Source organism: Mesocricetus auratus, unplaced genomic scaffold (assembly GCF_017639785.1).
Source record: "Mesocricetus auratus isolate SY011 unplaced genomic scaffold, BCM_Maur_2.0 Super-Scaffold_100676, whole genome shotgun sequence".
Taxonomy (NCBI): domain Eukaryota; kingdom Metazoa; phylum Chordata; class Mammalia; order Rodentia; family Cricetidae; genus Mesocricetus; species Mesocricetus auratus.
The window spans coordinates 140,080,923-140,153,011 of record NW_024429266.1 but is presented as its reverse complement, the minus strand read 5'-3'; positions in this window follow the sequence as shown (position 1 = coordinate 140,153,011).

Genomic DNA, 72,089 nt, shown 5'->3' with positions numbered 1-72,089 from the left:
CTGAACTAGCCCGATCTCGTCTGACTTTTCTTTAGATCAGTAGTATTTCATTTTACATTAAGACTCTAGGATTTCTGGTCTCTTGTTCTTGGTCACCCAAGCAGTATCGAGTATATGTTTCATCTTTTGGAGAGGGCCTTAAGTCAAATGTCAAATCAGACATTATTTAGCTCCTCTAAGCTTTGTGCTACTATTACCTAGACATATTTTGCAGGCAAGACAGCACTGAAGATCAGATCAGGGTTTGTAGCTTGTTTGTTTTATATATTTCTCTTTTGGTAGCATGCAGAATACCTTTCCATACCAAAGACCCTAGGGTTAAAGTTCAATGCAGGCATCATCTTGACTTTGCATATTCAGTGAATTGTGTGGATGTTGCTGTCAGTTTCTGGAGAGCAATCTACAGTTTTGGCAACATCCTGGTTTATTTGGGGATTTCCACAGCTCCTCATTGGCCAACTACTCAAATAAACGACACCTAGACCTGGCGTTGGAAGCTTCGTTAGGTAACAAAAGATAGGTGGTTCAGACTCCCATGTCCCCTGATACTGGGAAACTTCATTATGATTGCCTTCATATATTATCAAAAGTTTCCACTGCACTAGTTTCCACAATACCTTTCAAATGGCTCTCAATTCTAACTGCCTCTTCCTGAAATTCCTCTATCTCCCTGCCTGATCTTCCATTTACAGTCCTCAAAGGGACTCTTCTTGGATGTCCTGTTGTTTCCCTGTGTCATGGGGATCTTGCAGCTTTGGGTGTGCAGGACCAGCCCATTCATGCTGTCCCAGCCCCAGCAGATCATAGATGGGGTGGATATTTGGTAAGTCAAGTCATTAACCCTCGTTCTCCACCTGGGTAGCTTAAGGGTTGGTCAGCCCGCCAGCTCTCCCCTGTCTTCACTACCATAGTTCTCCAGCAATGCCCTAGCTAGTTTACTCCTTACAGCAGTGAGCAGCAGGTAGGGCCAGTTTCCTGTTTTCATGCCCTCAAGGTTGATGTTCCCATACCTATACCATCAGGACCACTCTCCATGGTGTAGCTAGTAAGGGACAGGGACAGCTCGCCCACTTTTATAACCTCAGGACCAGCTCTCCCACCTGTCACAGGAGGCAAGGGGCAGATCAAGAGAGCAGTGCTTCTCTCTCCCACTCACACCACCACATGAGAGATGAGGAGTGGGGTCAGATCTCCCATGCTCAAATTCTCAGGATGAATCACCCACACTCCTGTCAATAAGGTCAATGTTGTACTGTCCAGGAAAGTTGCAGGATCCACTTTACTGAGTTGTGAAGCTAGGGAGAGGGTCAGCTCTCTTAGATTGCTTAGTTTTTTTAAACACCTAGTTTTTTAAGTTTGTTACGTATTTTTATATTAATCTTTTATCAGATGTGGAGTTTATAAAACTCTTTTACCATTTCTAGCTTGATGCTTCATCCAAATGCCAGTGTCCTTGACTTACAGAAGCTTTTCAGTTTTATGAGATCCCATTTATTAATTGCTGATCTTAGTGCCTGTATTATTGGTGTTCATTTCAAAAAGTCTCCTGTGCCCATGAGTTCAAGGCTATTCCTCACTTTCTTTTCTTTAAGGTTGAGTGTATCTGGTGTTTATTGAGATCTAAGCTGAGGTCTTTGATACATTTTGCCTGGGCTTTTGTGCAGGGTGATAATTATGAATATATTTGCTTTCTTCTACATGCAATCATTCAGTTTTACCAGCACCATTTGTGGGAGATGCTGTCTTTTTTTTTCTAATGTCTATTTCTGACTTCTTTATCAAAAATCAAGTGCCCCACATTGTGTTGATCTTCAATTCAAATCCATTGATCATGTTGTCTATTTTTATGCCAATACAATACAGTTTCTGCTACTACAGTATAATTTAAATTGGGAATAGTGATTCATCAAGCAATTTTTTTATTTTTCAGTATTATTTTAGCATTTCTATATGAAGGTGAGAATTGTCTTTAGAGATATTTTATATTATATGCATTTATAATTTTTAACTGCCAGAAATAAACACAACAGACTTACATTAAATACTTTTTAATCTGCCCATGGGAATACATTACTATTATCATAGAACTGTGGAAACCGGGGCAGGAATATCAAAGCTGGGCTCCAAGGTAAGTTTTAGTGCAGCCTGTTCTCCATAGGGAGACTTTGTCTCCAAATAGGAAGACAGACAGACAAACAGACAGACAGACAGACAGACACACACATACACACACACACACACACACACACACACACACACACACACACACACACTATGGAAGAGTCTTTATAAAACTTTTCTTCCAGAAAAGAAAAACAAATAGAATATCTCCTCTGTACATTCTCAGTATAAAAGAATCAAGAAAATAGCAGGAGTTTGCTTATTATCTGGAGACATTGAATACTGAGAAGTAACAACACAGAGGCAAAGAAACACATATACTGAGGGACAATTTACAGTAAGATAAAACAGTACCATCAACCTCAGTATCACCTGGAACTGACACTGTTAATGTAGAACAGACCAATAATAGATGTTTGTGCTTGGTGACAGACTGTCTAAATATGACAAATTATACTTGTAGGAAAATGACAGCTTGAAAGCACACATTTAAAGTCTCTCTTCACAAACACTTTATGGTAGCAACAAATAAAAATATGAAAATGGATAAATTCAAAACAGTGCTAAGATGAAGGATGGAAGAATGGAAATGGGTGACTGTGAGGAACAAGACAGGAAACTACCATGTGCTAGAGCACAGTAGGATAACTTCTTAGCATTAAATAATTGAACTGTTCAAAATAATGAATAATGAAATTTTTGATTGACTATAAGACAATGAAATTATATCACACATGATATTATTCTGATTGGGTCATTCTACCATATTTACATGCCATGAAATGCCCCCAATGTATGGGCAAAGGCTGTACCTAGTTTAAAAACACACAAAAATATTAAACAAATAAACAAAGACACTTCATTACAATTCCATGAACTGAATGAGTTTGGTTAAGTCTTTTCAGAGTCAGTGAAGCCACAAGGAAGATCCTGGGAGAAATCCCAGCATTCTGCCATGCATGGTGTTTCATGAGGTAGGAAGTAACTGGAAATATGCATTTTAGCCCACTTGCTGTGGCTGAATATTCAATAGTTTGAAGATTCAAATATGATAGCTTTACCAAATAAATCAGAGATTATTTCTCTCTGGTAATAAAATTAATAATAAATGGTGATGATGGCTGTAGTGAGAACAATAATGATGATGAAAGCAATAATAATGAATCCTACTGAAAATAAGGTACAAAATACAGACTAAATGCAAATGAAGATGAGTAGAAGGAAATAGAAGATTATGATTAGGGAGATGTGGATATATAATTCCACATTGTCAAGGAACCAAAAAAAATGTGTGCAGTCGCAATGGTTGTTTTTGAAGACTTAACTCTCACAGCCATATTTTTTGAATGTCAATGAAATTTTTGAGATCAAACACAATAATAAGAACAAATGGCAAATACACAGAGACTATATTATTATCTGGTTTAAGTCAATCTATCAAAATGAACTCAATGCTCAAGACAAACCTGATACTATGCACTATAATACCAACTTTAATAAATGCATGTAATAAATAATTCATATTCTTAGAATCCTTACAACATAGATGTGAAATTATTTGCAAGACTGAGATACTGAATACCAAAGATCTTGGTTTATAACCAAGTGATTATGATGCTTAAGTTGCACCATTTTATGCTAAAAACAGTATACATTTGACTTTTTGTTTCAACTATTTATTACTGTTATAGGTGTTCTGAATTGATATTTTCCTTGAAGGCACAACTTATACAACAAACAAGTCACAATATAAGCATATTCTTTTAAATTTCCTCAATGCTTAGTGAATTTGTCTTAATAATTAGTTTCTAATATTCAACAGGAAGGGGAAAATAAAGCCTGTGGGAAAATTTCCACAAGTATATTATTACAATGGGTCAGAGAAAGATGATGTGTTTAGGTAAGAAGCTGTGGTATTTTACATACCTCTTAGAAAAATTAAAAATTCTATTTAATGGAAGCATTTTCTCATTTGTTAAAGAAGAGATTTAGTGAGCTTGGTCAAGTTGAGGATTTGAAGGGGGACAATTGGGACTTCCACTATACCAAATAAGTTTGGTCTCCTATAAGTACATTCCTCATTACCCATCTTCAATTTCTTCAAAAAAGGGGAAGGCAGTGATACTTTAACAGGGATCAGGAGGTACAAAAGTATCTGTTCTCTGTTACTCATCATTTGTGGACAGAGGCCACAGGAAATAACTTTTAACTACCAAAGTTTGACCTCAGTGGGAAACAATATCACTGCAAAACACAAAGAGAACTTTCTCCATGGGATAGCAGAAAAGCAGCATGTAATGATCATTAAAAAGTAGGGTAAGAAAAAGGAAAATATAGAAGAAAATAAAATTTTGAGTGTAGAGAACATTAAAGCAAGAATTTCACAGGAAATTTTCAAAATTAAGATTTTTAGCATTGAAGGCTAACTCAGTGAGCCCAGATGAAGACACATCTATAAAATTCAGTTTTATTCATTTAATACTTTGTTTTATAGTGTTATGCCCCATGAGGGCATTTTTAGAGATATTAATGAAAATTAGATGATTAATTTCTATCATTGTATCTGGGTATATTTGTTCATAATTTCCTCTAGTATTTAAAACAGCTTTCCTTCTTCTAATCTTTATTTCAGTCTTAGGGAGAGCTACCACCAGTATTCATTTGTCATTTGACTGAATGGGTAGAGGAAAGACACCCCTAACAACTCATAAGGCAGATGGGAGAGCTAGCCCTGAGGTCAAAGGTTGAGCGAGAGCTGCTCCTGTCCTCCACCAGCTACAAAACCCAGTAGAGCAGACCCTGCAGCTTGCATAGGCAACACAAGAGAACCAAACTTCTTAGCAGAGGGGTAGATGAGCCAGCCCGGAAGTCATGAGCTTGGAAGAGCTGTCCCAATTACTCATCTGTTATGTGGTGGCATGAGTAGAGGAGAGATGTCCCCCTATCTCACATCCCTACCCACCAACACCTGAGGCAGGTGGGAAAGCTGGTGTTATGGTAATAAGAGTGGGATACCTGGATCTGCCCCTCATCAGCTGCAGCACTCAGGAGAGTGATGTGGAATAATCTTACATACTTTGGAAATTTTGGTCCTCATTTTTAATGAAAATCTGATGGCCTGATAGCTAGGCTGGATTTGGGGGTCATAGAGAATGCTTGGGAGAAGAAGGACAAAATCAGAGAAGATGGCATGAAACATACAGCAAGCAGGATAAGTACATGAGGTAAACAAGCATGAGCAGCACTTAAATCAATAAGCATAAGTTAATTTAAATTATAAGAGGTAGCTAAACAAACAATCCTAAGCTATCAGTTGAACATCTATAATCAATAATAAGTCTCTGTGTGATTATTTGCGGGAGCAGTCAGTGAGACAGGAAAGTCTGTCTATGGGAGAGTGGTCCCTATGCCATGCCTGAGCAAAAGTAGAGATGGTCCTGAAGGTGTAAGTGTGGCAGATCCTACCCTAAGGACATGAAAGCATAAATGGTCATTGCTCTGGCCTATCCTTGCTAGTGGTGAACTTACCAGGGCAATTCGTGAGAGCTCACCCTGCTGGTGAGGACAAGGAAGAGATAGCAGTTTGACTTGCATCTACTAGGTCCAGAACCAGGGTTATGTGGTGGCCGACTCCAAAATTTACAATCTGTGATCTGCTGGAGCACATGAAGGGAAAAGTTATGCAGACCCAAAACTGCAGGATTTCCACAACAAAGGGCAACAGCAGGATAACCAATAGGCATTCCTGTGGGGGTCCAGCAACAGTAGTGTAGCAGATGCTAGAGGTCTCAACCAGATCAAAGACTGCAATGAACACTTACAAATGAAGATACATGGATAAAAAGGTTTACTACATGACTTACTGTGTCACACTAGAGCTTTCATGACTAGACTGATTTTTCCTTCTCTTTTTCCTCTTCAACTTTACTTTATTTTATTTTGAGGGAAGATTCCAAGGCAGAGGATTGATATGAAGGGACAGGGAAATGAATGGGATGGAGCTGCATTATGTGAAAGACAGAAAGAATAAACAAAAGGAAAGCTAAAAGAACACAACACACTCTTGAAAGAAATCAAAAAGGTTAAAAATATTATGTTTGTTTAAATATTTTACTATATAGAATATTTCCAACCATAGAAAGTTTCAAATATTATCACTCTTCCCTGTCTACAACTGGAACCCAGGAGTCCAGGCAAGTGCTTAGCTGTTGATCTCTGTTTCTGCTTTTATCAGTTACTGGATGAAGGTTCTATGATGACAATTATGGTAGTCATCAATCTCATTATAAGGGAAAAGCATTTGAGGTACAATGTCCATGATTGTTTAGAGTCTTACTTGTGGTCATCCTTGTGAATTTATGGGAATTTCACTAGTGACAGGTTTCTTGTTAACTCCTTAATGGCTCCCTCTATCAAGGTATCTCTTTTCTTTTTCTCGCTCTCTGTCCTTCCCCCAACTCTACCTTTCTGATCCCTCATAAGTGATAATGTGAACAAAAGGGTCGAGACCGTGCTGGGAAACCCACAAAAACAGCTGACCTGAGCAAGTGGGAGCTCACTAACTACAGACTGGCAGATGGGGAACCTGCCTAAGATTGAACTAGGCCACCTGAATGTGGGTGTCAATGAACATCTTGTTTCCACTCAAATTCACCATGCAGTCGAGAAATGAAATTCAGATATTTTCCCCATCACACAAACTGGCTTGATAATGTAAAGTAAAATGAATAGTAAACTCCACAAGCATCTTAAAATGATGAGTATAACAGACATAAGGGAAAAATCAGTAAATGACATATTATTTTAGGAGCTTATTAAAAATGCATACAAAATAATTGAGTGCAAAATATGATACTTAACATAATTAACAGATGTAATACCTAATTTGACAACATTTTAAAAATTATATTCTATATCTAAAAGAAATAGATGTAGTGTAATGTGATCATAGTTATTAACAATGTGCTCTCTATTTTTAAATCACTGAAGAGTATAGTATAAAATGTATTTGAAGATCTTATCCATGTAAAGAATGCATTTTGATCAAATAAATCTCATTCCCTTCCCTGTCTAATTACTTCCCACTGTATTTTCCTTCTAAATTCATGTGCTCTTATTAAACTTACTGAGTTCATTTAGTGCATGTACTTAGGTGCAAGGCCATCTACTGGAGGAGGGACAGTTTGTCTGAGGTCACATAACTGAAGAAAATTGCACATTGTTCTCTAGCAGTCACCAATTGCTCCTCAACTAGGGAAGCAAGAGCCACCTACCTCCCCATCATGTTGGGCTTCTTAACTGGCTACATCTTGTATGGATTGTATGCATATAATCACCTACATTCATTAGTGTAACAGTCCTATTATCTCTTGAAAATATTGTTCCCCCAGAAGTTTTTAACTACTTCTGGCATGTTTAATCAAATAATATAGTTTAGTGTCCTCAGTATAAAATATGTTAACTTGATACTGTGATGACTATGCTAATTAGCTCAGTAGATTATTACTTTTATACATGTATAGTTTGTAACATAATTGGAAAGGGAATACATGTATTTGTAACTGAAATATAAAAATTGTATAAATAGTACATAATTGTTGATTAGTAAAATTTTTTATATTGTTTGTTTGAAAGCAGTACTGAGAAAAAAATCCTACAAATCAACAAGCCTATATTTAAGTTCCAAGACATTCACTCATCACTAACAATGTGTATGCATAATTTCCCAAACTTCAGCTTTTATTTGCAGAATTAAGGTCTTGGACTGAATAACATAGTCCTTTTTCTGCTTCTGCGAGTTCAAGTCTTATCCATCCACCGAGTTATTTAATTCTTTTATAAAATGAATGATCTTATTTAATATGCCTTCCCTTACATAGGATCATTTATTTGTCACTGTGGCAATATTGGAAATGCTCTCCTAGAGCTTCAAAAATGTAAGCTTCTGTAGTGAAAGTCATAAGAATCTTTAAATACCAAATAATTGGTCATACTTGCATTCAAAAATAAAATATAAGTAACTCAACTGCGGCCATTCAACATATTCATGAATTTTTTAAGTGAAATAAAAATTCGCTTCCTAGCCAATCTATGAGCCTGTGGAGAATTATACTTGTATATAACAGGAGTTCTAATAGGTCATGATAATAAAGCCCCAGAGTCAGATACAGGGGAAAATGCTGAGAGATCAGAGAGTGAGAGGAACAAATCCACAGCCACCTTATCAGCCCAAAAGAGACAGAGCCCCTGTCTCCTTCCACCTTACCATTTCCTCTCTCCTCCCAGCCATATCACATCCAGGCCTCTATGGTTAACTAGTGGCTAATTCCTCCCTCTGATAGTCAGGTAAGTTTTATTTGTTATAGTATAAACAAGATATTGCTACACTTGTAGGTGCATAGAGCCAGTCCTTTGTGTTGACTCTCTCCTACTCTATAGCCCACCATGGAGCCTCCTAGCCAGTTCACTCTGTGAGAATGATGGTCCAATATGCTACTGAAGGACACTGTATAAAATAAGGATTCAATGATAACCCTCTAGCCCTACCCCTGAACTCTGACAGATCTCAAGTGTTTTTTTTCTAAAAACAGTAATTTAACTTAATCACTTCATTTTAAAGTGACAGCCTTTTCTCTCAAGAATCATATATGTTATCATGAGGTAAAACTTTTTATACATTATAGGTTTCTTAGATTGCAGGAAGTAAATTTTAATATTTCCCAAATTATGATGAGTAAAAAGAAGAAAACAGTAACCCAGTCAAATAACATGGTAATGTTTTCAACTTTGCATAAATATATAGTAAAAGTCACCAAACTTGATAAAAAATATATTTAAGAAGACTAGTATGGAAAGCCTTGTACTTCACTGCAAGAAGAAAGAAAGTGAGGAAATGGTATATATACATATTTAGAATTTAGTCATAGAAAAGTACATTATGACATTAAGGGATGGCCTCCAGATTCAAACATAATGTCATGACCCCAGAGCACACAATCTCATTCTCATTTAGAGTTTCTTCTTAAAGCAAAAGACGCTATTTGAATTTTTATAACGTATACTGCATATTTTATCTTGAACTTGAAAAAATTATTAGCATAACTGTCCCACAAAGATGAATGCCTTACTTGAATGACCATATTAACATACTAATATGGGAAGAGATTTCTTCCTAGCCACTTCAAAACTGGTGTCATTGTATAATGTGAATTATAAAAGTAGGCAAACCTTCTGACTGCTACAATCAATATTGCTAAGTGTCTTCATTTTGACCTATGGATTTCATGCAAAAGATGTGCCTCACTTTACACCAGTTGTCAAGCAGATTCTAGCATTTATAATTAAATTTTTGAGAAAAAATATAAAGTATCCAATAGTGATAATGATAGGGACCAAAGTTAGGAGACATCTACAAATGTATTTTAGGAAGCATAGGAAACAATATCATATGCTATCAAATACCATATGCAAAAGCTAACTAGTGGAGCAAAAGTAGACACATATAGACAAAATTAACTAGTGATTCTACAGAAGTTCAAGCAGTATTCTTTTTAAAAAGTAAGATACAGCAGAAATTCTTATAAAAAAATTACGTGAATTCATTCCTCAGACATATAGCAAAACTAATTCAGAGTGAATCAATGGTCAATAAGGGAAACCAATAGTCAGAAAACTTTAGAACATATAACAGACAATATTGCAAACTTAGGTCAGATAAAATTATCCTACATGAACCAGCCAAACTCAGTCTATAGAAAAAAGCAAATTGATAAACTGAATTAAACCAAACTAACACAGTCTGTTTTCCACATTACATTGCTAGGATGGCAAAGAGCTCACAGTCTGGAAGAAAATGCATACTGATCAGAAATCTAATATATGATATATTATTCACATCAAGAATATATGAATAACACTAAGACGAGTAATATTCAAATGAGATAACTAATAAGTTTTTCTCTGGATGTGCAGTATACATAAGGTACTATATCAAATAAGATACATGAATGTCAAATAAACTTAAACCAGGTCTTCCCTACAAATATTTAAATGTTGTATTTTTGTGAATTCATATATGTAATGTAAAGAGCAGACACACATACTGTAGTGCATGTGTGAATGTAAGATGATAGTTCAAGGGAATCTTTTATCTCCTTCCATTAATTGCATTCCAGGAATCAAACTGTGTTCCTTGGCTTGTCTTAATCCAGTCTACTATCCTGCAGAGACTCATACTCTAGCAGCATTCTAATAAAGGATATGAGAATTTGTGGTAATCATCGTTTAATTTTTTTCACCCTTAGATGTGTAAAAATAAAATGTTGGTAGCCTTCTGTATCATAGCTTGGAGAAGAAAAAAATTAAACAAAAGAATTACTGTCATTTGCAATGATTGATCAAAGACATGAAGAGTGGTACAGTGGTTAAGAGCACTGATTTTCTGGCAAAGGAGTTGGAATGGAATTCCTGTAACTGGGTTGTTATGGCTGCATGGAACTCCAGATCCAGGTTATAGGACAGCATCTTCTCAACTGAAGGGGAACTTCATGCACACAATGAACATGTAAACAAGCAGGCAAACTTACACATAAATAAAGAAAAATAACTATATTTTATTGATTGAATCTAGTAATTCGGAAGCCCTGACTGAGAGCCTTTAAACTCTTAATGAAACAATGTGTTATTTCCCAAATTTTTATATTATAATTTAATATGTATTTTGAAACTTTTCATAAACATATTGAAGTCTTTGTACTTTGTGCAAAATTTCATTGCCATATGCTGTTATAAATTTTTGTGTGTGAACAAATTTATAATACAATACTTACTTACCTATAAAATTGTATGTAGTCTTAAAATGAATATAAAGTAAATATATACTTTGTGAAACATTATAACTTATTTCAAATAAATAAAAGTAAATACAAAATTGCAAACAAGAATGACAAATTTGGTAATTAAGAAGCATAAGAAACATAGTATGAGTTACTGATAATCATGTTCAAGGCACTCAGTTCAATCCCTGGCACCATAAAAAATAATTACCAAGTCAATAGGTTGTTGGTTGATAGATCAGCAGTTAATAGTGCATAACTATTTTTTCAGAGGACCAAAGTTTAATTCTCAGCATCAACTGTAACTTCAAATCCAGCAGAAACCATCACCCTTTTATACAAACCCATACACAGAGACACAAACATTCACATATAATTTAAACACAAAAATAAGCGGCTGGAGGAATGGCTTAGAGGTTAAGAGCATTTGCTGCTCTTGCAAAGGATCTAAGTTTGATTCTCAGCACACACCTCTGACAGTCCACAACCACCTGTAACTCCAGCTAATGTCTTTAATCTCCATAGGCACCTCCTTGAAAACAAGTATCAATACAAAGATACAAATAAAGATAATATAAACAAAATATGAAACAAAGTAAAATTTAAATTCAGATCATACAAAGAATAAATGGCGAACTGATCAAAACAGGAAGAGATACAGTTGATTTAAATAACAGTCACAGAATCTGTCGTTTTTATGTAGAGGATTGTATGTCTGCACATGAATATCTAGATGTGACTGAAGGTGCCTGAAGAGGCAAGAGGAGTTGGATTTCCTGGATTTGTAGTTACAGACAGCTGTGAGGCACCTGACATGAGTGCTGAGAACCAAATTCAGATACTCTAGAGACCCTCCAGTATTCTTAACTTGTAAGACATCTTTCCAGTGCCCAGAATCAGTTTCTTGAGCTTTTTTTTACTTCTATAAATTAATAAGAAAGTATAAACAATACAATAGAAGACTGGCAATTCCTGAAGGTAAGGTACATTTAGTTTGATAAATTTCAATTGTGCCAAGACTTGAATAAACATGCAATTAATTAGTGGCTTTCTATTGTGAGTGGTCATTGCAGAGATAGTTTATATACCAGGGTCATTTCAATATTTCTAAGACATACTTTTGATTTTGAGTAACAAGTGGGAATGGGTATAGGTTTGCAGTAATTCAGTAAGCAAAAGACACACCCAAGCATTTCTGTCATATTGATATGCTTTCAGGTTTCTGAGAAATTCCTACAATTCCCTTTTTTATAGTATAACCAAACCAGAGGAAAACATTTTAGATTCTTCAACAGTCACTCTCTGCTTTGGTATGTTTCTCATTGAAATATTCTTGGATCATTTAATTCCTTTTTCACTGTGTTATGAGAGTAAATATTAACAAAATTTGCTTACATAGACTGCCTTCTTCCCAAATGTTGGCAGTTGCTTAGTTTTTTCCCTACTTTCAGATACATGGCATTGTCCTATTTACATTTTATACTTTATGTATACAGATTTAATTTCTTCTTTGGTAAAACTTCGTAACTGTGGGTAGCCATATAATTCTGACAAGTATGGATTTCCTCTCATCATTCAGGAATTGTAAATCTTGTTTTTCTTTATCCAGGAGTGAAATTAAAGGAAAATAGGACAGGAAACATGGTCCATTGGTTAACAGTATTTGCTGTTCATGCAGATGACATGAGTACAGTTCCCACTACCAATACTCTGTATCTCATGAGCACCAGTAAACTGTTATCTATGATTCGTTGCCCTCAACTAAACTCAATAGATACCTACATAATCCAGTGCACCTAAACACAAGCAAAAATGCATCCATCCACCTCAGTCACAAACAAAAATAGTATTTTTTAAAATTAAATGAAAAATAGTTAAAATGTATTTTCTTCATAAAAACTCTTGAACTGCAAGTCTGTAAACATTCCCTGGACACAGTACTCTTCATAGAAATCCACCATACAGACTTGCTTATCTTATTCCCTAGTTCCCACAATTCTTAGTGAACTCAATTTTTTTAATCCATTGCAAATTTTTAGGACAGTGTGTCTTTTATGATTAACACTAAGTATAGTATTTGCATCAATCTTTGTATTGGTTGGCTTATATTGTCAATGTGATACAAAATTAAACACATATAGAAACGGGAATCGAAGCTGAGAACATCACTCCATCAGATTAGCATGTGGGCAAGTATGTGGGACATTACCATGATTTGCCTCTGGGAAACTGATTCTGAGTTGTAAAAGAAAGCAGGCTGAACAAGTTATAAAGGAAGCAAAACAGTATAAAATACTCCTCAATGAACTTTGTTTCAGCTCCTGCCACTTCTGGGGTTCGGTCTCCAAGTTCTGCCCTGACTTATTTATTTATGATGGATTACCATTTTAGTTGAAATAATTCCTCCCCTGCCCAATGTTGATTTTGGCCATGATCTTCATCCCAGTAATAAAAAGTCAACTGAGAAAATGTTGGTTACCCTGTTCCTACAGTTACTATGTTTGTATTTCTAATCATGTGTTTCTTTTCCAAATATCTTACTAAGAAATAAAATTGCAAATTGAGTTAATTTTGTTAATAGTAAGACTTAATTAAAGGCATTAGCATCATTTCAATATCCACTATTATCTAGTCTTTTTATTCTCCTCTCTCTCTCTCTCTCTCTCTCTCTCTTTCTCTCTCTCTTTCATGCACACACACAGTTTCACATGGTTTACATTTTTCAAATATGCTTATGAGCACACTCAGATACAGTTTATAATGATATTCCATTATTTTGTGACAACACTATATAAAGATTTCTTATGTTCACTCAACTCTGTTTGTGCCTTAAGGAGTTTGATATTACCAAAAAATATAATCACAAGTTTCCGTGGTTCATTTTCTATAAAATTCAAAATAACTGACCGATAACCAGTGATAGATTCTTCTAACCAGAAATTCTTATAGAAAATGATATATCTTTACACGTTTCTTGTAACAATGATATAGAAGTAGATGACTCTTTTGTTGGTATCTCATATTTACCTCTTTCTTTCCCACATATATGATTTCTAGAACTATTCCACATACTCTTTGCTAATTACTCATTTTAGAGAAATATAATTTTATGCTGTGTTCAGATTTTGTTCCTAAATACATTTAACTTAGAAATACAGGTGGACATTTAGAGTATTTGTTTATACATAGCTTTATTTTTCTAAATCATGAGTTAGTGAAGTAATCTGTAAATGGATGCAATTTGCCTATAACATTTTCAGGAAATAAAGTACATAGTAATATCCATGTGTTGTCATTTATTTCTATGACAGTATATTAGAAGAGTTGAATAGATGAAATAGAAATTTGACTATGTAGAATATTTTTTTTTACAGAAAACAAGTTTTCAACTGATCTTATGTCTGTTTGTCCTGTGGTAATGCAACAAGACTACAGCAAATTGGCAGTGAATTACATACTATCATTTTACACAATACTTTCTGTCTTTGTGTTGAGACTCTACCTTTCTCTGGAAGGCACCCTTCTTTGGATACTGTGCAATCCCTTTAGAAGCAAGCTACTGCAGTGTTTCAGGCTCATTCCAGAACGGGACCTTTAAAATGTCTCTTAAACCAAGAGTTTCCCATTAACATATCTAAAGCTCTACCATCTGAGTTTGAGCCTAAATTTTTGCATTTATATTTTAATGTTTTTTTTTAATTAGAGTAGTGGTTGGATACTCAGGTTTACTCAAAATAATCCCACCTGCAATTTTTACTGTTCTTATCACTGTCATGAAACACCACATAAAAGTAACTCTGGAATCATGATTGAGGATCCAGTACATCAAGGAAGAGAATACGGGTTCAACAGAGTTTGAAACAAGTAAATATGATGAGTCTTCCATGAGAAAGAAGCGAGAGATTTATGCTGATGCTCAGGTGACTTTCTCGTTTCACCCTTTATTCAGTCTAGAAAATGTAAATAGAATGATGCCACTCCAAACATAGATAGGGACTCTCCATCCATCAAATAGTTTTGGGAACACCTTCCATGACACACATAGGCTTGCATTTCCTAGGTGATTCCTAATTCAGTCAAGTTGGCAGTGAAGACTAACCATCACAACTTTATTTGGTCTAGTGACTTACCACCCACAGTACTGTCCTACACTAATCTGATTTTCTTCCCAGATTCAGAATATCAATTCTATAATATATAGAAGTTTAGGCATGCAAGGATTATTTAGATGTAGTACTTAAATAAGTAATTTTATGGAGCTTATAAACATTTTAATTACTGGGACTACTGTAAAAATCTAACAAGTGCTGCTATAACAATAAAAAGTTTAAGACTCACTATATTTGTGGAATAATTAAGAATAATTGTTAGAATGTGGAAAACAAGAAAATAAAAGACACAAACCATTTCTTTAAAAAACGAAAGGCTCCAATCTATCTCTAGACATAGAATTAAAATGAAGTAATGTACTTAGGCATTAAAAGAGAGAATCTAGAAAGGCTAACGGATGGCTCAAAGGTTAAGCATACTTGCTATACCTGAAAAGGACCCATTTTCAGTTTCTGATGCTATTCCTAACAGCTCAGAAACAGCCTGCAACTCTCACTTCAGTAGATCCGGGACCTCTTTGGGTCCCTGTGAGTACCTCAATGCATATACACAGACATAAATATATAAACAAATAAGTAAAACCTTTTAAGTGAAATCTTAGAGAATGTGCTAGAATAAGTCTCAAATTGAAAGACTGAACTAACAACTGGAGAAACCACAGACAGTAAAGCACACAGCACAAAACACTTAAGCTTCGGGCTGTTCTCTTTAATTTAGCCTCAGTATTCCTGAGAATAGACAAGCTAACAAATTTAAATATATCAGATAACCAAAGCCCTTCCTACTTTTAACTTCTGGGATTCACCTGAAAGAACTTGAAAATCTTATAAATCATAGCACTGTTAGTCCTTGGATAAATTTGTTCATGACCTCTGTTAGTTATTTTCTTGTCCCTGTTACAAATAAAAAACAGAGGGAACTTTGGAGAGGAAAGATTTGCACAGAATTACGAATTATGTCTTTATTCTAGAAGGCAGCTTTGAAGATAATTCTGTGAGTTCCAGGCCAGTCAGAAATACAGATGAGATCCTGCCTCAATAGAAAGGAATACAGACAGACAGACTGACAGACTGATAGGAAAACAAAAACGAGGACACTGGAAAATAGAAAAAGAGAGTGAGATTGATTAAGAGTGAGAGACACAGAGGTATATACACATAGAGACACAGAGACCTTTTTATCAGTTATGGTGGGGATTCATGATGATGGGAGTTTATGACCAGAGTTCCTCACATCTTGGTGACTAAGAGCTAAGAGAAATGTGATAAACTGAAACTACAAATGGGTGTAACCTTAGCGGTCTATCCTATTGACCATCGTTAACCAGTTAAAACTTCTCCCCCTTCCCTACCCTTGTCCCTCACTACATCCATCTGCCCTTTCTCTGACGTTTCCCAGTCTCCCTAAACCTAAAAACTCCATCTACTGCATACCAAGTAAATATCCAAATATGTGAGTCAGTACAGAACACTTCTCATTTAGGCCATGACAGAAACCCAGTTTTTTTGCTTTTATGCTTGCTTTTAGTTTAAAACAGTAAAAAGAAATATAGGACTGGAGAGGTAGTTCAGAAGATAAATGGGCTTGCTACTCTTTTGAGGACCTGAATTCAGTTGCCAATAGATGTGCCAGAGTAGTTTGTAGTTTCCTGAAACTCCAGGGGATCCAATACATAGTTCTCGAATCTTTGAGTCTTTGGGCACCTGTATTCACCTACACACACACACACACACACACACACACACACACACACACACACACACACAAGTACTCTTATGTAAACTCTGAAAGAGATGTACTGGACTCAATGAAGCAGCATATTTCAAACAAGAAAAGGTTGCATGGACAATTAGTACAGTCTTCCATGGTGAAGTCTATACCATTAAAGGTAATGAAAATGTCTCTCCTGCTTTCAGCATTCCTTAGGTGATTGCAGTTCTTTGTGCAGTGTTGAGGCATCACAAACTTTCCCCTTTTCTATTCCTATGTCTATTGCTATCATCCTTGTTCAGCTCACATTTGGGCAGCTACAATGGTGAGAATTCATGGGCATAGCTTCTGATGTCACTAGGGGACAGAAGCTCACAGAAAACTCTCAATCCTCTTGCTTTTAGAATCCTTCTACCCCCTCCTTTGCAATGTTCATGAGCCTTAGGTTTGGGAGTTGTTATGCAGGATTATTCATTATATTGGATTCCATAGCTCCATATTTTGATTGGTTGTTGTTTTATGCAGTGGCCTCTGTTGGAAAAAGAGTTTCTTTCATGAGGCTTGATAGCTGTACTTATCTATGTATATGAGGATGAGTATTTAGAATGTAATTAGGGATTATGCTGGTTTGGTTAAGTGGTGGTTACAGGCTCTCCTTCAAAATTCATAAACTCATATCTCCTGGATAATTGGCTAGGAAACACTAAACAGACTCAGCAGATTGTGTTTAGGAATATATATGCTTATACATATGCATATATGTATACAACAACAATTAATGAAAAGAACAGCCTTGAATTTAAAAATGAATATGAAGGGATATGTGGGAGGGGTTGAAGTGAGGAAACGGAAGAGGGAGTGATATAATGATATAATCTCAAAAAATAGAAAATAATTCAAAAATAAACATTATCTAATCATCAAATATCTGAGCCTCCATGGAGGCTCAGTCCCCAATTGATTGCACTGTTTATTATGGTTGAGGAGCTCTGTCTTTTCTGGAGGTTTTATGACTAGGTGGGATTTGAAAACTTAGAGACTTAAGCAATTTTGAGTATTTCTGTTTCCTACTTGGAGCTTGAGATGAGAACTACCAGCTAAATGTTCCTATCACCATGCCTGGTGCTTAACCTTATGCTTCCCCATAATGACTGTGATTGACTCTTATCATTCTGAAACTGTAAACCCCAAATAAACCCTTCCACAAAGAGCCTTGTACTTTATCACAGTGATAGAGACATACTTAAGAAATACCACACTTAAAGGGCTACCATGTGGACTGAAATCACTCAACACATTCTAATGTGTTCCATATTGTAGGATACATATCAGGTGTTGGGCACATAATAAAATGCAATCTTGGTTCAAGTCTTTTCTTGTCTATCATTGTATAGTTGGCTATTATTTACTATGATATATGACATAATAAGAAATTTAGTATGATGTATAAGAACAACTTAAAAATAATTGAGGTAGCTGTATCAGAACAAGTTATTATGCCATAGATAAAACAGGTGGATTTCTCAAAAAAATTGGGGTCAGGGACCAGAATACATTCTTATTACATGTGGGAAATGGTGGGAAATAATGGGGTTTTCTGGTGAAACTGAGAAAAACATGGAATTGAATATAGATGATAAATCCATCATGAGTTAGGAAAAATGAGAACAAAGCATGAACTGATTTGGTGGTATCTTTAAAGGGTGTGAGAACTATACAGAGTTGCATAATGAAGTAGCATCAGACACTGGAGTGGAAATCTGTTTCCTCAAATTTGTCAAAATCAGTCGATAACAAGTTCAAAGTATCTTGTTAGCTATTGACAATTTCCTTTCCTTGGGCTAGTTTTGTTCAATTGCCAACAGATGGCCATCCCTGCATATAGCTCTAGGTAGCCATTGAAAAAATGTTAATGATGCCATCACCTGAACATGATGACCAAGGGAGTCATAAATTTCCATAATCACTGCTTTATCATTCTAGGGAAATATTCAGGGAAAGTGACAATATATGCTAAACACTTAGTCCTACACTTGACACAAAGGAACATGTCCAAATCAGTGATCTCAGTCCTCTCCTTCATCACTTCTACAAGTAAACCCATAGGAAGGAGATGTTAGGTAGATGAATACACAGTGGATACGCAGATATAATGTATTCATTTCTTCTTGAAGCTGCTTGACAAAGGTTCAAAGACATCATGACTTATCAGAATTCTCATACAGATAGCATATGGCTATGAAAGTGCAGAATCCAAGAACTGTGAAAGCCAAAGCAGGGGGACTGCTACAAGTTTGAGGCCTCCTTAGTGAGTTTCAGGTCAACATAACTTACAAAGTGCACACCCATGTGAGCAGAGTCTATTGCTTGGAAGTTTCAGAATTTGTTATGCTTCTATCTTGTGTTTGTAACCCATCAGTTAACTCTGTAGGCAAATGTTTTCTTTCCTGGTAAAATTCTCTTTTGTCTTGCTTTTAGGAGGAGGAAAGATTCCACTACATCTAAGACCCAATCAGCACATCTCCTGTGAACAAGAATTCCAAGAAAGACAGCATGTCTGCCAAGACTGATCAATTATAATTGCAGTGGTGTGGAGAGTTTGGAATGTTAATAGTCTGGAGTCTAATTACAGCCTGCTACCTAGTTCTTCCCTGCCCATCTCTGTGTCAGACTTAACAATATGTGACTGATATATAAAAACCTTTTGGAACTTATTAACTCAACAGACTACTAGCATCCACCATTTCAAAACACTAAAAATACAATCAATAGTATCTAACACCTATAAGAGAGATTCCATCCATCTTTCTGTAACTGTCCCTCTGATGTGCCCAGCCATATGTGGCTCCAGAATAAACAACTACTAGTCCCTTTAAGGTGTAAGTCATCATTTTTTGTTTGTTTGTTTGTTTGTTTGTTTTGTATTTACAATCCATACTTTGAGAGCCTTCCTTCAATTACTCTATATACACTATAACAACATTCAGAAGTTTCAAGCCTAGGACATGAGTATAAAATGGAGAGACAGAGCTTAGGACACACATGAAAAAAAATCATATCTTGGTTAAGTTGCTTCTTGTGCCTTTTAGGGTTCTTGATAGAAATAGATCAAATGAGAGAAGGTGAAGGTTGGGAAAAAAGTGTGGGTAGAGAAAGAGAAAGTAATAAGCTCCATTATTCTGGATAAGGATGTCCATGCTTACAATTAACCAATAAATAAATTCTCTTCTTGCTGTTTCTGTGAGTGTCAGACATCCACCAACTGGAAGAAACCTAACCTCATTGGAGAGGGCATCCAGGTAGACACAAGAACCTGGTCTATCTGCTAGTCCAGAGTCATGAAAAAGAACATTCATATTAATGTCTGGGAACCCCTTATCATAGTCAATTTCACACAAAAAATTAACTGTCTTAGAAGTCAAGATCATACATCATTTACTTACTCATTCACTTGCTGAAGATCTGGGGAAGAATCTAACCTGGAGTCCTGTGTAATGCCATGTGATCTACCACTAAACTATCTTCCAAGCTCCGAAAGTTTTATCTTGGAAATTTTTAATAGAATTTATAATGTGGGTAACTATAAAATTGACTTTTTTTCTTATCCACTGAAACATGGTTCTGAATAATTTCCTTAACTGTCTACCATAAAGATTAAAGGAGAGAAAGGGGAGATGGCTACATGTTTATGATATTGTACCAAAGCAGTCTCTGTGCAGTATTTATCCCTACTTCACCCAAGAATAGGACTTATGGGAGAAGTTTGAAACACCAACCTGGAACTAAAAATCAAATGTTTAAATTATAACTCAGTTTTCAGAACTTTTCTTTGCCTATTGGTTTGCTTTAAGGCCTCCTTTATATCTCATGGCAGCTGTATTCACTTTGATCTTCTCTCCTAGTCGCCTACAACTCTATCAACTAAAAACATATATAATATTTTGTGTGTGTGTGTGTGTGTGTGTGTGTGTGTGTGTGTGTGTGTATGTTCAAGTGGGTAGCCATGTTCATGTGTAGGTGTATGTCTTTATACATGCAGGTATGTTTGAAAACAAATGACAACTTACCTCCTGGAGAACCCACCTTGTTTCTGTGACAAGGCTTCTTGTTGAACTGGTGCTCACCCAGTAGCTAAACTGGTTGACCAGCAAGCTATGGGGATTTTCTAGTCTCCACCACCTCAGTGTTGAGCTAATAAGTACAAATAAACACATCCCAGAAATCAAACTGAGGTCTTTGTGTTTATGAAAATTTACTTCACAAATTGAGGTAGCTCCTCAGCCTTCATAGTACTAAAATTTAAAATGATAATATTTTTCAAATTTTTGGATTTATTATACAATTCTGATGCCTTTGAAGTCAGAAATTGATAAAAAATAACTTAAGTGTATTTTTCAGGATGTGAACTTAAACATTATTTTGTGACAACCACATACCTATAGTTCAAAATAAAACAAACCTATAAAAAGATAAAAAAAATAGTTTAGCTTCACAGGTGCTACAGGTTGTTTGCATTATCCTGGTTGTGTAGTTTCTGAGGCCTGCAGGACAAGTCCTCCACAGGATGCCCTGCTAAGTGGACCATCTGCTTACTTTTCCCTCCCACAATGTGGCAAAGGGCCCCACGCAGTTTGGAGGCTTATCAAAGCTTGCTGAGGTCTACAGGGTCATTGGTGGTGCTGAGAAGCTGCATTGCTTCATATCCATACAAGTCATTGTCGACTCTATTAACATTGTAAGAGGCACTGCAGTTTAGTTCTACTAAACAGTGGGGAATAAGGGCTAGTGATGAAGGGTTGCAGAGCCCACATGATTTATAGAGGTATTAATGGGAAGTTGTAAGGTGAAATTATAGGGAAAAGAAAGGGAGCTTTTGAAGCAATCTTTCTAGTAAGAGTTTACAGAAGGTTTAGTATCACAGCTGCCCAGGAAGTCTAATTATCCTGGTCTCCGTGGGTTTGCAAAACACATACATCAAATAGGAAAAGCAAGTAAGTGGGAAGATAGTAAAAGATAAACATGTCTCTTTCCCTTCTAACTGATATATAATAAAAACCAGGCTTTGTAAGGAACTATACAAATTCAATGAGGGATTGAAAACATAATACTCCACTTTCAATATCATATAAATTATCCTGTTAAATAAAATGTAAATATGTAAGATTAAGCACTTCATCACTGTGATGATAACTGAAAAGTGATAGATACTAAAAATTAGAAAGTTAAAGCAATTTAATAGTGGGTATTTTAAAGAGTATGAAAAAATCAACAGCTCTTATAATTACATACTAAGGGTTGACATATATATTTACATCTTATGATTCTAGAATAATTTCAGAAATATAAGTACATAGATATTATGATACTGACATACTATAAAAATAATTTATAAAATTATAGAAAATCATTCATTAGGGTAGTTTTAAATGTCATAAAAATTTTTTTCGAGTTTAAAGTAGTCTTGTGACTTATTTTTGTTAGATTTCAGACCAGATTTCAGACCAGAAAATGCCTGTCTCACAGATGCCGAAGGTATTCTCCTGAGAGTGTTGTCTGTTCATCTCCAAATAACAGAGTTTCAGATGCCACCATTTATCATTTGGTGGAGTGTGTTGCCTCAGGCACATGAAATGGGTACTGATGTACACTGGTGGTGACACACCTTCCTGCCCATGCCATTCCCTTTTCCTGATGTCTGCCTATGGTAGAAAGGATTTGGGAGATGTTTGGAGAATAATAACCATAAACAAAATATACTGTATGAAAAAATGATAATTAAAAAAGAAAAGAAAAAGAGTGAATACTGCTCTTGCAGAGGACCTCATATCAGTTTCCAACATGCACATGGGGAAGCTCACAACCACCTGTAACTCCAGTTCCAGGGGGCTTGACACCCTGTTGTGGACTTCTGCATGTAACTGCACTCAACTCTGCCAGGTTTCACACACAGACACATACATATAAACATAAATTAAAATAAAACTTAAATAACAGCAAAAAGAAGAAGTCTCATTTACTGTTTTCAGCTAAGATATGGGGCTGTGTTGAGTCCCAGAGAAGGTTCAGATTTAGAAAACAAGAAAGCCATCAACAAGGACTGCTGTAGGGAGGAGAAAGAGGTTAGATACATGGCAAAGCTGAGGTCTGGTCTTCCAATCTGAAATCCAAGGATTCTACATGGCAAAGAGAGCATATGTGCCAAACAGTGATCTCACAGAATCCTTCAGAGTAAGCACACTAGAAACAAACAAACAAAAAAGGACTCTTGGGCTTGTGTCTCACATTCTTAAGTCTATGTAGTTCTGAGGCCCAGTACTAGGGATGTACAATGGAAGGCATGCACGGCCTATCTGGGGGTAAGGGGTGGAGTCAGGTCTAAAGGCCTGGACTCACTCTCCTTCAAGGGATTTGAAGTCAAAACTGAGTTGAGTCATATAAGCTGTAACCAGGTCAGCAGCTAATTCATCGTGGTACAGCAGAAGTCTCAATCACATCATTGAACAGTCATTTAGGGTCTGAGATGCCACAAAAGGAGAGAATATAATAAATTGCAGAAATGGAATATGATGACACTTCTTGTTGGGTCCCGGCCCCCACAGGGTCTCTGCGAGTCACTGGTCAGTCAACAATTGCATCCTGTTTTTCAGTCTAAGTGCATCCTGTTTTCTAGTCCTAGTTTACTGCCCCAGACTTCCCTCACTGACATCAACATCTAGCATCAGGAAAACATGATCTCTTCCACCATGGGTTTTTCCACTGTGCTGTAAGCCTGTGTATAAGGTTACTCCCTGTGTACAATAGAGAGAGACCTCTTAGCATTTGCAATAAACACACACGCATGCATTCTCTTGCAATAAAGGCACGCACTCACTTTCTCTTAGCATAAACTACTGGATGTCTCGTCTTTAATTTCCTGATACCTTGTATTTGCTCGTGACGCATAAGCCACAATTCTTACAGACAGTACAGTTTGTCTGAAGGGATCAGATTCTTGGGATACACAACTCATTAAATTAAATAATGAAAATTAAAGTCTGAATATTTACATAGTTCTTCAAAAATTTGAACACATATCAATACTTCCTTTCAAATGTAATGCATGTAGGATGGTTCAGTGGGTAAGTGCTTGCCACCCAGTTTGACTACCTGAATTTGTAACCCAGAATCCATGGAGTGGAAGAAGGGAACAAACTCTGAAGGCTATTCTCTAGTCTCTACAGGGGCTACAACAGAGTAACACAGACAAACACAGTAAATCAAAGAAAGTAAAATAAATTAAATCCTCCACAAAATGCCCAGGGCACACACTATTATTATTTATATCTATTAAATGTTTCAATACAAATTACACTAAGCTCACACAATTTCTGTAAATGAAAGAAACACTTCCAAATTCATTTCATACTGCCAACACAGCCACAATACCAAAATTAGACAAAGAAATCACAAAAGATGAAACTATGGAACTATATGTCGTGAATATTAATGCGAAAATCTTCAGCATTATTCTAGTAAATTGAATTCAGCAATAAATAGATGCATACATACAGTGACATGGTATTCTCCATAGTAATGAAACTTTGCTATAAAAAATAGAAATCAATTGTTCCAGAATATTAACTAAAAAAACAGAAAGAAATACTTTGATTATCTCGGCAGGTGCGGAAAAAGCAATTGGCAAAATTTAAACCTGTTCGTACTAAATCCATTCAACCAACTATATTTAACCTGATAAAGAGCATTGATGAATAGTCCACAGCTGGCACTAGAGATATGATAGGCTACCAGGGGCTGGAGCTGTGATGACACTCAACACTCATTGCTCTAGGGTATACTGTCATTAGTTAATAAGCTGCTACTGCACCTAGGAAATTCAAAGTCAAATTTGAAAAACGATTTGTGGTTTGTACTGAACCCATATAGTGGCAAAAGACAGAACAATTGTCATAAATCATTAAAAAACAACATAATTTAATGCAGACATGAATAATACAATCTGGATAAAATAATAGGAACTATATATGGGCTCAGAGAAAAGACTAAGACATCTCTTCTAAAAAAATATATAACTAGAATTTTAAGGTGGATTTATCAAACCAGCATGTAAAAACCCTATATATAGACAGCAATCACACCTGTCTCTATATCTTGGATGTAAGTTAAACTCAATATCCAAGTTGACTGCATTGAGAAACAATGGAAGATAATAAAGTAGATTTCTAGGTGTGTCTGTGAGCATGTTCCCAGAAACTGTTAATACTAACAGTTACCAAGATAATTAAGAGGAAAGGGCCTGCACTGAATGTGAGAAGGAATACCCAATAGCTGGGAGCCTAGGTGTAGTAAAGGGGCAGAGGGGGGCAGTTCTTAGCACACAATGCTCCATTCTGCTTCCCTGAAGCCATGAAGAGAGTGGCTCCCTTCACTGTGCCTTCTCTCTCTGAATTCTCTGTATCAACACACACACACAGTACTGGTCCATGGGTTTACACCTCTGAAAACATTAGCTAAATTTAACATTTCAGACTTCAAGACTTTTGCCTCAAGTATATAACAGCATGAAAAACTATTAAAACAACACTAGCAATAAATATTTTTAAATCTTAATTTCTATCATTTGTATGAAACATATTCAATTAAAATTAATAAAATATAGTAAAATTACACAAGATGTCAACTCAAAGCTGAGGAGAGAGGTGAGAGCACAGAGTTTGAAAATAAAATATGATGACCTACATTCACATCCTCATGACCCAAGTAAAGCCAAAAGCAGTGGCCATGTCTATAAACCAAATGCCAGGAAGGTTATGTCAGCCTGATTTTTGTCATTCACTGATGAGATCTAGTCTTGGCAAGAAACTGTCTCAAAAAAATAAGGTGGATATCAATATAAGGCACTCAGTGTGGATCTCCAGCTTCTGTTCACAGACACCCAGGTGAGTGTACCTATACACCAATGTAAACATATGCAAGCACATGCACTTGTGTACACACAGAATGGTATATACCTATATCCACATATATGCATATATACAATCACATATGCATATATATGCACTAACAATATCTAAGAATTATTGTAAAGCTAAGGACAATGTTGTATTGGTACAACAAATAATAATTACATTAAAACTATAAGTTCTAGAAAACAGAAAAATAATTTAGTGTTGATTATTTTTTTAACAAAACTTCCAACCCTAGAAAACATAGAAAGGATAATTATTGCTATGAATGTTGTTTTTGTTTGGTTGCTTGCTTGCTTTGATGTTTTTGGTATTTTGTTTTTAAACAACTGGATACCATTTAATGGAAATTAGATTTTATTATTTATGCATGTGTATGTGCGTGTGTATAAATTTTTTGCTTGAAAGTATGTGTATGCATACCATGTGAACACCTGATACCTGAGAAGGTCAAAGGAGGGTGTTAGATCACCTGCCACAGGAGTTATCAATGGTGTCTGTAATTTGAGTGCTGGAACCTAAACCCCAAGTCATCTGTAAGAACAAGAAGTACTCTTAGTCACTGAGCCATGTCTCCAACATGCATAAGGGAATTTTGATTGCTGTGTTCATACTGTAATTTCTTTTAAAACAAGTATATCATACATAAAGAATGATTAAGTAATTGAAATGCAGTGTAGTGAAATTGTTTGCATCAAATAAACCTGGCAAGTAGCTTGCCCTTAGAATATGTAAAGGACATCTAAATTCAATAACAAAAATAAAAGACAAGTTTAACTTGGACAAAACACTTCAACAAATATTTTATGGATGGAGTCTACTGTACGTTGGTTTTTCCAGTGTCTTTGTAGTTTTATGAAAATTCTAAAAGTCTTTAAATTGTAGAATGAAACTCCTTTGTAGGTTTTCCACTTTTATCTGTATATCTGTTTTGTTTGCTGTTCTATGATAATACTCTTTAACATTTCTGAACAATTTTGCTCTGTGTCTGTATTGGTTATACTTTCCAATGTATCCAATATGTGGAATATCAGACATAAGAAAGGAAGGGTTAATTTTTGGCTCACAGTTTCAAGGATGTTTCTGAACCTGAGATCTATAAAATATTTTGTTTTGGTTTTTATGAGACAGGGTTTCTCTGCATTGTTTTGGAGGCTGTTGGTCCAGCCTGGCCTCGAACTCACAGAGATCCGCCTGCTTCTGCCTCCTGAGTGCTGGGATTAAAGGCGTGCACCACCACTGCCTGGCTATAAAATATTTTTTTAAGAAACAAATTTGGAGGTGATTTTTTTCTGACATCAATGAAATATTAACTTAGGGGCTAGAGTGATTGTCCAACAATTAAGACACTCACTGTTCCTTCAGGCAACCAGGGTTCTTTTCCTAACATCCATGTTAAGTAGTTCCAAACCACCTGTAAACATTCTGCTGGCCACTGTAGGCACTGCAGGCATATGATATATGTATATTGTACAGTGATGCAAAGGCACATTTGATGGGGGAAGTCCTGTGTATATGTCAGTAAAGCACTGTTGACCAATAGGGAACCAAGATAGGTGGGACTAGGAATCCAGGAGGACTCTTGGTAGGAGAAACACAGGAGAAACCCAGAGAGTCAAGATGTAGCTACCACAGGGGTCAGAAATCCGGACCCCTTTCTCTGGTAAGAGAAATACTTAGACGGGTAAATACTTAAGTCAGACCTAGCCAGTAAGAAACAAGCAAGGCCAACAGCTTCATAACTAATAGAGCCCCCTGTGTGTTTATTTAGGACTGATGCGGCTCTGGAACCAGGCTGGCAGGAAGGCTTCTCTCAAGGAAAAGGCTTCTCTTTACATAATGGTTGTCAGGAGCTGGATTGAATTTCCATATAGAATGACAAAAGCTTTAAAGGAATTTTAGAAACAAAAGAACAGAGAAAAGCATGGGTTCTTGGTACCAGCATTTTCTCAGGTGGGCTCTGTTTTGCTAGCGACAAGCAGAGACTCATGCGATTCGCTTAAGGGAGTCTTCCTGATTCAGCTTAAGCAAGCAAAAAAAAAAAAAAAAAAAAAAAACCAAAACAGCAATGTTCTTTTAAGAGGCTCTGCTAACAATTGAAAGGTGTGTAAGCACAGCTGGAAGTGGCAGTGACCACATCTCCAAGCCGGCAGCTGGAGTCACGCTTACACCTGCCATCTTGGAAAAACGGCAGTTTAAACAGCTGCGGTTTTAATAGATAAGACACTTGGCCAGAAAAACATAAAGATTTACATGGATGAAGAAAAATCTCTAAAGGTTTACAGTGTGTTTAAAAATATACATAAGACTGAGAGGGAAAAAGAAACCGCAAAGTGGTAAATAAGTAGAGAAGCCGACTGTGGTCGTTCACGCCTGTAGGAATTGCTCCAGAGGCAGAGGCAGGCAGATTTCCAAACAGAAACCCTGTCTCAGAGAAAAACAAATAAAAGTAAAAGAAATAGAATAATAATAATAGATAAATAAATAAGCCACGTAAAGATGGAAAATACACAGAGAGTCTGGATACTGTACGCTATTGTGTTTTTCAGTTTTTTGATTGCTCAAGAAGGAACAACTGCTAAAGTACACTTGATTATAAATGCTGCTGAATTAATTCAACTTATATCTTTTGAAAATGCCTTTACTTCAAACTTTGAGTATAAGGATATGTTACTTTGGAAAAGAGTTTTAGTTTATGTTTCCACAGAGGATGAAAACCTGAGGATTCCTTCCAGGCACCTATGGTTTGATGAACCAAGACCCCCCGGAAGCAGTGGGCCAGGTGTTGCAACAATTGAAACACGTAAGATGATACAGCCTTACAGACCCCAAAAATAAGCACTTATACAGGTTTCTGAGTTTTGTCATGATACCCATGGTATGAACAGTGCCCCCTTCCAGCACGAAGCAGTTTGGAACAAGCAAAGTCCTAATTCCCATCTTGTTTATAAATCTTTGTTTTCATTTAAATGGGGTTGTTTATAATTGGATAATGATCATAGCCAATCTCTTTTTAATGGTAAAAAGGGGAATTATGGTATGGGTATGGTTTTTCATTTATTGATACAAATTCAAGATCAATTTTGTGATATGTATATTTTTCCTCTTGATTAAATATTGTGCTTATACTGATCTTTTAAAACATAATGCATAATTAAATACACATTATAGATAGTTACTTATAATAGTCAGAAATTATAGTTAGGTAAGTTAGGTTTTCTAGATATACAGAAGTATATTTGAGATAGGCAGTCTTCAAACCTTTCAAAGACCTTCAAAAAATTTAACGTGGTTTAGCATTTTTCTTGACAATAAGAAATGTATGCTCCTGGCAGCACCAATTATGTCTGAGTGGAAGATGGGCATTGAAGAGACTCGTTATGGAGTTTGCTTTCAACATGGCAAGATTAGCCATTTGGGCAAGAAACTGCTCTTGTCTGGACTCTTTGACTGTTGCTGTATAAACTGGACATGCAGGATCCACAGGAAAGTGACTACTGAACTCAAACAGTCCTTCAGGATTCATGGAAGAGTCTATGAGACTTTCTACAGGACACAGAAAAATGACTGACAGACTGCCAATGCAGATGGACAGTTTGAAATTTCCTGCTTCGCTGAGAAGTCTTGTGGACACATTGTGGCCTTATGGGCTGAAGATGGATGTCCCGACATTACAGAGGAATGTGGGGTTACTCTTCAGATAGCAACATGTCTCTGTCAATCCTAGTGTTTATATATTATCCTTCTGTGGTCTTTGATGGAGTTGAAGACAGATAGTTATAATTATAGTTTTCCTTAGTTATGATAAAAGATAAGCAACATATAGAACTTTGGACTCACAAGCATGGGATGGATAATATTTTCTTTAAATCTTGCTAAAATATTATAACTGTGTTCTTGCTTTATAACTGTTCTGTTATATATAATTTGACTATGTTAAAGTTAAGACCTTTCTTTTTGTTCAGACAGAAAAGAGGAGATGATGGGAGAAGTCCTGTTTATATGTCAATAAAGCACTGTTGTCCACTAGGGAACCAAGATAGGTGGGACTAGGAATCCAGGAGGACTCTGGGTAGGAGAAACAAAGAGTGTCAAGATGTAGCTACCATAGGGGTCAGAAGTCCGGACCCCTTTCTCCGGTAAGAGAAATACTTAGATGGGTTAAATACTTAAGTCAGAGCTAGCCAGTAAGAAACAAGCAAGGCCAACAGCTTCATAATGAATATAGCCTCCTGTGTGTTTATTTGGGACTGATGCAGCTCTGGAACCGTGGGAAGGCTTCTCTCAAGGAAAAGGATTCTCTTTACACACATTAATAAGGACATTAAAATGTCAATATAGGTGCATAAAGTATTCTGGTAAGTTGATTATTTTAAAGGTGTGTGATGTGACACTTCTACACCACTTCATGATGACTTCAAAAATACTCCCTGTGTTTACTCCCAGCCAAGTGTCCTTAGAGAGTCTGCCCATTCATTCCCTTGAGACTCTGCTCATTCTATAAGTAGCTCTTATAGCATTCATTTTACTTTATGAAGACAGTAGAAAAGAAATGTAGCATGGTTGCAACAAATTAAATTATTCTTCTTTATAATCCTTGAATGCATACATGATCATTTTATTATATACATAAAATATGTATAACCTTTTTGTTTTCCCTCATCCTTTTATCTTTTCATATACCACACTGGTCTATATGTCCTTTAAAATTATGAAAATGCTTTATAAACATATACATATAATATATATTTCTCATATTGTCTGGAACTGTTATTTATCCATGTATTAGTGATTTGCAAAGCAGCACTTGAATTATCTGTATCTCTTTATTGGATTTTCACATAACTGTGCCAAGGGTGCAAAAGCTAATTTTCTTTATTCTCAAGGCATTCAGAATTCTTAAGCTTCTTCTAACTCTGACGATCACTGCTTTATTTCTAAACCAAGTATGGGACCTAAGGAGAGAGGAAAATAGTGTTAAAATGTTATCCATGGGGGGAAAACCCTTAATTTATTATACCAGGGGTGATGCACATATATCTTCATTACTGTTTGCTGCTCTAAAAGATGCCAACTCTTACTGCTAGTTCTGTCCAATAGGACTTTAGTTTAAAAGTTGAAAGAGGAAATTACTTAATCACAGTGAAAAGTCATCACAAATTAAATTATGATGGAGCATCCAGAATAGGCTGAAAGGAGCAATCTCAAAAGGAGATAATGGATAATTTTGTCGTTAACTCATTTTACTTACTTACTCTAGCACATTCTCTGACACATAATCAAAATTGGACTTGACTTCAATGTATTTAACCAGAGAAGAGTGTCAAAGGGCGCTTGAAGGGAAAGGTGTGTGTCTTGTGCTTTATAGACAGTGTATTTTCCAGTAAATGCTGATAATTCAATTATAGACACTGATTCAATTATAGATGAACCAGGACTGTAATAACTGAAGTCAGACAAGGTCTGCCTCATTTTATTTTTCTTTCTCTTGGGTAACAAGGAACTAAAGTCCTATTTCTTGGGTGACTGGGATCCATCATACTAAGGATCTTTATGTATGTTCTCATTTGGTTGTGCCCTAGTAAAATTGGTATTTTCTTGCAGTCCAATGTAATGTTTTGAAAGCTGCAATAAAATATATTTTAATGAGAAAAAAATCAAGTATTATATTCCATATCTCCTACATCTTAAAGCATCATACACAGAAGGCAGGACATTGTCATTTGATCTGCCCATCTACAATACAAAATTCAAATCTGGAAGCTAAAACCCTCTTGTGTTGCAATGATCCAGTCATGGTCTGGAATCAGCAGGGTCTGCATATCAAAGAAGCTCTTAGAAGTGCATAGTCCTGGGTACAAAAACTGATTTCCTAGCTACCATGGGAACCTGATTCCTTCTTTTAACTCCTTCACTTTTCCTTAATAGGTGCCTCAGATTTATAAAGCAAAGAGAATTTGACACTCTAGACCAAGCTGTTACTAGAGGACTCTTGGGATCTTGGTTCTCTCCTCCTTTCAGGTCACCTAATTCTCCAGGACTCATGCATTGTTCCACTGCTAGCTTTTGATAAGTCCTGTTTTTACTGGAAAAAGAAAATGCCTTGGATATTACAGCTATACTAACCTCTTTCCTAAATTAATCCTAAATCTTTTTAATGTCCTGGCTGTTTTCTAAGGAGAGTTTTATTCAGTAATTTTCAAGTCATTACTTCTGTTATCCTAATTCTGTTAAATCTTGTTTCTTCAAATGCAGAGCATGGACAACCTTGTATCCAGCTACCTTTCCTATAATCCTTGGAAGGCTGAGATAGAAACTAAACCCAGATTATTGCTACATTATTTTCTATGATGAGTATTCTATAAAACTATGTTTTAAGATTGTGAGCATACCATCCTTTCAAGGATGTTAGCAAAATGTGATCATTTACACCCTTTTGTGTTCATTTTTTCAGAAGTGATAGTCTTTCTTGAAATATTTGTGTCATTGCCCTCTTACTTTCCTCTCCTTGAATCATTGGGTTTTAACACAGCAAAGGAAGGATGAATTATCAGTTACACAAAGTCATTGGTAAATTTTGACTGTTATTTCTTCTTCACCCCTTGCAAAGCAATAACTTTAAAATCTAGGTTTGCTTAAAAGTGAGACCTAAAACACACAGAAAGAAACACTGGCATCTAAGGAATGCTGAGAATGGAAGGAATTGCCTTCTCCATGGAAAAGCAAGAAATTCTTTAAGCTAACAACAAAAAGTCAGTCCTGAAAACATGCATTTGAGTAACATTATACAGACTGAGCAAGCTATATTTAGGAACACACACACACACACACGCACACACGCACACACACACACAACTGATAGCAGTTAATGAAAAGAGAGACCATGCATATGAGTGGTGCATGGGAAGGTTTGAGGGGAGGAAAGGGTAGGAAATATATGTAAGTATATTGTTTTCTCCAAAAATGAAAATGAGAGATAGACAGCTGTTAAGATGACTCAGTTAGTAAAGACACCAATCCTGAAGATCTGAATTTAATCACAGGATACACATGGCTGAAGGAGAAAAATCAACTCTGTTAAACTGTCCTCTAGTCTCCAAACACACACACACACACACACACACACACACACACACACACACACACACACATACACACACACAGGCATGTATGCTCACAAACTCATTCACAAAAATTTTTAAATGAAATTTAAAAGTGAAATAGATCAAGAGAAAGACAGACAGACAAACAGACAGACAGAGAGAGAGAGAGAGAGAGAGAGAGAGAGAGAGAGAGAGAGAGAGAGAGAGAGAGAGAGAGAGAGATTGTTTTTTGGCATCTAAATATTTTTTATTTTGGTTAGAAACAATCTTGTTTCATATGTCAATCCCAGCTCCCTCTCCCTCTCCCTCCCCTCCTCCCACACCCTCCCTACTAGGTCCCCCAGCCCCCTACCCAATCTCCAGTCTGATCCCCAAGGAGGGTGAGGCCCTCCATGGTGGATCTCCAGAAACTGTCATTTCAACTAGGGCAGGGCCTCGGCCCTCCCCCAAGCGTCCCAGCTGAGAGAGCCCCCCATATTGTGGCATGGGCACTCAAAGTCTATTTGTACGCCAGGGATAAGTACTATCCAAGGCGCCATAGATTACCTAGGCCTCCTCACTGACACCCACATTCAGGGGGTCTGGATCAGTCCCATGCTTTCCACACAGCCATTAATCTGGAGTCCAAAAGCTCCTCCTTGTTCAGGTCAGCTGTTTCTATGGGTAAAACCGGCTCACTCTTAACTCCTTTGCCCATCAGTTCTCTCTTTCTGACACTGGATTCCAGGAGTTGAGTTCAGTGTTTGTCTGTGGGTATCTGCCTCTGCTTTCATCAGTTGCTGGATAAAGGTTCTGTTTCCTAGACTCTCTGGCAGTGGGAGTTTATGCTGGCACAATCCTTGAACTACTACTCATCTAAAAATAATAATGGCTACAAAGTTTGTTTTTATCTTTTAGATAAGTTAATATTTATTATTAACTGTTGTCCTATAGATAAATACTATCAATAGTTTCTTGTGATGGTTCATATTGATATTTAACTTGTCAGAATCTAAACTCACTGGGGAGATGTGTCATTGGTATGTTTTCTTAAATATACTCACTGAGATGAGAGTACTATACCACCATGCATAACGTTATTCACTGGGTGGGATATTTGACTCTATAAATGGCGAAAGGGTAGTGAACAGCAGAATTCTTCCCTTGTTGTCTGCTTCTTGATTGTGTATGCAACCTGAGATGTCTCAGGTTCCTGTTGTCTTGATTACCCTGCCACAAATTATGTTTATTCTAACTGATAATTTTATGTTCATTCCATTGAGATAAAGGAAGTCAGGGGAGCAGGAACTAGAAGCTTGTACGTAAGCATATACATGGGCATGCATGTGTGATGGTGTGAAGGGGAAATAACAATTTGGGAGAATCAGTTCTTACCTTCCATTTTGTTGAAGTGGGTTGGGTCTCTAGCTATTTCTGCTGTTGTGTTGTGTACTCCAGGCAAGGTGGCTCACAAGCCTACAGTAATTCTCTTTGCTCCATGTCCCACCTCACTGTTGGGTACTTGAAATACAGAACCACTGCACCACATTTTTGTGTGTGTTATGGGGATAGAACTCCAGTCCTCAAGCTTGCATAGCTAATTCATTTACCTCCTAAGCTATCTCCCAAGCCCATGTCAAATCACTTTAAAATATAAATCACAGATGATAAAGAGCAATGATTTTCATTAAGTCACAAAATGAGTTGCATATTTTTTATTGATCACTTTAGCTGAAATTAAATTCAGGTGATTTTCTCTTGAGGCAACAATTGAATCTAATTTCATATGTTACTAAAATATGTCTATAGATTATTTTATCTTTGAACATATGTTTCTGTCTGCATTTTATGAGAAATATTTTTCAGTCTTAGCATAAGAATGTTTGATTTATACCATTTGCATTTAGAGTTATGAATAATGTTGGGTAAGAGAAGTTCCACAATACATGGCTATAATCCAAGCACTTGGGAGACTGAGACAAGAGGTACATACTTAGGAACAACAGAGTTGACAATAGTGATAGAAGTCACATTTTAAATATGCTTCAATATCATGCTTGTTATAAGAAAACTTCTCAATAGTAGGTCTTCCATGAGCTCAGTCACAGCAATTGTAGAATATATTTCAATCAACAGAAATCACTGCAATTCCATTTTGATGACTTTATTTTTAGGTAAGAAAGTTCATCATTCAACACCAAATCAATTAATAGGCCATTAGACAATAAAAGAGGGGATATGTTGTAATATCTTGATTGTACAATTAAAACCTGTCTGAAAGTAAGAGAATGTAGTTTGCCACTTGCTAGTCAAAGAGTCTGGAGATCTGTACAGACAGACAGAAAGTGAAGTGGCTGGGCAGAAAAAGGATAGAAGCAGGGAAAAATAGGAACCCATATTCTTGTCTGTTAAGATGCTAAGGAGGTAAGATGTGATGGTTGTTTGCTCTTTCTCTCTGATCTGTGAGACAGGCTTTATTTACATAAGCAAGATACCACCACACCATCTATATAGCAACTGAATTTCTTCTATCATTTAAATGGAAAGAATGGAAGTTGTTGTAGAATGTGTCCTGTGGTGTTTTGTTATGTTTATAACATATAGAGGTGGAAAAAGAAGCATCTTCAGTTCACTTGACTGCATTTGCTTTTTAAAATGGTAACTTCCTCATCTTTTCTTGTCATTCAAAAATAGATCTATAAAAATCTTTGACTCAGGAAAATGGGACTCAATCTACCACAAGACCCAGCAATTCCACTCTTAAGCATATACCCAAAAGATGCCCATTCACACAACAAGGATGTCTGTTCCACTATGTTCATAGCAGCATTATATGTAATAGATAGATTCTGGAAGCAACCTAGATGCCCCACAACTGAAGAGTGGGTAGAGAAAATGTGGTACATTTACACAATGGAGTACAACTCAGCAGAAAAAAAAACAGAATCTTGAAATTTGCAGGTAAATGGAAGGCACTAGAGGAAACCATCCTGAGTGAGGTAACCCAGACCAAAAAAAAAAAAAAAAGACAAACATGGTATTTACTCACTCATTTATGGAAATTAGATGTGGATCAGGGGAGTGTCAGCCCACAATCCCAGTTCCAGTGAGTCTGGGAAACAGGGAGATTCCCAAGAGAGATGTGTGATACCCCAGAGAAGTAGAATGAGGCAAGATCTCCTGAGCAGATTGGGAACATCAGGGGAGGGGAGAGGTAACCAGGAAAAAGAGAGGGGGATAAGAGGAGAAAAGAAGGCATGAGGTAGCAGGAAGTTTGAGTCAAAGTAAGAATGGAAGAGAGAAGGATGAGAGATACCATCATAGATTGAGTCATTATAGGCTTGAGAAGAGAACTGACACTAGTGTGATCTCCAGAGATCTACAAGGATAACACCAACTGGCAAACTAAGCAATAGTGGAGAGACTATATTAATAGCCCCTCCTTGATGATAAGGTTGATGAGTACCTTATATGCCTTCCTAGAACCTTCATCCAGTGACTGATGGAAGCAGAGACAGATACCCACAGCTAAACACTGAACTGAACTCCTGGAGCCTAGTGACAGAGATGGACGTGGATGAGCAAAGGGGTCAAGACCATGATGGTGAAACCCACAAAGACAGTTGACCGGATAAGGGGGAGCTCTTGAATCCCAGACTAATGCCTGAAAGGCTAACAGGGAAATGATCCAGACTCCAAGAATGTAGTGTCAGTGAGGAAGCCACAGATAGCACTGGGGCCTTTGGTAGTAGATCAGTGTTTACCATGGTGTATGAATGATCTTTGGATGCCCATTCCAAAAAGAGGGATGCTCTATCAGCCTGGACACATGGGGAAGGGCCTAGGTCCTGCCCTGGATGAAATGACAGACTCCGGATATACCCCCAAGGAGGGCCTCACCCTCCCTGGAGAATTATATGGGGATTGGTTGGGGGGCTGGGGTGTTGGTGGAGAGACAAGGGAGGAGGGGTGGGAAAGGGAGCTGGAATTAACATATGAAGCATTCATGTTTCTAATTTAAATAAAAACATATATTGAGGAAAAAATCTTTGACACACAAAATACATATCTTGTTTTGATGCCAGGTTTTGGTATGCAATTTGTCTAGCATGCATGCCCAACCTCAAGCATAAAGGCTATTTCCATATATTTTAAATAAAATATGTTTTTCAGGCTATACTCTTTTGTGTATTGCATTTCTGAGACTTTTACTATAGCCTCCTACCTAGCAATGTTCTTTTTTGGTTGATAGACATGCCTCATGTCCATCTCCTTCAAAATAAATTTGCATGCCTTTCAGTCTAACTACATTTCTGGCTATGTATGTCTAGTGATACAGTCCTGGATTGTTTTAGTATACATGACTATGAATCTATGGTGCCTCAAAGGGAAACACATTTCCTGGTATAGCATTGAAAGCTAATCAAGACATAAAAGAGTTAATCCAGTTCATCAAATCAACATCTTGGCTAAGGGTCCCCCTTATAAAAGCATTACTACACATAAAAAAGTGAATCTACCTTAAAATCTCTTAGAGATATAGAGGGAATAGTTATCCATTTAATGAAATAATGTACTTTTCATTCCCAGAATTCTTATCCCTTCAACCTCAAGGCACTAGCTATGAGTCACCATCAGGCTCTGTTGGTCTGCCTACCTCTCTAAGTCTTTATTATTTTCAGCCTATTTCTTTCGAGTGTTGGTCACATCCCAACATTTCCTGGCACTCTGCTTCCTTCCTCTTTTAGATCTTTTCTGCCATTTACTTCCAGGAAGCTGCTTTTATGTCTCATGGCTGACCTTCATTCCTAACACAAATGGCAAGATTCTCTCTCTCCCGCATAAGCTTCCATCCATAATCTTTCTATAAGAACCTTTTCCTTAAACTCTCCGAAGCTTTACCCTCTGTGGTCTGAGAATTTCATTCTTCAAAGTTTGAGACTAGACCTCAGAAAGCACTAACTCAAGCCAGCTTTGATAGTCATTAAATCGACAAGACTAGTTCCCCAAGAAAAACTCTTTCACTCTCAAAAACACCCGAATATTCATTAGGAATTTTATGTGCATATGCCTCATACCCTGACACAGGAAAAATATTTCCTTTGCCATCTGTTTGCTTGCTTCTTTTTTCTTACTGAGACTGAAAATTCCAGAGTGAATATTGACTTTCATTTTGTATCATTGTCAGTCATTTTGTCTGTGCTTTGAAGTAAGCTTGTTAATTATTGTATACCTTGCAATCTTGTCTTCTTTGTGTTTATTTTATCAGCAAATAATAAGACTCTTTTGCAATGCTTTGACTTCTCTGAAGTGAAAAATTTTATCTAGGCTCACCCACCACCTGTAACATGATACTGGTTCATTTTTCTGAATAATTTGCATTTAAAATCTGTTTGAACTACAAAGTGCACAGTCTTGTGTGACTATTCAGACAGAAGGACCCTGCACATCTATTGTTAAGTTTAATCCATTTAGGTATATGTGATAGTTCTGATACTGGGATATGGCTTTGTATTTTATCCTTGGTAAATTTTCCATTGTTCATGCTTACTTCTTCATTTCTCATTTTAGAAATTGAATGAATTGCTGAACCTATGTTTTGCTGTTGCCACTAACAAGTGGCTCTTTTGTTTAATTTCTCCTTGCAGTAATTTTTAAGTTTCAAAAATATTTCCCTAAACATTAAGCACCCCTCAGCACACTGTTAACTATCCCCATGCCTTTATTGGTTGCATATGAAATCATATTGCTGTATTTAACTTGGAAGATGTATTGATTCCTTCCCTTTTGCTGTGATGGTCTTATCATGACCAGAACAACTGACGATTGGAGTTCATGATGGTGGATCAAAGTCATGCCAAAAGGAACAAATCTGAGATTGCTTCTCTAATCCCAAGCAGGAAGCAGAAATGACATACTGGGAATGACAGGAGTGTTTTGAAGTCTTCCCTAATGACACAACTTCTCCAACAAGGTCACACCTCCTAACCCTTCTCAAATGCTTGGGTCCTAATCATTAGTTGGGTCCTAATGATTCAAACTTTTGAGCTGATTGGGATCATTGTCATTCAAACTACCACAGAGGGTGCTTAGAGAATGTTGTAAGGTTATTTTTATTGAATGCCTGTCTTGCTTCCCTTCCTCCTCAATGACTGAAACAATGCCATTCAAGCTTTTATATCAAAGATAGTAAGGTATAAACTATATGTTTTCCTCCAAATCTTTAAATAGTAATTCTAATTCTTCCTTAACATGGAATTTCATTAACAAATGTAGTATTTGTTTAAGTCCTGACTCTGCTCATTTTTGGAAGTATTAGTAATTTGTTTTGTCTCCTATGGCTCATGATCCTGAGATTCCATGAGGCCTATTTCTCCTTCCAGAACCCCTATTTTGTTGGTATGTCATGTCTAGTCATAAGTTTCTAGGAAAAGTAACTAAAACTATAATCACATTTTGCAGGATATCAATATCACACAGTGCCCCAGTGCTTAAACAGCACAGATAAAAACATGTAATATTACCTAAGTTAATTAAAGAAAACTCAAATTCCTCTGTATCAGTCCCTCAGAGCCAATAAGAAAACAGCATCAGGACACGCACAATACCAAAATCCAAGGATTATGAAGTTCCTTATATAATCTTGTATAATACCTAAATATACAAGCTTATGGTGTATTTTGACCATAGTCTTTAGATCAGCACACAGCCTTGGAGCCTTGAGAGATACCTTCGATATTATGAATGCTCATTGTCCGTATAGAGGATCCAAGATAAATTCAAAGTACCAACATCAGGCTGCTCACAACTGCCTGTACCCCTAGCTCTGAGGGATCCAGCCTATATTCATATACACATACATATATACATGAATACATATGTTTATAAAAACATGTTCTTAAATAAAAATGAAAATACATCTTTAAATGTCAACATACTGAACTAGTACAATGGTAGCACAAAGCTTGTAAATAACCAACCATTAACTGATCTGACATAAGCCTACTCCAGGAGATAGAACCTATACATGACAAAAAATAAATTTGAGACTGACTTACAGTATCTGAAGTTTAGTCCATTATCATCATGGTGGCATATAGGTTGACCTGGTGCTGAAAATAGAATTCAGAATTCTAAATCTTGATCTGGAGGCAACAGAAGTAACTTTGTGCCACACTGAGTGCAGAATGAGCACAGGAGACCTTAAAGTCTGTCCCCACAGTGACACACTTCCTTCACAAAAATCATACCTCTTCCAACAAAGTCATACCTCCTAAGAGTGTCATTCCCTATTGATGCCATTTGTTTTTTCAAACCACCACAGATTCCTAATGATATCCTGTTATTCTCATATATCAGTGCCCAGTTCAACCACCATTAGAGAAACTTCCTCCTACAGCAGATAGGAACAAATATGGAGACCCATAGCCAGATATTACACCGAGTCATAGATCTTGGAACACTTATCTTTAAGTGGTATTTCTCCATCAAATCCCTCCCCTTGGGAAGTCAGGAAAACCCATGAATGTGGAGGCATAGAGGATCTAAGTTCAAGAGGGGATGGAGGACACCAAGAAAAAGTGGCCATCTAAATCAACATGAACAAATCTCGTGGGTACTCACACAGACTAAAGCAGCAGGCAAAGGGCCTGCATGGGTCTGCTGCAGGTCTTTTGTGGTTATATTATGGCTTGGTGATTACTGTTTTCATGCTATTCCTGAGCATCCATATCTTATTCTTTTTACTTTTCTTGGGTTCTTTTACTTTTGTTGGTCTGTCTAATCCAACTTTGATGCTGTAGTTTCTGTTTTATCACTGTATTTTATTTTTTAAAAAATGGATTAATTAATTATAGTAAACCTAGTCACTAGGGTAAGCTAACAATGGAGCTGTAATTTATACCTGCTGGGAAAATGGGTTTTAATCCAGTGGAATGCCTCAGAATAACAACCATTCAAGGGAAGATCTCATGTTTAAGAGTAGTTGACAAAAAATTATGGACTCCTCAGGTTTTTATGGGTGCTTTCATTTGTGCTTTGATTGGTGCTTTGCTTTATTTTGTATGATGTATTTTACTGTCTGGGTTTTGGATATTTTGTTGCATTTGTTTTTTTATTTTCTTTTTGAGTAACATCTTAAAGTTGGGTGGGTTGGGGGTAAAGGGATCTGGATGAACTTTTGGGAGGGGAAAAATGTAATTAAAATATATGTAAGTTTAAGAATTCTTTAAATAATAAATCTATATAAAACATTAGCAAAATGCAGCTTGAGCACATAGCGATATGGTTGATCCTAGCCATATCTGTTTTAAATCATGATTTCTCACAGTGTTTCACAGATATGGATCATTCCTTTAGTCTTGCATATTGCTGAATAGATAAATTTTTAGCCTAATTTTACATGCTAGAGATCTAAAGTCTCTTATTTGAAGAGGAAGAAAACATATTCAGCTTCAATCTACCTGTTTTCTTTACCTTCAGATCAGCTGAAGAAATAATATCCCAATTAATACAGATGGACATTATCAGGTCTGTGGAAAATCTGTTGCTTAAATATAATGCACACTGGAATTCATAAAATATTTTTACTTACTAAAAGATGAAAATAGTTTCTCATAATTAAAATATGTTGTGAATTTGATAATAATTATTATCAGTTACAAAAACAATTAAATTAACTCAATAGTTATATCAAATATACACTAAGTAAAACATGCTTAGATGAGGTAATACAATGATGAACTAATGGAGACTTGTAACAAAACAAGTTGTAAACGTCTATAGAAATGTGTGAAGCTTCTTCCCTATGACCACTTTTTCTGACACATTGTTTTATTAGCATATAACATATGCCGCAAGTATGTTAGCTTTTGCTAGTAGGCTAAATTAAATTGTACTTAAAGATACCAGACCTTAAATAATAATCAATTGGTGGAGAATAAACTGATCAATTGCCTTTTGATTTGTTTGTTTGCATGAAAGGCAGTTATAAGATTTAGATGAAGTATTATCTCCTGGTAGGTACACATCATGATTAAACCCTGTTTTGTGAAACCTCTTGATAATACTCAGTGACATTCTATCTTGTATTATGACATTCAAAGCAGTATAAATTTCAAACAGCCCTTCTGAGAACTATTCTTTCAAAAATATTAGCAATTTTATGACTTCACAATGAAGTATAAAAGCATTTAATAGTCACATTTCAAGACCTAGGGAAGATGGGAAGCTCATAACAGGATAAAAAACACAAATCAAATTGTGATCAGCTGAGTATAATTTTTACATGTGTCTATGTGTGCGTAATTAAAGGAAGGGAAAGCCTGCATCAAAGTGACTTATTATAGGTAATGATAAACTGGAAGCAGCAGAAACAATTAATAACGTACTACCAGAGGAGTATTTATACAAACCTCTTAGCAGGAAGATGTAACAACTACCCAGTCTCAATTTGTTTTCCCCCGGTAATGGATGGAGTAACTAACAAACTCTGGACTGAAAAATTTGTTGGGTGTTGCCTGTTTATCTTTTATCACGTTGGTGATTAGAATTAAGAACTACAGTAATTGGGTTTACCTCAAGTGGTCACACTCAGATTCAAAGTTAGACTCATAAGGGTTTATAAAAACACCAGTCACAGGAAGGTATGTAGACTCTACTCTGTCATGGAGAAGCTAAGAGAAGCCATGACAAGTGTACATGAAGCTTTTGGCTTTGTTTTTATGGACTTTGAATATGATTTCCACAAGCAAGGAGTCTGTGTACTTAGAATTGGTGCCTCAAATTGCACATCTAAGAGCCATTATTTCGGTCTTAGCTTGGTTTTATTTTAACTCCCGTTTCAGAAGTTCACTAACTCTGGAAATAACAGGAACTGTTCCAAACATTTCCATTTGTTTAATGCTGTTTACATCCAGGTCAGCTGGATTTTGCCTTCAGTGTCCAAATTCCATTAGCCACAAAACATTTTCCACTTGGGAGCCAGGGCCTTTTGTATCTTTCATAATTCTATGGAGTGTATCTGTCTGATGTTTCTAGTAACAAACATCTACCCAGGTGACAACTGACTCTTCATTCTTATTTTCTCTATTATACTCTAAACTTGATATATATAGACTGTGAATTACAGAAAGTTGCCTGTTTCCTTTTTTTCCAGCTCAGGTTAGTTCGAATTAGGGAATCAATCATTTGCTTTTATTCTTCTATTATAATTTCATTGGAGGTCTTTGAGAATTTAATGAAAATCTTTGAGTACGGCTCTTTGCATTGGCTTGCTTGCATGTGTGTGTGGTGTATGTATGTGTGTGTGTGTGTGTGTGTGTGTGTGTGTGTGCATATGTGGGGGTGTGGTGTATGGATGCATAAAAGAGGGGGTGTTGAAGAGGCCTTATTCCTCTGAGACAGGATCTCTCCATAGGCTCGAAGTTGGGAATGGCAGCTACTGAGTCTCAGCAACACTCCTATTCCTGCTGTACAGAACAAACTCCCTGGACAAAAGAGGCACTTGCAGTCATACCTGATGTTATATATAAGCCCTAGGATTTGAACTTGGGTCTCTCATACTTGCACATCAAGTGATATTACTCACTGTTCCATGTTCACATGAATTCTTAAACATGTGAAATAAAACACACCCTAATTCCTAAGTACCTATATGGTCTTAAAGTTATCAACTACTTTTTGGTGGTGCATGTGTGTTTGGAGGACATTGGCCATTCTACTAGTGGAAAAAAGCACATTTTAAAATTTCACTGAAAAGCCTTATTACTTTTATTTTGAGACAACTGAAAAATGTTAATTTTCTACATTTAAAACTTATATTACACACCTCAACCTTCATATAGTGAAATCGTAAAGGTAGTTCTCCGACCTTTTATTACTTATATTTGGTAGTTTTTTTCCATTGGAAAAGCAAGTTCTCTTGTTTTTCTTGAGATGCTTAGAAATGTTCTTTAGGATAGTACACATAATTCAAGTACATATGTTATTTTATATATTTTAATCTCTTGTCCAAATATAAAAACATATTACATGAATTTTCTTATCATATACTTGATGTCTCTGTGTTTTATGTTTCCTAGTTCTAAACTTCATTCTGATGCAGCAAATTAGGCTTTTTTACCAGAATTTCGAGCACATTTCTTTATTTCTGTGTATGTTCCCCCACAAGTGTACCCTTGCACACAAGTGGGTTCTCTTCTTCCACCAAGTGGATTGTGCCGATCAAACAACAGGTTTGGCAGTATAATTTGCCCACTGAGCAATCTAGCCAGTTCCAAATTGCTTTCTCCCTGTGAGAGATGAAATTGCTCAGCCATTTCTTTCTCTCTATATTAGCAGCCCCAGCTGCTGAAAGGGTGAACCATGCCAAGATGTTAGGAAATAAAAGAAGAGGGGAAGGTTCTAATAGAAAATTATTAAACTGTGGATGCTTTCCAATTCAAGTTCCCATTGTTCTTCTTTCAGACAGGATATTCTGCATCCTAGCTCTCCCTCATAACCAAGCCAAAATTGAGCCTTGATGAATAATGAACATAAGTGACAGATACTGTAAAGATTGACAAACGTTTTTGAGACAGTCAAATAGTCCACAGACAGCTCATTTAAATATTAGATTTATTTTTAAACATATACAGCATTTAGGTCAGTGGTCATTTTTTGAAGGATAAAGGAGCAATTTCACTACCACATTTAATTATATCTCCATTGCCTTCTTTTGATTGCAAAGATAACGGTAATAGCTCCAAATTTGGCCTTTATTCTAACTTTACAAGCTCATTTTCTCAGGAAAGGGAAAAAATGCCCCTTTAAAAGATATGTTAATAGAACTGAGGATATCATAGCCATATAAAGATACAAATGCCCCAAAATAGACTTAGTGAATTATTGTATCATTTTATTTGAACGAAGGCATTATTTAAAATTACAAAGAATAGTTTTAAACATTTGTTTTGTACTTTAAGTCCTGCCGTGGTTTGGGAACACTTTGTGGGTCACTCTTTAACATTGACAATATTTTTGTGGTTCCAAGGAGCACTCAACAGTTAAGTTGTAACATTGGAAACTCTGTATTGACAGAGATTCTCAGAGGAACAGAATCAGCCCAGTGACTACGTTTTTAAAAGGGAGCTACAAGATTGGTTTGTGTGATGTGTGGTAACTCAAACCTCACTCTCTGCATGCTGGAGAGTCAGGGGGCACAGTACTATTTCCCCCAAAAGGTGTATGATGTAACAGTCCCAGTCAGGCACAGGGAGCCTGGGGAATTCTGGGGGATCTGTTGATCTTCAGACCACATTGTACCCAAAGAAGATGCTTGATGGTACTGAAAACAGTAACAACCACAGCAAACACAGGAACAGACCCTCAACAATAAGAAGGTATGGGCAAATGGCTTTGTTCTTCCAGCTTACCTCTGTATCTCTGTCACCACAAAAAGATGTCCACCGTGCAGGATTCTTCCTGGAAATACCCTCTCAGACTCATGTTGAGGCATGTCTCTTAATCGATTGAAGATTCAAGGAAATGACTACTGGGAGTGACCCTAACAGTACCCAGAGAATATATGATCTATCTAAGGCTATTCTGTATCCCAGCCTATAATTTGAACTATCTTCTATCTCTTACACTCTTTCGGTCTCTGCTTTTGCAGTGTTTTCTGAGTCTTTGAAAAGGTAGTTTAAATAATTTATTTAGGACTGATCCCTCATCCATCAATTTTCTCAGCATTATGAGTTTCTCTTTGTCACTGTTCATTGCAAAAAGTGGCCTCTCTGATTAGGGGTGATAGTTTCCTTTGCTGTACCTGCCCACTAAGTGGAATTCCTCTTCTCTCTCATTTCTGTTAATTAACTCAGAGAACTCTAAGACACCCTTGCAAAAGCCCTGTGCTAAGTAGTTTACATATCAGGAGTGTGTTCCTCTATTTTTTACCAAAGACTCTAAGAAATAGATGTTGGTATTATTAAGTTTGCACATTATCGAAGGACTATGTCTTCTAGCTGTGTCTCATACGTTCACTATGCCTCTTTGATTTGGATCTACAGACCTATGACTTATTCCAGGTAGCAAGCTCCCCTTTCCAGGAAAGCAGTGTTTAAAAACTTTAATATGAGCGTATTGCTCATTGCTCTGGACTCTGAAATAGTCATTTGTTTTGTTTGGAGTTTTGATACTAGGTATTGGACCCATAGCATAAAGGGTTTGTGGATGGTAGGCAACTCTACCACTGGGCTACACAATCCTCAAAGGTGCTGAGATGATGGCTTTGGGTCTTTGAGTCATCATTATTAGTTTTTCTTTTTCTTTCTTTCTTTCTTTCTTCCTTTTTTTTTTTTTTTTTTGGTTTTTACGAGACAGGGTTTCTCTGTATTGTTTTGGAGGCTGTTGGTCCAGCTTGGCCTCGAACTGACAGCGATCTGCCTGCCTCTGCCTCCCGAGTGCTGGGATTAAAAGCGTGTACCACCACCGCCTGGCCATTATTAGTTTTTCTATTAGTTTTTCATATATATATATGTGTCCATACCACCTATCACTACCTGTTGTCATCCAGTTTATTTCATTTTCCTTAGTAAAAGTTTTCCCAACACCCTCATGATAGAGCTGTTCTTGTGATACATTTCAATTATTTAAATTTCAAATGAATTCAGAATCTGCAATGATAATCTGCATTCTGAAAAGATCCAATTTATCATTTTTACATATACCTGTCTACTGAAAATTCATTTTACTTGGCATCTTTAACTCATAGAAAAAATTGCATATGTAATTAGTTCTTATTCCTGATGCCTCTTCTGTCATTGTGTGAATGCCTAATTATTATTATTATTATTATTATTATTATTCCAATAACACCACAGTAAGAGTTATGTTAGACTCTCTAATTCCTGCTTTCTCTTTCTGAAGAGTCTCCTGTCTGGCCTTAATTGTTTGTTCTTCTAAACAAATTTTAGACTTGATACAACTAGCTCAAGAAGAAAAATGAACCAATAGTATTTTTAATTTACATAGAACTAAATTTGTAAATCATAATATTCTTAATGTTAAAAATAAACTGTATGATACAACTTTTTAAAAGTTACTTGGCAAGCTCCTCAAATATAAATGCTTCAGCTCAGAAAGAAGAATGATTGCATAAAAATGTGGGTAAAAGTACCAGAAGAAATGAGACATTTATATATTTTAATATTTCTTTCTGGTTGATGGTGGCAAATACCTTTAATCCCAGCACTTAAGAGGCAGAGGCAGGCAGATTTCTGTGAGGTTGACAACAGCTTGATGTACAGAGTTAGTTCCAGGTCAGGCGCCAAAGCTACTGAGAAACCCTGTCTCAAAAAGAAAAAAAAATATATATATATATATAAAAGCAGGCAGGTGATGCAGTGAGGAGGCAGAGGCAGATAGGTCTCTGTGGGTTCCAGGACATCCAGAACTGCTACACCAAGAAACCACATACATATACATGCATACATATAAAACTCCTCATAAGCTATTTGCTATTTTTAATTCTATCATAAATGTGTGCTGGAAGCACTGACATTCAAAAATGAATTAAAATATTATTTTCATAATATTTGTTCATTCTTTCAGGATACCATACATGTATGCAAAGTATTGTATGACAACCTCCCCCCATTGCCTCTCCGGCTTCTCTCAAAGTATTGTATTACAACCTCCCCCCATTGCTTCTCTGGCTTCTCTCAAAGCCCGCTGCAGCACACCCCCTTCACAGCTCATGGCTTCCTTTCATCACACAGTGAGGCCAGTCAGCGTTGTCAGCGTTTGCATGAGTTCAGGGCTACCACAGGAGCCGAGGCATTCTAAATGAGGACACTTCAGTATAAAAAAACCAACTCTTCCTACCCAAGAAGCCTTCAATTCCCAAAGCTCCACAACTGAGGGTAGGACTTCGAGTCACTCCCCAGTTTACACTGGATGACTTTAAGGTTTTTATTTCAATTACGTGTCTCTCAGTGTGTCTGTGCCTGAGTATGTGCACATAAAGCTAGGTGCCAGTATAGGCCAAATGAAGGTTCTGGATACCATAGATTTGAGGTTACACGTGGTTAAAGCCACCTTACATGGGTGACATGATCCTCTTCTAGGGTACTACATGCTGTTAGCCTATGAATTACCCCTCCAGACCCTAGAGTGAGTTGTGACAGACATCATCTTGTGCAGGCATTCATGTTTACTGTGAGTTCATGAATGTAATTCCCAGGTACACCTTTAAGACCCTTTTTGACAGCAGTACTCCCTTACCTCCAGCTCCCTTAATGAATCGAACCAAGTAAACATGATTACAAATGTCACACTTCAGCATTATGTGCCTCACTTCTGTGGATTTTCACTAAAATTGTGACTGTCATAGTACACAGGCCACAAACCAAAAAAAAAAAATGAGCATCTTTTAAAAGTTCTTGCCAAGGTTCTCAGCACAAAAAAGTACAAAAAGCAATTTCACACTGGAGGGAAATAACTGAAATTGACGATTAAATGCAACACATCATCAAGATTGGAGTGAGTTGTACATCAGAAAACAGAAATTGAGTAGTGTAATTGGTAAAAGTAGAATCTGTAGACTAGATAACTACATTACATCAATGTTAATCCCGAGATTCTTTTTACTATATTGAGTTTATGTCAGATGTTAGAATATGTACTACCTAATCACAGACAAAGTAGCAAATTCTCAAACATGCATATGCACAGACACTAATAGATAAAAGGAAGAGGCTATTTGAAAATCTAGTCTGTAATCTACTACCAATGTTCTCTAATTTATTTGCACAAATGCTCATTGTTTTTTGTTTTGTTTCGGGATTTTTGTTTTAGTTTTTGTTTTGTTTTGTTTTTTTGTTTGTTTGTTCTGAGACAAGATCTCTTGAAGCCCAGGCTAGCTTCAAATTTACTTTGCAGCAAAAACAAGCTTGAATTTTTGACTCTTCTGTTTAAACTTCCCAAATTCTGGTATTGCAACCATGTTGAACAATGCCTGTTTTTTGTCGCACCTGCCGTGCGGCCTGCATCCGAGAATGTAGCGAGGTGGTCGGGATAGGTGACACAGAGACCGGTCGGTTGCTTTAAGAAAACTTTATGCTTCCCAAGTCAGCTTAGGAGGAGACCCCAGTCCACTTAGGAGAGCTCTCAGGAGAAGTCTCTCTCTAAGAAAGAGGAGCTTCCCTTTTTAAGGACTTCTGCCATTCATCTACATACCATTCTTTCCTCCTGGCTGGTGGTCTAATCTCCGGCCCCAGAATCGGGGAGACACCACAGGGAAACAGGAAGAGGCATCTAGCCGTAGGGGGTGTGAAAGGCATGGTATTTCAGTGAGAAAGCCCTATCTGAGCCCTAAAGCACTGAATTGTTTTCAGTAAACATTACATAGATGCCTGCTCCCAGGCCGAAGGGGAAGTGGGTTTCTGCTCAAGGTCTGGTGTCCCCACAGTTTTTGAGCAATGCTGATGATTGAAGCCAAGGCCTTTGCACAGATAATCAAGTACTATACCAATTGAGCTATGTCAACATCCCCTAAAAGATTCTATTCTCTCTTTTCATGAACAACCAAGTTGAATTTAAAATTTGGTAGCAAATATCCTTCCCCCATCCAAGTTAGGTTTCTTCTTTACCACAGACACTTATGATAAGGTTTTAATCTGCTCATTTCCTGTTTTCTGAAATGTTTATATTTTTAAAAATTAAAAATTTGGGTGTCGTATTTGTGTTGTTTTCTCACAAGGCAGTATATCTGAAATAGTGAATTTCAGGGTTAGCGAGAGACTCCAAACTTGAGGTGGAAAATGATAAAGGAAGATACCCAATTTTTGACGTCTGGCCCAGTGTGTGTACCTATATACATACTTATATATTGCACATATAAATAAGCTAGTAAGATAATAACAGGCTTGAAGAGCATTGAGGATAGCTACTTCTATCCTGATCAAGGACTAAGATTTTTGGATTTAATTGTAGGCAATTATATGTACATCTTCCCCTATGTGAAAATAAACCACATCTCTCTCTGTCTCTCTCTCTCTGTCTCTCTGTCTCTCTGTCTCTCTGTCTCTCTCTCTCTCTCTCTCTCTCTCTCTCTCTCTCTCTCTCTCTCTCTCTCTGTGTGTGTTATAAAGGCTATCTGACAACCTTGGTAGACTGTTTTACTGTAATGGTCTGTTTGAACATGTCCTACTCTCAACTCTTGAAGCTCTACTGTGCAATGAATTCTGTCTTTTTTTCCATAGTAAGATCAGTGTGTCTCTTTTGAATTTTGTTGACAACTTCCATGTAACCAGGCAACTGAGGCCACAGCAAAGCCCCAGTAACTTCTATATTACTGTTATTTTAAATTATCTGCATTTTGATGATTAATTTCTACACAGTTTAAAGGCTCTTCAAACTTTCATTATATAAGTCACCTTTTGGTGGGGACCGTGTAATTATTTATCTTTTTATATAGGGTCTGTCTGTAATGTAGGCAGGCCTTGAATTCACTACATATCCCAGGCTAGCCTTAAACTATCCACACTGTCTTACTTCACCAGTGGTGGAAGTATAGCCTACGCCACCTTGTTGGGCTTGCTACATGGTTTCTTCTAAGCATTTCAGACACAAGATAGACTAGATTTTCTATAGTAACAAGTATCTCTAACACCTCCCTTACTTGAAATTGCAGCCACCAAGGTTTTTGTAATGGAATCAATGAAAATTAGCATTTGAGTTTAACTATTGTCTTTGTGAACTCCTAATCCTTCCATTAAACATCACACTGGAAATTAAAACAACTACATGTAGCTCTTAGCCCTGGGTCATAGAACCATGAAAATGGTCTCAGCACAGAAGACTGGGACCTACAGAAATCTGTCTATGAGCATTCCCTGACTTTTGTTCCATCCTCCCTTAAATCACATTACCAGTATGACTAGATGCAGACCCAAACTGTGAATCTCTTCCTATTTGGGTCAAATTTTCAATTGGTATGTGTTTCCTGTCATTGTCTCTTAACATACAGGAATATTGGGCCTACTCAACTTCATGGCCAAAGGCTCAAGTAACCCTGAGCATCACTCCCTACTCCTTGAGTGTTTTTACCCTAGTTATCCTGCTTTATTTCACCATGGTGAAACTCTAGTCCACTGTACTTCAAACAGGCTGTTAAATGTGATGTGAGCATATGAAAACCCCATAGCTCTCTTTTGTCTCTGAACCATCTGATTCCCTCCCTCTTCACAGCTTGTTCATCTTTGAATTTTCTGGTGCTAGGGTTTTTGTTTTGTTTTATTTTAATAATTCAGTGAGTTTCATTAGAGCTACTAACAAGATCACGGGGTGGGTGAGAGTATATTTCCAGGAGCATGGGCATATGTTATAGCACTGAAGAAACTGTCTCTCCTTACAGCAACTGTTGTTAACTATCAGTGGATTGGCAAGTGTGGGTGGCCCTCCTGAGACTTGCCCACCCCCATGAGAGGATATTAAGCGTCTCCATCTTTCAAAGGTACAAAACTTACCCTCATCTACTTTTTACCCTAAGAATATTTAGAAAGGGTATCATTTCGTTTTATGACTACTCATCCCTTTAAACAATAATTTGCATTTTTCTATTACAAGGTCTTAATTTGCAAGTAATTTGCTTCTATTTAAATAATTCTTTGATTTCTTTACATTTTTGGACTGGCCTCCTCCTCTGTTCTTGCATTAATTTTGCAATCAATTGCAATGAATGAATGCCAAGTGAAAGCCAACCCAAAATAAATATAGGGGAGAACGAAAAGAGAAAGATTTGTTACTGCAGCAGCTAAGAATGTCTGCAGACTTAACACCAAAGGTCACCCTTCTGAAATACAAGCTGTCTGAAGTTTATTTAGGGAGTTGTGCACCTGTGTCTATAGGACAGCATTTTAGGGCCAGACATATCCATGAGAAAGCTTAATTTAAGGTCCCAGTTCAAAACAGTAAGTTGTCAGACATATTAGGGGACATGCATATGTCAAGGTCATTGATTATGTGTTCCAAAGGTTGAAACAACAGAGAGAAAGTTGAGCATGTTGAGTTTTACCTTAAATATTGACCGAAGAAAAAAAAGGAAAAAGGGAAAAAGGGAGGGAGGGAGGAAAGGACAAAAGGACAGTTAGAAGTTTCATTGATACAGCAGTATGCATCTAAAGGACCAGCCTTGATTAGCAGCTAAACTACATTTCTCAACTATGATGATGGCAATTTTCATTAAAATGTATATCGCTCTAAGGACAACTTTATTCTGAAATGTTTTTAATGTTAACTTAGATTTACAATTTTGAATTTTATTATTTTGGAAAAAAATTCGAAAAATAAGAACCAGGTACCAGCAAAGTTTTAAATCTTGGCCAATTTAGAAAGAAGGGAGCTTAAGAAGAAGATGTGCTTTTTGGCTACAGGTCAGGTCCTCGGAGCAAGGGAAGTCAGTGCAAAGCTGCACAAGAGGAGCATTCAGAGAAAGGGGAAGTGAGAGTCCTAGGTTGTTGGGTTCAGCAGGTCCAGTATTTTGTCTGGTATCAAAACAAAAGGATGTGGGAAAGGAAAACAAATCTGTTTTATTAGTTAATTCAGTAAGTGCCCAGGCTTAGGAGTACAGGTCTGTAAGCTACTGGATCAAGGTAGGGACTTCCATTGTCAGAAAGCTATTCCTTCTTTTTTTTTTTTTTTGGATATTGCTTCAGAGGAAAAGAGGGGCTTGAAAAAGGAGTCAAAGTCTTCCCTTTTTGGACTAAGATTACAGAGTACTAAGGAAGACCATGGAAAATGGTGAAAAGTAAATATATCTATATATATCAGGAGATAGGTAACAACTCTGAGGACCATCTTTTATGTGAAACTAACAGGGTAGTGTTGACAGGAATGGTGGGAAAAATGTAGCTATGGTTCTCGAATTGCAAATTACTGTACTTTCAGGAATTATCAGTGTTTAACCAAAATGGAGGAGTGTTACAAAATGGAGGATCACTACAGAATGCAGGTGATTTGTAAAATTCAGAAACTTTTTAAAGCTGTATGATCCTGGCTGAAGCATGGACTGCAGTGAAAGAATCGACAAATAACTGTTATCAGCCTTCTTGCAATCTGTGTCACCCAAGTCTTTATGAGTATTCCAGGGCACACTGTACCACAATTAATAATCCCATCACCAGACATTGTTGGCTGCATAAAGATTATAATTATGAGGCTATATTTGGGATGAGGACAGAGGCCATAACACTCTTCCTATTGCCCCTGTTTATCTGGAGCATGGACATAGCAGGGGGAAGTGAAGATTGACAGAGCTACATCATGAGACTGTCCATCTACACAGTCTCTTTTTCAAGCAATCAAGGCAGGCAATTATAAAAGCTCTGGAAGGAGTGGAGCTCTGTCTCAACTACTCTCCATAATAAAAGGGCAATCACTCTAGCTTCTGAAGTTTTTCCTGCTTTCTGAATGCAGTGCCTACTCTAAATGAGCCAATGGGATTGAATGAATGCCACTGAAGATCATTGGGCAAACAATATTTGAATGTAGAAATCAGCCATTGTCTTTAAAGAACAGAAAGCAATGATTGCATTATTCCAGGAAGCTTCCAAAAGAAGCAAATTATTACAATTGTTAATAGGCAGTCAACATGACCTTAATTAAACCATTGGCCCACCATTCTGTTTATAAACTGAACTCTTTGTTCTCTAGGTTTTTTTCTTTTCTTTTTATTCCTTTTCTCTCTTTTTATTTTCTTCTTCTTTTCTTTCTTTTTCCCTTTTAATCTGTTTTTGTGAAATCACACAGAAAAACGTCTACATTTGAAGATCTGATTTGTTGTCAGTGGTTAAATTTTTTTCAACCTGAAAATGATTATGGCAATCCTCAGTGTTCAAATAAGTGCAACTTTCACTTATTTGTGGCTCAGTAACTCTGGCTTCAGTTTCCTACCCAAAGCTGCAAAATCACTTTGAAAAACATCATCTAAGTAAATTAAGCCATCAAGTCAACAAACTGGTAATGTCATACCCACGAGGGTACTTCAATGCTTACAGCTGCTACTTTGGGCTCTAACAAGAATTTCCCAAAGCTGAAAGCATTCAGGAGCTCAGAGAATTCATGCTACATAAACCTTTACTTCAAAAATAAACTTCCTATTTTGAAAACAAACCATTTATTGTTTGTGTAAAAGGTTCTTGCGTTCTGTTGTGAAACAATTTAACGGCTGCCATTTATAAACATACTACGGGACAGTGGTTCCAAATGTGACCTTGGTTTTAGAACCACACAGGCAGTCTTGTCTCTTGCTCTTTACCATTAGATTGCTTGACTGCTTTCACAAACCATTCATTGGCCACAATTTGAGAGGTTTAAATCTTATTTATATTTATATTTTTTCATAGATTTTTATTTCTTGGAGAATAGCTATGGTAGTAAAGCGAGGATTATAGGAAACTTGCATAAACACACGGACTTTAGTTGTAGTTGACTTAAAATAAACTTGTACATTCACCTTTTAAAACCAAGTTGTACCATAGGATTGATGTATTTCAAAATTGTTGGCTCAGGACCTGCCACCTCAAAACATTGTTATAAGACATAAAAACAGATCCTTAGAGTGTCACTCTATAGCCAAGGCTGAAACTTGACCTGTTGGTGGTCCTTTCTTAACCTATTATGGGTTTGAGCCAACATACGTCAAATTTATCACTTTTGCATCAAGATAATTTTGAGGAGATTCTTTGAGAAACTATAGGCATGAGAGAAACACTGGAAAAAAAGGTGGTGGATAGTGGACAGTGAGTGAATTCATAGTTTATTGCAAAATAGTGTATTGCTACAGAATAAGACAAAAGCATGCTGGACAATAACAACCCACAGGCAAGGTTCATGAGCTACAAGTCCTGAGCTGCTGTGCAAGACATTTTCTTTGTACTTCTTCACCATGCTAATAAGGGTCATGCAAATCAATTCTATGCAGATCATAGTTACATAAATGAGGCCAGTCTAACCCAGGCCAAATGGTCTGGACACAGAGCCAGGCTACACATCTATGATTTCGGGTCACCAGAATGGGTTTAGGATTCTGGATGATTTGACACACTTAAGAAACTTTCCAAGGAGGACCAACTCATTATTTCATATCTACACAGCAAGCTTACTTTCCATATCATGCTTAACTCTGGACAACTCCCAGCAAGTGGACCTTTCTTCATCCCCTTTTTCCTTTGGGTATTTATCCCAGTAGACTACCTCTCTAAAAAAATGGACTATCCATTTTATTAAACTTTTGTTCACTTTCACTTGTTAATGAGAATTTTTCAGTAAATGAATAAATACATTGGAAGGGTTGAAACGGGAAAAATCTTGTCTCTTTTTCAAGTTCGTTTTTTTTTCCTTTTCATATAAAAACTTTAATGTGTACTCAGAAGGAAACAGAAGATGTTTACTGGAGTTAGAAAATAACAGCACAAGCAAGACAAGGTTCTTGGAAGCTACTGTAAGAAAGGACAAGGAACAAGTAAGTGTTTCTGGGTTAGAAGTCAAAGTAGGGGTTAACACAGCAGTGGAGGTCTATGAGTGACTGAATCCAAGGGGCATGGGAACTCAGCTTAGCGTCTCAACCAATAGTGCAAGAAAGTAGGTGAAAAAGGTAGGGAAGAGACAGAGAGTAGGCAGGCTTAGTGAGGAGCTGCAGCCAATTTCATTAAGGGAGGCTCTGTGGGGATATATAATTAAATTCTGACTAAGGATGTAATTACTCATCTGATTTTTTCTTTGTTAGTGTTTATGTGTGATTTTCCTTTGTATATATTTTTCCCATGTGTGGGATCACATGTTTGTGTGCACTTGTATACTATATGGAGGTCACACGTTTGGGTTGGGAGACTGCCTCTATTATTCTTCACTTTATTCAGGTGGCATGATCTCTTGAGGAATGCAGAGCTCGTTTATTTGATTAGTCAAGCTAGCTAACTTTCCAAAAGTCACTTTCTGCCTTCCAAGAATTGAAAGAAAATATAGGCTGTCATGCCCATCCATCACTTATGTGGGGTTGGGGAATCTGAACTCTGGTTCTCATGCTTGTTGCTTATAAAGTCAGTCCTCCACCCCAACCAGTTTTCTGAAATCTTTCCCTCAAAGACACCATATTTATTCTCACTGCTGAATTTAACCTGTTATTCTTTTGATTCTCAAGTAATAATCTCCTTACTGAATCAGGTTTATTTCCTGGTTATAGCAGGAATGGCACCCATAAGCTGGTTGGTATATTGTCAACTTGATACAAGCTATAATCATTTGGGCAAATTGAAAAATTTTCCACACCAGATTATTCCATGGGAAAAGCTGTCTGGTATTTTTGGATTAATGATGGATGTGGATAGGTCCAGATCACTAGGAGCCATGCCACCACTGGGAAGTTGTCCTGGATGATAGAAGAAAGCAGATTGAAAAAATTACGAGGAACAAGCCAGTAAGCAGCACTCTTCCATGGCTACTGCTTCAGCTTCTTCCTCCAAGTTTCTGCCTTGAGTTCCTGCCCTGACTTCCTCCCTTAATCAGTAATTGATTGTGATATAGGGCTAGAACTTGAAAGACAAAATTAAACAAACAAAAACACCCTTTTCTCAACTAGTTCCATTGGGTCCTGGTGTTTTATAACAGCATTAAAAATTCTAAGATATATATCTTGTCTGGACCAAAAGGTTATTAACAACCACTGCTAAAACATCTATAAAAGAAGGTATTAACCAACAGCCATGTTATTTCTATCAAAGAACTAACATGAATTGAGTCAAAGAGGATACCCACACGAAAGGATCCATAATCTTCATCCACCAGAGACTTATTTGCCCAGACTGTTCCATTTGTACCAGAGTAAGTGACCATAGCTATCCAAGTGTTCTAAATTGAGGCTGGGAAGCAGCTAGCTACAAACAATCCTTTCATTACCTCTTTCTGTTTCAGGCAGGCAGCACAGGACTCACAATCCAGCTAGTGACACTATCATCTATAGGGAATGTAATTTATTTATTTGTTTTTCTTTATAGAACTATGCATAGTAAGGGAATTTTTTTCTTACAACTTCAACTTACATAATTTAGTGTTAAGCATATTCCCCAATGTCTGTGACCTTGGATGATATTTAGCATGTAGACTTTAAGTAATAGTGTCAAATGGTATCAAGCGTTGATTTTCATAGTCCTGCAATATATGTGATTCTGAAGATCAACCTTCTTAAAGCTTATAGGGCCTCCGTGAAGAAGCTGAGAGTGTCTTTTCATCATGTCTCTGAGGGTTGGCTTCTGGGAGTATTTTCAAATTGTTTCTAGAAATTTCTCACTGCAGTCTTTAAAGCAAAAGCACAAAATTGATTTTAAAAAGTCATTGAAAATGAATCACAGTAATAATAATTATTATTATGAAGTACTATGCAGTGTTTTGTTTTACTCTTTTGGCTTTTTGGCCTTTTTAAGGGGACTGTTACCCTGCTCTCAATAAATCACACATTATTAATTATTAGCGGCCAGCTTTAGCTTGTCTTATTTCCTGACAGCTTTCCTTAAATAATTCTGACTACATTTGCCTCTGGGCCTTTCCCTTTTCTTCTGTATGTCTTACTTTCACTCTTACTCTGTGATTAGCTAGTGGCTAATTGACTGATATCCTCTGTCCCTTGGTCACTTGTTGCTCTCTTCCTAGTTTTTTTCTTTTATTCACCCTCTCTGTCTGCCATACATGCCTCTATCATTGCTCACTATTGGTAATTCAACTCTTTGTTAGGACCATCAGGTGGTTTAGACAGGCGAAGAATCACAGGTTCACAGAGTTAACAAATCTCACAGAGTTCACAGGAACAAATGTCACACATCTCAATATAATATTCTACCACTGTACTATACATGAAATGCAATGTTGAGCTACATTTGCTGCCATTAGTTTACATTCGTTACTAACTAATCTGTGGTAGACACCAAGAAATACTCTGTACTCTAAAAAATTTAGATTATGTGTATGCATGGACATGCATGCACATGGATGTGGAGGACAGATGTTGACATTGGGTGTATTCCTCCATCACTCCTCTAATTTCTTCACTGTGGCTGGGTCTATGCATGAACCCAGCGCTTACTTATTCAGCTAGAAATTTTGTGCAAGGGAACTCCACTCTCTGCCTCTAGAACAGTGGGATTATAGGCAAGTCACCATGACTGGCAGCCATTTATGTGAATGTTAGGGATCCACACATTGTCTTCTTGCTTGCCCAGAAATCACTTTATCCACTGAATCAATACCCCAGACCCAAAATTAGTTTTTAATACAGAATTCAATGTCACATCCCACAGACAGAGATCAGAATGATGTAGAGAGAATGTTTTCTCTAACTGTGTTTTTTTCCTGATACTTCTGAGCTTCAAACTTGAGAAATTCATGCTGTCAAAGCAAAAATTGAAGGAGGCTCTCATACAAGGGTCTTGCAACAGGCTAGGGGGGAAGTAAATCAGGTGCACTGAACAAAAGCTAGAGACAAAAGTTTTTATAAGTAAAGGTGAGGGATCTCAGATTAGCAATGTTAAGCAATTGAACTTAACCAAAGAAGAGGGAGACGCTTCTACATAATAGGTTTACCTCTTACAGTAAAGTACCCACTGAAATTACACACATGGAAAGACTGGGAAACGGTGGTGCTAATTTCCTTGCCTCGCTTAATAAAGTGTGGGTTTTCAGACTTGGTGAGAGACATTCTTTAGTTTTTGAAATTTAAATGTAAAGGTAGAGAGAAAAGATCTTCAAGCACAAATAGATAGCAAAAGCTATAAAAAGAAATGGTCAGGGCCTAGACTCAGGAGAACGTATGAAGTTAAACCAAAAGGAACTATTATTTAAGGTGTTAAGAATATTTAAAAACCACTTTGTACTGGTAAGAGAATAAAGATACTGAGCCAACTCTTTATTGTGGTACATTAAGCAGCTATTTAAATCAATGTAGCAACACAAAATGAACTTTTTGTCTACTTGTTTTTGTGTGTGGGTCTTCGTTTTGTTTTGGTATTTTTTTTTGTTTTCCTGGGTTTTGTGTGTTCTGATTTTCATTCTTTTTAATTTTGTTTTTTATTGAGAGAGATAATTAAGTTCTGTGGATAGTGGGTGCATAGGACCTTGGAGGAGTTGGGAGAAGCAAAAATATATAATGAAAATATATTGTATAGTGTCTTAGCTAGGGCTTCTATTGCTATGAAGAGACACCATGAGAATAGCAACTCATAAAGAAAAACATATAATTGGAGTGGTTTGATTACAGTTCACAGGTTCAGTCTGTTATCGTATTTGGGTATGGCAGCATGCAGGCAGACAAGGTGTTGAAAAGTAGCTGAGAGTTCTACATCTTTTTTTTTTTAAGAAAAGTTTTTTTTTATTTATTTTAATTTTAAATAGCTTGTTTTACATGTCAATCCCAGTTCCCTCTCCCTCCCCTCCTCCCGCACTCCCCTTCCACCCTCCCTCCCACCCTATTGCCAAATCCTTCCACATAGGGGATGTCTAGAGTCTATCATTTTACTCTTGGTAGGGTCAAGGCACTCCCCTAAGAGTCCAGGCTGAGAGAGCATCTCTCTTTGTGCTATAGGCACATGAAGACAGATTGTATACCAGGGATAGATACTGATCCACAGCTCAGAGCCCCATAGGTTGTCCAGGCCTTCTCACTGACACTCACATTTGGGGGGGTCCAGATCAGTCCCATTCTGGCCTCCCCCGACAGTGGGGAGTTCTACATCTTGCAGGTAACATGAAGTCAACTGTCTTAGTGGAAGTAGCATATATATGTGAGAGTTCAAAGCCTACCTCCACAGTGATACATTTCTACCCACAAGATCAAACCTACTCCAACAAGGCCATACCTTCTAACAGTGACAATCCCTATGAGCTTATGGGGGCCAATTAATTCAGTCTTCCACATATGGGTTGTCTGAGTCTGAGCTGCTGCCAAAGGCCATAACTGGGTCTGTGGTTCTGCTGCAGCTTTGGTCTGTTGATATTCATGGCTCATATTCAGGCTTGCATTGAACCAGTTCCGTCCCTCACCAACTTCAGCACCCAGGAAGCCAGGCCCTCCACCTCTCCTGTGCAGAACAGTAGAGGTTGCCCTATTAGCAGAGGTATGGGTGAGCCTCCCCTGAAAGCATGAGAGCGGGAGAGTTAACAACACTACCTGTCTGTCATGTGGTGGCATGGGTAAGGAGAGATGTTCCCTTGTCCCTCACATTCAAGAGAACAGCCGGTGAACTTCACATGGGCAGCTAAGTAGAGCTGACCCTGTTGACTGGGATGGATGACCTAGCCTTGCCTCCCTCCTCATATGCCGTGTAGTTGCATGGGTGAGGCAACAATGCCCTTTCCCTCCCATGCCCCTTGCCACCTGTGGTAGGCCAGGGAGCTAGCCTCAGGTACATCAAAGAGGGAGAACTGTCTCTGCCCCTCACCAACTGCAGCACTTGAGAGAGCAGACCCTGCACCTCACCTGGCCAAGAGAAATAGAGCTGACCCTGGTGGTGTGGTCACATGTGAGCAGGGACCTGAGGGCATGAATGTAGAGCTGCTCCCTGCTGCCTGTTGCATTGAATTAGTTAATTAACAGGAGCAATTCAACACGGCTCACCCTAGTGGTGAAGAAGGGCAGAGCTGGCGGGCTGACCAAACCCTCTATCACCCAGGCCCAGAACCAGGGCAGAGTTACTCCAACCCAAATCCACCTCAGCTGTGAACTGCTAGAGCACGGGAAGGGGCCAGACCTGAACATCCAAAGCTGCAGGATTTCCATCACACAAGGCAACAGCAGGATATCCAGGAGGAGTTCCAGCGAGGAACCAGTATTATAGTGTAGCAGAAGCCAGAGGCCTTGAATCAGGCCAATGACTCACTGCAATGATACTTACAAGTAAAGATGTATGGACTAAAGGGTATACTCTGTGACCTCCTGGGCAACACTACAGCGTCCACACTGAGGATTTTGTTTGTTTCTTTCTTTGGTTGGTTGGTTTTTGGTTTTTCTTTTACATTTTATTTTATTTTGGGAGTTGGTTTGAAGGGCAGGGGGTAGATATAAAGCAATGAGGGATGAATGGGATTGCAATGCATGATGATGTGATATCCATAAAGAATCATGTAGTTAAAAAAAGAAAATGAAATGTATGGAAAAATTAACATAAAAATAAAGCACCATGTCAGATTCATATCTACATAAAGAGAAAGCCAAACAGTATACCTTTTGTTGTTCGGGCCCCAAAACTTGACACCGTTGTTGAGATCTCTCACCTGCTACTCTAAATTGACAAAGTTTGTTAGTTACATTTCTGAGTTAGTATGCCCACAGTCTGTTAACTTCTTATCACTCAGATGTTGCTGATGAAAACAGGAAATAAAAATGTGACAGATAGGGCTGCAGTTCTGTGACTGTCCTTGCTAGAGGCCAGGATATCAGAGGAGAGTTCTGGTTCTTGGATCTTTGTATATATCTTACTTTTGCCTGGAAGCCCTACACAAGGACAAGCTCATCCTCTTTCCTATTCTTCACCTGTTTTTGCTTTAAGTCCTACAAAAATCCCTCTATACTAGCACTTCAATTGGATATGCACTCTTACACAGGAGCGCTGGCTTTGCCCTCTCTTTCTTTTAACCAGCCAACTATGAATCTACAAAATATTATCCCTCACCGCACATTCTGTTGTCCAGGAGTTTCATTCTTTGAATTCTTAAAATAAAAATTCAAAATCTATTTGCTTGGAGCAGCTTAGGTGGCTCTTAAGTTTTCCTGAAAAAAAGTTCTAAAACTTTCCCATATATTCACCACCCATGTGACCCAGACACTAATCTCTGGTCTGACTTACAACAAACAATAAAATCATCATCAGTCTCCAATGTCACATTCCTAAATTATTTTCCCACCTTAGTCAAAACACACCGTTGAACCCTTGGGGCAGGAGGTGGGGATAGTTCAGTTGGTTAAGTACTTGCTGTGCAAGTATGACAACCTACACTCCATTTTCAAAATCCACATAAGACAGGTAGGTAAGTGTGGAAACATATGTTTGAAATTCTGTCTATAGGGGAACAGAGGCAGATTGATTATTAACACTTGCTGGCCAGTCAGCCTAAAGCAATTAGAGATCCTCAGGTTAATAGGATGCAAAAGGTTTGGAATTTCAAGATTGTTCTTTGCTTCATAGTGAATATAAGGCATGACTGAGTTACATGAGTCCTTATCTCAAGGCAAGGGAATGTTCTAATGTATTAACCCTTATCCTACACTCACCAAAGAAATCATATTTTCATTTGGTTTTCATTCAGGTGATTTGACTGAAAGAAACCCTTACCTTGTCTGTTAACTTGTTTGTATTATTTCATCATCACGTATTGCAATATTATTTTTTAAAAAGACATCCATCACAAAAGGAATTTGGGGATCATCCATAAAGCCTTCTTAAGAGGTCATGTAGGAAATAAGAGGTAAAAATAGGATTGTTTAGAACCACGTTCAAATCCTGGCTATATTCCTTGCCTGTGTGTGAACTTGAACATGTTTCCAACTTCCTGAATTCCTTGGTAGAGTAATAGTGTAGCACCATCTACCTTAAGTGGATGCCATGAGGACGCAACATACCAAAAACCATCATCATGAGACACCATGGTTGAGTGCTTCTTTCAAGGGGACTAAGATCTACTTCCTGTGCTGCAGAAAGAACCAGTGTTGGTATACGTATATGTATAGCAGCCATGTACAGTAGGGTTTATCAGTGAATGATAGTAGAATCCCTGGATTTGAGTCACTATTTTGTCATAATTGCTGTTAACTCTATGCAAACTGCTAACTCCTGTTTTCTCATTTATAAAAGGAAATAGCTACCTTTGAATCTTTTAAAAAAGGTTTGTGTAGTGTGTGTGTGTGTGTGTGTGTGTATGTGAGAGAGAGAGAGAGAGAGAGAGAGAGACAGACAGACAGACAGACAGACAGACAGGCAGACAGACAGAGAGAGAGACAGAAAGACAGAGAGACACAGAGAGAGAGACAGAGAAGAAAGAGATAATCTGACTTGTCAGGTGACACCTTTTGGGAATCAAATCAGCTCTTCCCTTCAACCATGGGGTTTGAGAACTGAAATGAAGTTTTCAGGCTCCTGTGGCAAATGCATTGCCCATAGCCATCTTGTCAGCCAGCACTCAAATTTTAAATATTGTTCAATAGTTATTATTTCTGGAAATCAAGCAAAAATATTAAAGTTTAAAATACTCCTGAAAACTGTGGCAAAAAGTATGAACAAGATTAATCCATAACTCCAACTTGAAAATCTCAATAGTTGCAAAATATAAAGTAAGACTATTTTCTTCAGAATTCACTGTCTCATTTTATAAGACAAACCATCAGAGCTATTGTTTCTCTTCTATACCCAAAACACCAAATTCAAAGTAACTGACAGCTACCCAGTGACTACAGATTCACCAGCTGTATTTCAACAAAAATAAATGAAATTTGTGGGAACTAAAGACCAGTTATTAGTCCAACCTGGAGACATCTGAGAAAGGCATGAGTGTTTAACTGTTGGTACTTCTTCATATATTCAAATTAATTAATGATCTTTCAATAATTGATGATTTATATGTGCTTATTGAACTTCTTGCTTCAGGGGCATAAAATAAGAGGTCATTAATTAAGGCTAAGAGAACTGTTTGCTCCACTGGGGCATCTGGTCTACCAACCACTACCACACACAAGCACAAGAAAAAAAAAGAATAACAACAGGAATGTCCAAGGAAGGATGATTATGAACAAGCTTGGTTTTCCTTGGAACAAAGATTCTGAAAGTTGAACACAATTTATAGGTAATTAATTATTTGAGAACAAAAAGGTTCTCAACTGTCATGTAGTTAACTTATCCAAAGAAAGAGGAACTTGGTGGTGCACACAAATGAGGCTAAGTTCCTAAGTTCAAGGGTGGTTGAGGTAACTAATAAACTAATAAAACAAAATAAAAACAATGAAATAAAATGCTTCTAAAAACATTTGACAATATAAGTATAACCACAGGCTGTAAAGAAATTTAAAATGATCTCAAAGGAAAACCTGGAAAGTGATAGGATTTATTCAACTATAACAATAAAGGAGAAATCTCAACTAGGAAATAAGTGTGGGTATCAGCGTAAATCAATAAATAAAACAAATAAGCAAATCAACCATGTTACAAGGGATAATAAAATTTGTTTTAATAAAAAGGTTAAAATATGAAATAATAAAATTTTAATAATAAAAATACTGGCAATCAATATTTAAATACAATAACACTTTAGGGAAAATGAGCTGTTAAAAAATTAAAAGAAAACAACTAAGTAGAAAAAAGCTAAGTTAATTAAAGCCTTCCTAAACCATTACTTTAAAATGAAGTAAATAATCCCATCTACATTAATGGTTCAAGTAGTCATTGATTTATTTATTTGTTTATAACAGAAGGTGGGAAGCTTGTTCTTCTCATGCCTCAAAAACAAAACAATACAAACAAAACAAAACACGATAATTTTTGCCTGAGTGTTCTTCCTCATGGAGAAATGTAATAGGCTAAGTGCTTGTATTTTGTGGATTTTTTGTTTGTTTGTTTATTTATGTTTTTGTTTATTTTGTTTTGTTTCAAGAGTTTCAGAAAACTTTGTATTTTAGTATACACAGAAACACCAGAGACAACCTTAGGGAAGAGACTAGAATGTCCTCCAAGCAGGGAATAGAAGTGCTGTAAGTTAGAGAAAAGCATTCTATATCCTTATATGTGGAATGGAGAGCATGTCTGGAGGCAACACAATGAAAATAATCCTTCAGGAGGTCAGGAGGAATGGAGCCATCAAGTGAGAAAAATCTGCATAATACCTGAGAGACTTTAAGCAGTAGTTGCATCCTGAGTGCCAGAAGGTTACCAAACTCAGGTAATCCATCCTGCTCCAATGCAGTATGTAAAAGTGGCAGAGGAACTGTCTTTTCTCTAAAAAAAGTGTTTGTGTTTGTGTGTGTGTGTGTGTGTGTGTAGTATTTAATTACTTTATTAAAAATTCCCATTCATCCCCTCAGTTTTCCCAATGCTCACTCCCTCGTCCCTCCCCACCCTCTTATTTTAAGAAGAGACTATGTAGCCCCAGATGCCCTGGACCTCTAGCCCTTAATGATCTCTCAACCACCTCTCTAAGATGTTCCCTGATCCTTTTATTTGGGAGTTACGCTGTGCATGTCACATGTAGTAGAAGAATAAAAATTAGAAATATATTTATGCTTTATCAACTACTCAAATAGTCTTTCAAGGAAAATATTGTAGATGATTAAATTAATGGCCAGAAATTTAATTACTGAGTTAAAATAGAATGAGGTAGAAAAGATCAATTATTAGATACTGATTTATTAATTTATTTATAATTTACTTGAAACAGTGCTTGCACTGCTCATTTCCAATCATGACTTCACTTGCTACCAGGAACAAAGTGTCATGGAGAAATAGCTGAAACAATGGGTCATTACCCTTAACAACCTAACCATAAAAGTTTATACCTGTCCAATATATTGTGTATTTTAAGAAAATAAAAAGCTGACTGGCACATACTATTCTGTAAAACTATGTTACTTGGTCACCCCATCTTGGGCTTTTATTGCAGAATTAAATAAGAAATCAAACTGGACCAGGGAACAAGGCCTTTCAGAAACTATCCTGGCTTCTGTCGACCTGTGCATATGTCCTTTTCCTTCCATGCTCATTGGTGTCAGAGTGCCTATTCTGGATATATTGATGAAATTGAGTCTAATATCACCAAAACATAAAAGATGGATGCAGGATATGAGCTTAAGACATTTGTTTACTTACTCTAGTTATTTACTAAGTAATGAATGGGGTGAATGCTTTCAAAATCCTTACCACTAGCAAGTATCTTTCCAGTCTGCATGCCATTCTTAGACATCACATCACCCCTCCCATGGATGAATGAGTTCTCCATCTTCAAGGCGATCTTCAGGCATCTCAAATTTAAGGAATCAACACTAAAATCAATGGCTACTTTTCTGATTCTTCCTGTCTTTTCTACACAGGGGTAGAAAACCTAACCTGATTACACACACACACACACACACACACACACACATACACACACACAAATGTTCTTCCTCTATTTCACCTTCTTTGCCTACAATCCAGCTCTTACTCAACCATAAGATCTTGCTACTTCCCTGTTCTACATATCTGCCAAGGTTCACCCTATTGGCCTATATCTTCCATTATTGTACCATATTCTAGGTGTCCATGCTTGTACTTCCACCCTATGTTCTATGTTTCTACAGTATAAACTTCTTGCCATTCTCTGAGATTAAGGCTCACCATGTACACCACACTGACCTTGCAATCACAATGCAGCTCCAAAATTGGGATCAAAATTTCAATCTTCTTGCTTAGCATTCCATGAATGTTAAGTCAATCTCTCTCTCTCTCTCTCTCTCTCTCTCTCTCTCTCTCTCTCTCTCTCTCTCTCTCTCTCTCTCTCTCTCTCTCTCTCTCTCTCTCTCTCTCTCTCTCTCACACACACACACACACACACACACACACACACACACACCTCTCACTCTCTATCTACTTCCATGATATGATTAAACAATAAAGATGAGAGCCCTCTTGAATAGCTCACCTTCGACTGGTTTTTGGTTTGGTTTTGCTTTGCTTTATTTTTTGATATTTTTTGAAGGATTTGTTTTGATGTATTCTTTTTTTCCCTTTTTTCAATTTAAAAAATCTTATTTTATATGTCAATCCCAGTTCCCTCTCTGTCCCATTCTCCCATGCCCACCATCAGCCCCTACTCCTTCCCTCTTCTGGATAAAGAAAATGTGATACATTTACACAATGGAGTACTACTCAGTGTGGGGGGTGGAATAATGGAATTTGCAGGCAAATGGATGGACCTAGAAAAAAACATCCTGAGTGAGAGTGAGGTGTCCCAGTCCCAAAAATACAAACATGGTATGTACTCACTTATATATGGATATTAGACATAGAACAAAGTCTGTCACATCATTTGGGGCAGGTACAAGGCCTTCCCCCATGTGTTTAGGCTGAGAAGTTATCCCGTTATGGGGGTTGGGCTCCCAATGTCCATTCATGCACTAGGTATAAATGTTGTTCCATTACCAGGAGTCCCATAGACTGCCCAGGCCACCTGAATGACACCCACATGCAGGGGGCATGGTTCCCTGCTACGCTGGTTTCCAAGCTATCAGTATGTGGTCCATGAGATCCCCCTTGTTCTGTGAGCTGTTTCTGTGGGTTTTCCCAGCATGGTCTTGACTCTTTGTGCATCACTCCTACCTCTCTACAACTGGTTTCCAGGAATTCCTCTCAGTGCTTAGCTGTGGGTCTCTTCTTCTGTTTCCATCAGCTACTGGATGAAGGCTCTATGATGGCATATAATGTAATCATCAATCTCATTAAAGGGGTAGGGCATTTAAGATAGCCTCTCACCTATTGCTTAGATTCTTAGATGGGTCATCCTAGTATGTCTCTGGATATTTCCCTAGTGCCAAATTTCTCTTTAAGCCTATAATGGCTCTCTCTATTAAGGTATCTCTTTTCTTGCTCTCTTCTACTTTTCCCCCAACTCAATCTTCCTGGTCCCTCACATCTTCCTCCCCACTCCTCTTCTCCCCTTATCCTTTTCCTACCACCCTCTACCCTGTCCCCATGCTGCCAATTTGCTAAGGAGGCCTTGTCCTTTTCCCCTTCCCTGGCGGAACCATGTATGTCTCTCTTAGGTTACTCTTTGCTTCCTAGCTTCTCTGGAGGTGTGGATTGTAGGCTGGTAATACTTTGCTCTCTATCTAATATCCATATATAAGTGAGTACATACCATGTTTGTATTTTTGGGACTGGGATACCTCACTCTCACTCAGGATGGTTTTTTTTTTAGGTCCATCCACTTGCCTGCAAATTTCAAGACTCCTTTGTTCCCCTACCTGCAGCATGGTTAGTAGTACTCCATTGTGTAAATGTACCACGTTTCTTTATCCAGTCTTCAGTTGAGGGGCATCTAGGTTTCTCTCAGGTTCTGGCTATTGCAAATAATGCTGCTGCGAACATAGTTGAACAGATGTATTGTGGTATGAATGTGCATCCTTTGGGTATATGCCTAAGTGTGGAATTGCTGGATCTTGAGGCAGACTGATTCGCAATTTCCTGAGGAATGGCCAAACTGATTTCCAAAGTGTCTGTATGAATTTGCACTCCCACCAGCAGTGGAGGAGTGTTCCTCTCTCTCCACATCCTCCCCAGCACAAATTGTCATTGGTGTTTTTGATTTTAACCATTCTGACACACGGAAGATGGTATCTTAGAGTTGTATTGATTTGCATTTTCCTGATGGCTGAGGATGTTGAGTACTTTCTTAAGAGTCTTTCAGACATTTTGGAATTCTCTATTGAGGATTTGCTATTTAGTTCTGTACCCCAATTTCTAATTGGATTGTTTGGTGTCATGGTGACTAGTTTCTCGAGTTCTTTGTATAATTTGGAAATTAGCCCTCTCTCAGATGAGGGGTTGGTGAATATCTTCTCCAATTCTGTGGAATGCCTTTTTGTCTTGTTGACTGTGTCCTTTGCCTTAAAGAAACATATCAGTTTCAGGAGGTCCTATTTATTAATTGTCGATCTTTGTGTCTGTGCTACTGGTGTTATGTTCAGGAAGTTGTCTCCGGTACCAATTCATTCAGGGGTACCTCCCACTTTCTCTTCCAAGAGGTTCAGTGTGAATGGATTTATATTTAGGTGTTTGATCCATTTTGAGTTAAGTTATTGTGTGTAAATAGATATGATCTACTGCAGTCTTTTACATGCCAGCATCCAGTTATGTCAGCACTATATGTTGAGGATGCTTTATTTTTTCCATTTCATAATTTTAGCTTCTTTGTCAAAAACCAAGTGCTCCTAGGCTTCATCCCAAGGATGCAACATATGAAACTCCATCAATGTCAACTACTATATAAACAAACTGAGAAAGAAAAAAAACACATGATCATCTCACTAGATGCTGAATAAAGCTTAGACAAAATTCAACAACCATTTATGATTAAGGTCTGGTGAAATCGGGGATAACAGGAACATAACTAAACATAATAAAAGCAACATACAGCAAACCAACAGCCAACATCAAACTAAATGGAGAGAAACTTAACATGATCCCTCTAGAAACAGCAACAAGAAAAGGCTGTCCACTCTCTCCATACATCTTCAATATTGTACTTGAAGTTCCACCTAGAGCAATAAGACAACAAAGGAGATCAAGCAGATATAAATTGGAAAGGAAGAGGTCAAATTTTCACTATTTGCAGATGATATGATAGCTTACACAAGTGACCCAAAAAAGTCTACAGGGGAACTCTGTAATATGAAAAACACCTTCAGCAATGTGGCAGGATAAAAGATTAAGTAAAAAAAAATCAGTATCCCTACTACATACAGATGATAATTTGGTTGAGAAAGAAATCAAAGAAACATCACCCTTTACAATAGCCACAAACAACATAAAATATCTTGGGGTAACACTACCCAAACAAGTAAAAGACCTGTATAGAAAGAACCTTATGTCACTAAAGAAAGAAATTAAAGAAGAAAACAGAAAATGGAAAGATCTCTCATGCTCTTGAATAGGTAGGATCAACATAGTAAACATAGCAATCTTGCCAAAGGCAACTACAGATTCAATGGAATCCCCATAAAAATATTTCCTTCATCACAGGCCTTAAAAGAACAATACTTAAATTTATATGGAAAAACAAAGACCCAGCACAGCCAAGACAACCCTGTACAATAAAGGAAATCCTAGAGGCATCACCACCCTGACTTCAACCTCTATTATTGAGCTATAGTCCTGAAAACTGCTTAATATTGGCACAAAAATAGACAGGTAGGCCAAAGAAATCGAATTGAACACCCTGATATTTACCCACATAGCTACGGACATCTGACCTTTGTTTTGTTTTGTTCTAAAAGATATCCTCAGTATATCTCACACTGATCTTAGAACTTATCTGTTGTAAGTGCTGGATTCAAACTTTCAGAAATTCTGCTACTTCAGCTTCTCAAGTGGTAGGAGTACATTTGTGAGCCAGCATGTCTGGCTTTGCCTTTCACTATTTTCTACCTCAGCCTCACTCAAGTAATTAGAAACCATATGAAGCACAATTGCAAGTCTAAAAAAAATTATTTGCTTTTAGCAAAAGCTTTCATTGGTGCAACTTCATCAGGATAAAGAAAAGCAAGTCACCTTGAAGGTCCAGTAAGATGTCACTTCCTGTCTTAACAACGCCTGTACTACACACACACACCTGGGTAAACTGTCCTACCTGCACACTGTCATGAGTTACTTTTCAGCCTGTCTCTATCTCCTCCACTGTATCCTCAAATCTATTGGCCTAAAGCATCTTGGGAACTATAGTCCTTCCTATGGACATAATGCCTGCTTAGGGAAAGCAAAATCAAAAACAGCAGCAGCCGTAACTTGAGTAAATGAAAAACTAATTACAGCAATTATTTATTCACGGAAATGAGGGAAAACATAGACAGATTCATACAGGGGAGAAAATATTTTTTCAAGCAAACTTTGGCAGGAAAGAACTAAGTGATTGAAACAAGGATGGGGTCGTGCTTCTTGGTGTAACAAATTGCAGCTTTCTCACTTTGTGCCAGCTGAAGACAAAGCAACACTTACAGCCACTATGGTTTTCTGAAAATTGAAATACAGGGAAAACTTTCACTATTAACAATTCAAAGTTATCTTAACTGGGGATATCTGCTTCTGAATAGGACATGCAAGGAGAGATTAAAACAAAACAAAACAAAAAGTAGAAAAGAGATAACACTTGATTAGAAACCATACCTTGATAGATAATCTGGCCAGTCAAGGACTAGATTATTTTATGAATACATGTGAGTACTTTATGATAAAGGAGAAAAATTGAATCACATCATTGTCTCTAAATACTACAGTCACATGACATTAGACAAATCCAATTACCTGCTTCCTTTTAAAGTTACCAATAGGAAATTTCTTTGGATACTTGCCAGGGCTATTCTAGGACTCCAAGAGGGCAATATCAAGTTCTTGATGATTTACAAAATCTGCCTTTTCTTATCTTTCAAGATGTCATTGGACCAGAAGAATGATGCCTTACCAGGTAAAGATACATGCTTTCAAGCCTGATGACTTCGGTTCAGCTCACAAGACCTACATAAATGTATGTAAACAGACTTTCACAAGTTTTCCTCTGTTCCCCACAGGTATGCCATACCATAAATACACACAACCCACTCCCACTCACACACACACACACACACACACACACACACACACACACAGACACCCCTCAGGCTGTATAATGTTACTTATATGAATATTTTTGAATTTATTTTTAATTTGTTTTTCTTTTTATTTAGGTTAGAAACAATCTTGTTTCAAATGGCAATCTCAGCTCCTTCTCCTTCCCCTTCTCCCCTACCCTCCCCACCAGGTCCCCCAGTCCCCCACCCAATCTCCACTCTGATCACCAAGGAGGGTGAGGCCCTCCATGGTGGATCTCCAGTAACTGTCATTTCATCCAGGGCAGGACCTAGGCTCTCCCCCAGGAGTCCCAGCTGAGAGAGCCTCCCACATTGTTGGCATGGGCACTCAAAGTCTATTTGTACGCCAGGGGTAAATACTATGCAAGGCCCCATAGATTACCTAGGCCTCCTCACTAACACCCACATTCAGGGGGTCTGGGTCAGTCCCATGCTTTCCACACAGCCATCAATCTAGAGTCCAAGAGCTCCCTCCTTGTTCAGGCCCACTCTTAACTCTTTTGCCCATCAGTTTCTCTTTCTGACACTGGATTCTAGTTCAGTTCAGTGTTTGTCTATGGGTATTTACCAATGCTATCATCAATTGCAGGATGAAGTTTCTGTCTCCTAAATTCTCTGGCAGTGGGATTGTATGATGGCACTACCCTGATTCATGTCTAAAATCCATAAATGTGTGAGTATCTACCATGTTTCTCTTTTTGTGACTGGGTAACCTCACTCAGGATGATTTCTTCTAGTGCCATCCATTTGCCTGCGAATTGCAAGATTCCATTGTTTTGTTCCACTGAATAGTACTCCATTGTATAAATGTACCACATTTTCTCTATCCACTCTTCAGTTGACAGGCATCTAGGTTGCTTCCAAGTTCTGGCTATTATAAAAAATGCTG